Genomic DNA, 72,089 nt, shown 5'->3' on the forward strand with positions numbered 1-72,089 from the left:
TCAGCCAAAGTGGAAGACAAAAGAGGGGTGGGAGAATGTTGAAACTACAAACACCCATGAGAGGTGACCATAGGAACAAGCCTGTCACTCTCCAGTTAGTGAAAACATGCACAGGTCCCCAAAGAGCTGAGCCTTCTCACCCCAGCTGCCCTCACACTAGTGGATCAAACATGATAACCACCTGTCATTACTGCACAACCTTCTTTTAGTAAACTCAGACCCGTATCATTTAATGATGAAAGCCAATAAACCCTCTCACAATCAAACACATCCAAACTCACCTTTGAAGTTACCAAAAGAAAGGAGACAGCACTCCAGTTAAATTTAACCTTTTACACATGAACACCTTACTACCAAGTAACTTATGAGTGGCTCACTGAGCTCATCCTTCTCCACAGGGGGCCCAGCCTCCAGAGCGATCATGGCACTGCAGGAGCAGAGTCGTGCTCCCATTGAAATCAATGGTGGCTCTGCCTTTGATTTTACATGACATCATAAAGATGCTCTCACCAGAGAATCATGGTGTGTGCAGTTTAATGAAATCATCTGGATAAACTGTAACTGAAGATACCCATGTTTTCCAGATCAGTTCCTCTCTATCAATTCAGACAGCAGTTGCCTAATTTCAAGGCATCACAGGTAAAAGAACGGTTTGATGAATACTTTTTTTTTTTAATATTTTATCATCTACCCAATATCACAAAGCCCAGGAATTCAAACCCCAAAGCTCAAATAAAACAGAATTTGAATCAGCCCTCATGGTGGACATTCAGCTGCTTGCTTAACTCTATACTGAGATCGTATCTTTAGGAAATATACTCAGTTAGAATATAAATTAAGATAACTATATGAGCTGCAGCTTTCCCAATGAAAATAATGGTTGCTACTTAATTTTAGTAGCTGTCCGAAGAATCACCTGTCTGTAGAAATGTTTGGCTGTCAAAAGTAATAAAAAATCAGCTTCTGTCATAAACAAGGATTATAAAAAGACACGGGATAGTTCTAAATAAAATCAGCCTTGCATATGTGGATTTGAGGGTGTCTGAACAATCTCATTTTCCATTTGTTTGCTGTACCTAAATAGAAGTGGTAATTAACTAGGAAATATGCAGAAATAAAACTAAAACAGGAAAAGCAGCCACACATAAGGGACACCTTGTATCAGGCTTTATCAGTGTCACTCATTGTGGTTAGGTATTGAGCCGCAAAATGCCAGACTCTATAAAACATAAATGACCTTGGACAAACTCCCTTGTCTAGACTTGGCACCCTGAAAGGATGCTGCTGCAGCTAGAAAAATATCTGGCTCAAATACATACATCGATAACATGGATCAGGCACTGATCTCCAAAAAATGTATTAACTTAGATTAAAAATGTCGTTACAATATCACTGATGGTTCCTTCATCAGCTGTTAAAAAATAAAAATATTAAAATAAAAATAAACAATTAAAAATACCTACAAATAATGTGACACTTTAATGATGTATACAATCATAGCTAGTCATTTAGATGAGCAGCCATGATGATCTAGTGGGATGGCATAGATGTTTCTCCTAAGTTATATAGTTAGTGCCTACTTATTGCAGTGGCAGATAGACTGGAAATACTGATACGCAGATGACACTCTTTGGAGGTCTTCTGTGACCAATTTTGGTTGTGTCGCAGAATTGAAACTCATAACTCATTTTTAATGTGTTTGAGGGCAAGTCAAAAAAGCATGTTTAATATGATAATGCTGTATAGCTGCCACACTGAGCATATATTAGGATGTGTATACACAGACATACCTGTACACACATGCATATAATCAATGTAATAAATAAAACTGAGTTTAATAAAACGTGAAAAAAATAATTCCCTCCATACAGCTTAAACTTATTGGGACTAAGTTCAGTTTTTGTGCAGAAAGCTATCACTGTCAGAATAAGATCGCTTTTTATACAGATTTTGTTCAAGGTTTTCTAGTATGTTTGGTCTCAATTATAGGTTTTTTTGAAATACCTAGTCTTTTTCTCAATTAAGGCCAATAGCTAATGATTCACATGAGAACACAGTACTTTTTTTTTTTTTTAAAGTTAATTTCTATGGTAATAGATCAAAATTTTTCCCAGAACTTTAAAAAATCTATTCTAATAAAAACCAATTGATTGCACTTAAAAGCATTTTTATATCAGTGTGATGATTTACATTACATTTTAAGAATAATTGTCTCCCTGAATAAGAAAACAACATCAATTCAGAAACATTTCTTCTTGGTTTGCTTGACTCTTTTTGCTAGCAGATAATCAGTTAGTAATATTGCATACAGTTAATTTCAGGTCAGCTGGAGAAAAAATTGCCCTCCCTCAGTTCTGTTTTTTCTTTTCTTCATATTAAACCAAAGAATTTCCAGTGAGATTCCATAATTTTTATTTGTTATCCCTTTCTGATATATGCCATCTTTATAATATATTTGCTTTTGTGATGCTTTTTACAAAGATTACATCTACATACTGATGATTACATCTATATACTCTAAATTGGAAGGATGTGAATTTGATGGGTGGACTGTTCGGTGGGTAAGGAATTGGCTGGATGGTTGCATCCAGAGGGTAGTGGTCAATGGCTCGATGTCCAGATGGAGAACACTGATGAGTGGTGTCCCTCAGCGGTCCATACTGGGGCCAGTGCTGTTCAGTATCTTCATCAATGACATAGACAGTCGGATTGAGTGCACCCTCAGCAAGTTTGCAGGTGACACCAAGCTGAGTGGTGCAGTTGACACACCTGAGGGATGGGATGCCATCCAGAGGGACCTGGACGAGCTGGAGAAATGGGCCTGTGTGAACCTCATGAGGGTCAACAAGGCCAAAAGCAAGGTCCTGCACCTCGGTCGGGACAATCCCCGGTATCAATACAGGCTGGGGCATGAAGAGATTGAGAGTAGCCCTGAGGAGAAGGACTTGGGGGTACAGGTGGATGAAAAGCTGGACATGAGACAGCAACGTGCTCTCACAGCCCAGAAAACCAGCCGTATCCTGGGCTGCATCAAAAGAAGCGCGGCCAGCAGGTTGAGGGAGGTGATTCTGCCCCTCTACTCTGCTCTGATGAGACCCCACCTGGAGTACTGCGTCCAGCTCTGGAGCCCTCAGCACAGGAAAGGCATGGACTTGTTAGAGCAGGTCCAGAGGAGGGCCACAAAGAAGATCAGAGGGATGGAACACCTCTGGTATGAGGAAAGGCTGAAAGAGCTGGGGTTGTTCAGCCTGGAGAAGAGAAGGCTGTGGGGAGACCTCATTGCGGCCTTTCAGTACTTAAAGGGGGCTTATGAGAAAGATGGGGACAGACTTTTTAGCAGGGCCTGTAGTGATAGGACAAGGGGTAATGGTTTTAAACTAAAAGAGGGTAGATTCAGACTAGCTATAAGGAAGGAATTTTTTACAATGAGGGTAGTGAAACACTGGAATGGGATGCCCAGAGAGGTGTTAGATGCCCCATCCTTGGAAACATTCAAGGCCAGGCTGGATGGGGCTCTGAGCAATCTGATCTAGTTGTAGATGTCACCGTCAGTTGCAGCGGGGAATGGACTACATGACCTTTAAAGGTCCCTTCCATCCCAAAGTGTTCTATGATTCTATGGTCCATTTATGCAAAACTATAACAAAGTTATTATTCATGGTAGAACAGGTCCATCGTATAATACAGTTTCTTGATCTTCTTTTTCTTTTCATCTAGACATTTTATAATATTAATATTCATCTTTTTGTTCTGAAATAAAAGATAGTTAATGCATTCAGCATTTGCTTATTTTGTGGGTTGGGAGATCATGTCAGTTCTTTTGTGCTATGTGACAGTTCCCTTTCCCTCTTTTATCCTTAATTTAAAGCCCACTTAACAACACATGGCAGTTTTGCAAACCTGAGGTCAGTGACCCTTTTTAAATGCAGTGAAAGTATTCATAAGAAGTTTTCATCCAATGCTTCAGAAACTGGGTCTCAAGGTTGTCATTGAATCACTTGTACTTGGCAATAGGAATAAGGCCTGTATTTTTCCTAACTTAATTTTCATTTCAATTATTAAAATTATTTGTAGAGTTTAAAATTGCAATCATTTAAATATTTGACTACTTGAGAATCTTGGTGTGTTCCTTTGATGTTTCTTTTATGGTTTATCTTTAAAAATCCTTATCTGCAAAGATTACTAAAGCCCTTATCATTTGTTACATTGTTTGATTTCATTATGAAACTGTAAAGTTATGGTTGTGTATTTAAGAGATAAAGTACATTGCACCAGGATTTCCCAAAACAGTTAGGAAATGAGGAACAAAATATTCTGTCTAGAATTATTAAAAGCTAGTATTTGTAAACTTTTTATGTATCTCACTTCAGTATAGCTGCAATTGAAATACTGGAGGTTGTTGGTCTTTCTGCCTTAAATGGATCTCTCATTAAATAATGCATGGCAATGACCATTAGATTGAAGTAATTAGAATTTTCTTAACCCAAACCAGCTCTATTAATGTGGAACACGAGAATTGTGGCTACAGAGAAAAGCGCTTAACCGTGATTTCAGAGAAATCTGTGTTGCGTTCCTTGTGTCAAAGTCTTCCTCAAGTGAGAATGACAGCTTGATATTTCAAAAGTATCACTAAGAAAAGCTGAAAACAGAAAGTCATGTAAGAGTTCCAAAATAAAAATAGCACTCAATTGTCCTCAAAGTTGACCATATAAAGCCTAAGTAAATCAGGACTGAAACTGAAACAAACGACAAAAAAAATCCTCATGGAAAGAACACTTTCAGCAGTCTGAATTCTTCCTTTCAGTGACTGTGTGAAGGAAAAAAGAGGAATAAACTAAACTGTAAGAATTATCCTAGAGTTTCATCTAATCGGTGACCACAAAATATATACAACTTAAACATTATGTATTATAATACCTAATTACAGGTCAGAATGAAGGTCGTTTGGTTTCCTAAGTGCAAACGACAGCTGAATGATGACAGTTACATCTGTAGTCATCAATCAGAATGACCAAGTACAGTCCTGACAAGGTTCTCTGGAGGATTCCACTGCAGTGCTTATGTACCTCCAGGTATAGGGATCCCCTCAAGTGACTCAAGGCTGGATATCTAGCAATAGGAAATGAAAAATGACTTGTCAAGACGAAGTAGGAAAAAGCAAAACAGAGATGCAAGAGCTGTCATTTGTGGCAATGCTAGCAGGAAATGTTCCTGCCTGTGTCCAGACATAAAATAAACAAAAATAAAATGAAACAAAGAAGACACAAAAAGAATTGAAATCAAATGAAATGAAATTAAATTAAATTAAGTTAAATTTAAAAAAAAAAAGCCCTAGCGATGAGGTTAGGGAAGAGTTTGGGCAGCAGTTCTGCAGATAAGGCAGAAACTAACCTGTTTAGTTTAGTGTTTAGAACCATGTTTTCATTAAGAGCAGGTACAGATATGTGCATCTTGGCATCTTTGTGACTAGAATTCCTTTCCCTGTTAAGTGACTGCACTTTACTGTGCAGTAAAAAAGGCTCAGAATCACATAATTAGACAGAGACAGTTTTCTTCTTGACCATACACATTTTAAAGAAGCCTTAAATTGAATCAAATCATGAACCACAAAGAAAAAAAAATATATCCAAAGGTTCAAAATTAAAAAGCATGAATTACAGGACAGATAGAAATCCAGCTAGGGAAATAACTCTAGCAGAGTGTCAAAACCACAGTCAGTAATGGAACATCGTATAGGGCACCTACCTGTGGGGTTTCAGTTGTATAATGTTCATTTTTTAAGGATTAGTATTCTTGCTGCAAATTGCATTTAAAAGTTATTATTAGAAGCTATAAAATATATAATTAACATTAATCATGAAATGATTTATTTTGGAAGTAAGGATGGTTTTCTTTGTATGCAACTTTATAGTGGCTGACTTCTAAAGTGGATGTGCTGATAGGAAACCTTTTGTAGCTTATATATTTGAATTACTTTATTGCATTTGAATTTGGTGGAATTTTTCTCACTTTTCAGAAACCCACTTATCATTAAGCATACCTTGGATAAATGCTAGGTGGAACTATGTACTATTAATACCTGCAGATCAATAAAAAAAAAAAAAGGTTTATCTTTCTTGCCTTTATCCCCTGACAGAATAAGTGTTAAGTCTACTCTCCACATGCCAATAGCAAGCGATTAGTTAGATATTGCAGCTTGAAATAATCCCATAGTTCATTTTAAGCAAATCACAGCTGCAAAGGGTAACAACTTTTACCATGGGTGTAAGGAAGGTAGTAGGTCTAACTCCTGACTAGTTTGAACACCTCTTCAGAAGAGCAGCTAGCTCTGCGGTATAAACCTAGATGAAAACACAGATAAAACTCTTAACTTGACCTCAATTTCACATGTGGTCTTCATTCATAGAATCATAGAATCATTTAGGTTGGAAAAGACCTTTAAGATCATCAAGTCCAACTGTTAACCTACCACTGCCAAGTCCATCACTAAACCATGTCCCTAAGCACCACATCTACCTGTCTTTTAAATACCTCCAGGGATGGGGACTCAATCACTTCCCTGGGCAGCCTGTTCCAGTGCCTGACTACCCTTTCAGTAAAGAACTTTTTCCTAACATCCAATCTAAACCTCCCCTGGCGCAGCTTGAGGCCATTTCCTCTCATCCTATTGCTTGTTACTTGGGAGAAGAGACTGACCCCCACCTTGCTACAATCTCTTTTCAGGTAGTTGTAGAGAGCAATAAGGTCTCCCCTCAGCCTCCTCTTCTGCAGGCTAAAGAACCCCAGTTCCCTCAGCTGCTCCTCGTATGACTTGTTCTTTAGACCCTTCACCAGCTTCATTGCCCTTCTTTGGACACACTCTAGCACCTCAATAATTTTAACACTCCCAGTCTAAAAAAATTAAAAACATCTAACTAATTTCATGTGATACATACATAAACAGCTAGTGCTGGCACATGAACCAGCAATATCACACATGGTTGGCTAAAATATAAACTTTCATTAAGTATATAAAATATGCCTCTTATTGGTCTTCTTAAAGATCTGGGTTTTTTGTGTTAGATTACAATATCTGGTGACCTTTTTTTTATAAAAAGACCTCATGCTTAAATCTTAACATGATATAAAATGGCCTTATTCAACTAACGCTATTCTTGTTTTTCTGAGGTAATTTTCAGCCACTCAAAAGAAAGGAAAATGTATTTTACTCAAGTACAGGTTTTTGATTTCTGTGTGTGATTTAACTAGTAAATTTGTGTTCTGAAAAATTAGTACTATCAGTATCTTATGCTTTGTTAAAATTTAATTTATTCTTATTTTTTCTACAACAATTTCAGAAACTTGAAAACCAATTAAAGCAAAGCAATAACAGTAAAACTGTACAGCTTTTTCCAAAGTTCATCATCTATTCTGGGTACTTTAAGAAAAAATCCACAAGCAACCTTTACATCAATTAAATTCTGAAGAGTGTTTAAATTTGTTGATTGACTACTTAATAGTTATTTTGTCTTTTGACACAGCTCACTTTCAGAAGGGAAGGAAAACATACCAAATTTTAGTCAGCAAATAAGATAGTTGACTGAGATAAATCATTTCTGTTCCCCTGTAGCTAATGTAGCTAATGGTAGTAATGTCAAGGGATAATCTTCCCCATTATGTTCTTCCCTCAAATTATTGTTGAATTTTGAGATGTATTAAGACCAATACAAGAGTATCTAGCATGGGAGGGGTATTTTTGGACACTTATGACAACATCATAGTACTGTACAATTACAATTTAGTTGTATAATTTTATTTAAAAAAATAGATTGAAAGGGACCTCCAGAGGTCATCTAGTCTAATCCATGTCTTTAAGCAGGTCCACTTTGATGATTTTGCACAGGTTTTGACTATCTCCAAGAATTAAGATTTCATAGCCCTCTGTGCAACTCATTCCAGTGTTTGATCACCCTCATGGTGCAAAGTTTTTTTTCATATCTAATCATAATTTCTTATGTTGCTGTTTGTGCCTATTGCCTCTTGTCATATAACTCTGAGAACAGTCTAGCTTTGTCTTCACTACATCCTCCCATTCAGTAACTGAAGGCAGCAAGATCTCCCTTACCCTTCACTATTTAAAACTGAATAAGATCAGTTCTCTCAGCCTTAGCCTTACCTTTCCCAATGTACTTCCAGAAGCCCTCACTTCACACCTCTTGTGAGTGCCACCTCCTGCACAACTTTTGTTTTCTGATCTCCAACCCAACACGAGTAATGTCTCTGTGGCCCTCCCAGGTGGCCTGTCCTTGCCTCCACCCCCTCTTGCACTTCCTTCATGCATTGGAGCTCAGTCAGGGACTCTCTGTTCATCTGTGCTGGCCTTCTTCCTTGCCTGATCAACTTTCTGCATGTCAGCATGAACCATTCTGTGCTTTGAGGACATTGTCCTTGAAGATCAACCAGTTCTTCAGGGCCCTTTTGCTCTTCAGGCCAGTCTCTCATAAGATCTCAACAAACAGATCGCAACATGCAGATCCCTAAAATCTGCTCTCCAGAAGTTCGTGGCTGTAATTTTTTTTTTTTTTTTTTTTAACTCATTTTTCTCAGGATCTCAAACCGTCCTGTCTCATAGTTGCTATACTCAAGGCTGCCACCAGTAAGCACACCATCATTCAGTTCTTCCTTATTCATGAGCAACAGGTCCAGCACATCTTCTCCCGTAGATTGTATACATCAAGAAATGGTTGTCAGTACTCTCCAGAAGTCCCCTAGAGTGCTTGCACCTGTGACACTCCCCTTCCAGAAGATATTGGGGTGGTTGGTGTGTCTTATGTGAATGATGTCTGCTGAGCATGAAGTTTTTTCAGCTGTTTAGAATGGCTTCATCTAATTCCTCACCTTTAACAGGTAGTGTGCAGCAAACACTTATCACGGTGTCACCATTGTTGGTCTCTTCTCTGATCCTTGAACTCTCAATTGACTTCTGACCCCTTCCAAGGCAAAACTCTGTCCATAAGACAGGATAAAAGGAACCAACAAAAAAATCTTTTTGCTAAGAAGTACCTAGGGAATTCTTACAGAAATGGCTACTAGTTAAGCATGTCTACATAATACAAACAATATATATTTCTTGCTCAATAAGATAATTTGAATTAACCATTCAAATTAGAGTCTATATGGGACATCATTTAGACTTGAGCTTCTGTATTGGGTTTACATGGCAAGGTTTTGATAGTGGGGGGGCTTCAAGGGATGGCTTCTGTAAAAAGGCACTAGGACCTGCCCCCATATTGGACAGAACCCATTTCAACCAGCTCCAAAATGGACCCACTGCTGCCCAAAGCTGAGCCAATCAGTGAAGCTGGTGACACCTCTGCAATAACATATTTAAGAAAGCATAAAAAAAGCTGTGCAGCAGCTGTCAGAGAGACGAGTAGAAAAAATGTGAGAGAAACAACCTTGCAGACACCAAGGTCAGAGAAGAAGGAGAGACAGGAGGCGGTGCAGGTGGCAGAGCAGAGATTCCCCTGCAGCCCATGGAAAAGACCACGGTGACACAAGTTGTTCCCCTGCAGCCCATGGAGGACCCCACGTCGGAGCAGGTTGATGTGCCCTGAAGGCAGCTGCAACCCATGTAGAGCCCAAGAAGGAACAGGTTTTCTGGCAGGACCTGTGGCCCATGGAGGGACCCACACTGGAGTAGTCTGTTCCTGAAGGACTGCACTCCATAGAAAGGACCCATGCTGGAGCAGTTCTTGAAGAATTGCAGCCTGTGGGATGGACTTACACAGGATCAGTTCATGAAGGACTGTCTCCCTTGGGAGGGACCCCATGCTGGAACAGGGGAAGAGCATGAGTAGGAAAGAGCAGCAGAGACAAAGCATTACAAAATGGACTTCAAACCCCATTCCCCATCCCTCTGCACTGCTCGGGGGGAAGAGGCAGAAGATCCAGACATGAAATTGAGCCTGGGAAGAAAGGAGAGGTGGGGAGAAGTTTTTTAGTTTGAGCTTTTTTTTCCTATCCTATTCTCTTATTAACTGGCAATAAATTAAATTAATTTCCCAAGTTCAGTCTGTTTTGCCTGTGACAGTAATTGGTGAGTGATGTCCCTGTTCCCATCACGACCCATGAGCTTTTCATCTTACTTTATCCCCCTGTTCTGTTGAGGAGGAAGACTGAGAGAGAGGCTTGGTGGGCACCTGGCAGCCAGCCGAGTTCAATCCACCACAGCTGCTAACTCAGCATAGAAAAGGCTGTTTGATTTTTTGGCTTGATGTTTTAATCTAAATTAATTAAATTCAGATTCAGTTAGTGAATGTTAATGAGGACAGTTTATATATGGTAATTTATGTGATGTCTACCATACACATTCTTAAGGAGTATTGAACTGATCCTAGAAACAGTACTTTAATATAGGTTTTTGAGAACAGAATATTTTTCTTCTCTTTTATTTAGTGTGAGCTTTTGAATTACAGCTGGTCTTGTTGAATGTTATCAGTTATGTCACCCTGTTTCATGACCTGTGAACAGTTCAAAAGCTTATGTCAGGGTATGAAAACACCTTCGCTTGAAAGGTTTGGAAAGGAAGGATTTTATCCACCTATATCACCCCAAAATCAAGAGGTAAAGTGACAGTTTACAAACTAAAAAATAATAGCTTTGAAATGTCTTCTTACAGAATCTATTCCCTGTAGCAATGGGATGTTGTTTCACTCTCAGCTTCTTTGTGTTTTATTACAACATCTGTCACCTGAGAAAAGCACATTCATTCCGTACCCCTAAAGAGAGACTTCTATAGGCACTTGAAAACTGATGCACAACTACTTCCCTGAACAATAATGCTTTCAGACTGCTTTTTTTATTTTTTTCTTAATTAGGTGAAACATCTTGAAAAGAGAATGTTTTTCTTATCAGACTGAAGCATTTTTTACCTTGTTCCTTTGAATCATAGGATACAGCTGCTCAGCTAGGAAGGACTTATTTTCTAGCAGTCCTATCTGACTTGTAGGCAAGCTCCTTCGTCAGTTTGTGCTAGCAGCTCTGGAGCTACTTTTGGTCAGTCATTTGCTTAAGAAGCTAATATACTTTTGTCTTCTCTAGCCTCAAGGAAAAACTTTTTCTTTTGTGTGTCTGTCATTTGTTCTTGTTTCCTAGAAGGCACATTCATTTGATGTGGCAGTTACAGTGGTTGAATAGGTGATTTTAAAATAGCTCTAAAAAATGCAAATATTTGTCTGGTTACCAGCAAATGCTTCACTTTTCCTTATTTCAGGATACAGAAAAGTTTTTAACTGATTGAGAGCTAAATGGGTCAGTCTTCAGTTAACTGTACTGAATTACGGGATGACTTAACTGTGTATGCAGAACAATCTACCACATATAACAGACTATATAGATCTGTCTCATTGACAACAGAACAGGTCTGCATTAGAGTTTCATGTCAAGTATATGGTTTCCTGTAATGTGTAATTATGTTTATGTATTTGTTCAACATGCCTGCCATAGATTTTTCTTTCAAGTTATCTGTGGAAACCTATATACAGTATGAAGTGAGGAACGCTCCAGAGTCATAAGAGTTCAAACCAACTCAAAACCTTTTACTGCTCTAATTTGCGTCGCACAAGACTACCTGTATCAGGTGGGCTTCTACATATATATATTCTCTGACAACAAAGGATGTGAAAATACACGTTAGAGAAGCTTGTTTTTCCGAATGATGTAAATAGACGATGTGAAAAGGAATATGCATTGTTATTGAATTTTAAAAATTACATGCTTATATATATTCCTCTTTCAAAATGGAGGGAAAGAGACTAGACAAACTAATATTTCTCAAGCTAGACACCAAGCCAAGTTTCATTTTTTAAAATAATTTGTGAATTCTGACAAGGTATATAGAGCAATACATGAAACTGCCTTCTGCTCTTGCTAGTCTGGGATGATGTAAAAGGTTGGGAAAAGAGTACAGTGTAGTGATTTGAACAGGGAAAAGGGGAGACATTTTACTGATCTAGAAGAACAAGCAGCTGCTATATCAGCCATTGACTAACTATAAATAATTGGCCATAGGTATTTGGACTTTTTTAACCTCTAACGTGACCTTAGTTTATGAAAATGCTTGCTGGTCTCCTCTGTCCTCCTCCCTTCCGGCACTACTAGCATGCACACAACAGAATATGAGGCATATTGAAGAAGATAAAAAAGACATGTAGGTAGAAATTTAGCACCTCTTGATTCCTATGTGATAAGGATGTTAAACTTTTTGAATTTATCGGTCAGGACTCAGTCTTCATCATTATATCTGAGTACTTAATACAATACCTGAGAATCTCAGACACACATCTTTCAGTAACTTATTTTCAAAAAATATCCTGGAACATTTCCGTTCTGTGTTTTACTGGAATTTTCCTGCTTTAGAAGATGACCCAATTATGTAAAATTGAAATCACTTAAATACTATTATCAGCAACTGTTACAAAACATTAGTCTGTAAATATCAGCACTTATATTTAAATCATTTCATTAGAGACAGGTTGTGAATATTATTTTTCCAGATCCTCAGAAAAATTAACAGAATTTAACTAGATAATGCACATTCTTAGAAATTCCCTGCATTTCTTGTAAGGATGCTCCAAATTTGGACCAACACCATCTAGTTCCCTATTGCTCTCAGTTCATTAATATTTTCTGAAATCATGCTGTGGGCATATTATTATGCCCAAAATATTGTGATGGACAAGCATAGAAATATCCTAGATACAAGTGAAGCCAAGAAAGTATTACTAGTCTAATCAAAAGTTTTAATGGCATAACCAAAACACAAAAAAGTTTATTATGAGGTCAGGTACACTGATACTAACACTCACAGAACAAATACTTCGATTAATATGCATCTCCCTAACAAGGTTACATTTAAAAGTTGTTATACAAAAAATCCTGTCTTATTGTCCGCTCTGCTTTTCCTCTGGTGCTATGTTCACCCTTCCACTGCTCCTTCAGGTCCTAAGGTTGAGCGAGGGCTTCCACCTTGGGGTAGCAGAGTGGGATTACAATGAGTTGTCACCAGCCTGAAGCCTTCACAGGAAGAAGTATGGTGTTTAATGGTGAGTGTTCCTCCTTCACTTTGCCAGGACTAGCATGACGTTCATAAATCCTTCTCATCAACCTAAGGTCTATTTGGAGTCCTGTTTTTTCTGACATGCTTCATACTCTCTTTATGCTGGACCATAACTCATTTTACTTTTGACTTTGGTAGGTATCATATGTTGAACATGAGTTAGAAACTGGTTATTTATCTTTTGTGTTACCCCTAAAACCGTGGGGGCTTTTTATCAATTTGCATTTGTATCCATGATTCACCATTGGTGAACTGCTGACAGCCTTGGCACTTCTGGCATCATTTAATGACTGCTCTCTTCTATGTTGCACTAGCTCTCTAGGGTCAAAGTTCATTCTACATACAGTAACTGCTTGTTACTCCTGTCTTTATGGAAATTATTTGTGGTAGGCATTACAACACAAAATACTACCAATGGAAGGAAAACAAACCTAATTAGATAAAAGCCACATGATCATTAGACAGCTGTTAAAGCTAAACAAGCTAAGGTAAGCTCAGGCCAAGAAGTCCAGAGAAGTTGTGAGATTCTACACTATCAGGTCAACACATAGCCTGGGACCTTTACTGATAGTAGTAAAAATTTTACTTACCAGGCTACATTATCTCAGGTTTCTTTTCTGGAAAAGAATGCTTACTTTCTCAAAAGCACCCTGAAATGCTGTAGAAAATGTATACTTCTCTTAGTTCTAAAAATAAACAGCTCAGGAAAAAAAATAATGAAACTTATACATTTTGTTTTTAACAAGTTATTTTAAGAGAGAGTCTAAGATTTGATGTATAACTATGTTTTCCCATTCCCAATACCCTGAGAAATGATTCAAACAGCCCAAGTTCCTGGACAAAAGTACGTTATACTTATGTAAAGTATGTTGTGAATAAGAACAGGTGAAATTACATTTTTATTGTAAAAAGTCACAAGCAATTCCATCTCCTAGAAATTCAGTAGTTAGATTGTGAAAAACTGGATGTTACTTTTGCCTCCACTGTTTGAATGGATGGTCTATGAAAGCAGAATAATGATTTCAAACACATTTCTCTGATATCTAAGAAATGACAAAATTATATCATTTCCTGTACAAAATAAATATTTAATGGATATCATAACAGTAAACTGTCTCTATGAATGCAGAGGTGGTTATATTTCACTATAACTAGCATCATTACAAATACTACTATTGGTCATAAAATTATTATACTTTTTAAAAGTTCCAGCTATAATATTTGACACTGTCATCATCTGATGTATTTAAGTCTAAACGTTAGTTTTCAACCTACTCAAAAACTGGGTTTTTTTTACAATATATTAAAGCAAAGGACAGCCTATTCCGTTTTTATATATACAAATATCTTTAGTAGTTTAGTTTACTGTTGTTTGTATTTGTCCTTTACTTCTAAAGTTAAAAAAATTGAATTTAGTAATTTCTCCTACTGCAGTATGTTTTACAGTATGTCTTAGACCATGCATATACTCTCTTCGCAAAATCACAAGCATCTGTGCTGGTTATCATGTTTACTTCAGTGTGTAATTAGAAAAGATAAGCATCCAATTCCAAAATGTATAGCCTATCTATCTTCAAATTATCAACTGTGTGAAACTACCAAAACTTGATTTTCCCTAAGAGACATGAATGACATTTCAAAATACATATATTACTAGGTCTCTGCATATCCCTTATTTAGAAACACAGTCTTAATGTATGAAAACCAAAAGCCAAACATAAACAGTAGCAGAGAAGTAAATATATTCAGGACTTAAAATATGACCTGATTCATGACTCGCATCTTAGGAGCTAGGACAAAAATATTAAAGTATGGATGGAGAGAAATACTAAATAAATATTTCTAAAACAAATCTTCAGAAAAAATTACACAAAGGTATTTTTGCTTTAAGTTAATAAAGAAATCTAATTACTCCAAGCACCAAGCTATAGATTTGAATCTGAGCTATATTCAGGAATCTGTGACAAGAACACTAATATTGAATTTCATCCTTCATACACTTCTGATTCAAATTTTTTATGACAGTATTAAAATTTAAAGATGAATTTCACACTTGTCAGTGTTAATCTGTCTGATACCTATATTGACAAGAAAGGTAGGAGAAGAACATAAAGTTAGACCATCTGCTTTCAGAGGAAAAGCAAACGTAAATCTCTTCAAAGTAATGTCATTTATGCCAGAGCTTAGTCAGCAGAATTTTCTAAAAATATAGTTTATCAAAATTCGTGGTTAAATTCATGCCATAGAAGAAAGACAACATTAGGCTTTCTTCTAATGGCAGTAAAATTTAATCTGGAAAATCTTATTTCAATTAGTGGCAAAGGCAAAAATATAATACCCAATTTCTATTAATTTACAATACTGTTAATTAAAATATATTTTATCATTCCAAAAATTTTCAGGCATTTTTCACATACTCACCTATCTTCCAATGTGCTGGTTTCATCTGGGATAGAGTTAATTTTCTTCCCAGTAGCTGGGCATCGGTTGGTGAGTGGTGAGCAATTACATTGTGCATCACTTGTTTTGTATATTCTTTTATCATTATTATTATAATTATTATTACTTTTTTTTTTTTTTCAATTCTCCCCCCATCCCACTTGGGGCAGGGGGAGGGTGAGCAAGTGGCTGCGTAGTGCTTAGTTGCTGACTGGGGTTAAGTCACAACAGTCCTTTTTGGAGCCCAATGTGGAGCTCAAAGAATTGAAGAGTGACAGATCTGACTAGAGCATGCTAAAACAAATTTGTTATAAGCATTCATTATATTAGTTTAGTACCCGCTGGTCACAATGTTGATTCACTTGTTCTCAGAGTTGTTGTATTTGCTCTCAGAGTTGTGTTATGTAACACCTCATTGGCCATATATACTGTTTATCAGTATTTATGTGCTGTTTATCACCTCTGGGAGATGGATTAAGGTTGTCACTTTGTTGTACCGTATAACACTGGCTTATGCTATGATAAAATTATTGGTCATGAGATCAGTCTTGGATTTGTACTCAGCATTGCCATCACCTCTGTACTTCGGGAGCCATCTATCAGAAATTACTAATAAATACTCTTTTTACTTTTTCTCCTTGGAGAGGCAGCCTATGGGGGAGACACCTTCCTCCATCTTCCCCTTCTTCTCCAGCCTAATTACAATAGCTCCTGAGAATTTTGAATATCCTTGGCATGTTCAAACCAGAATTGTCCTATTGCTATGTCTCCTGAATGTGTGACAGGTCTTGCTTAGGGTTAAACAACTATTTAAGAATACTGCAGCTAGGGTCTTTTCCAACCTTAATGATTCTATGATTCTATGATTCTATTCTAACCCTGGTGACAGGTACTGCAGCTACTCCAACCCTAGTGACAGGCGCTGTGGCTACTCAAACCCCAGCGACAGGCATTGTAGTTACTGCAACTGCTGCAACAGGCACTGTAGCTACTCAAACCCTGGTGACAAGTACTGAAGCTGAATCAGAGAACCAACATGTGCTGGTATCCATCACCCATATATACAAGAAGAAATCTTGGAAGCAAAAGTCAGCTCGTTTAGAAAGAGATGATGAAAAAGCAGGGCCATCAAGAGGAGGAGGAAGAGGAAGAACTCATAAATGAGATGGAAACCACCCAATCCCTATCCTTGAGTGAGCTGTGAGATATGCAAAAAGATTTCAGCCGTTGTCCAGGCGAACGCATTGTCACCTGGCTGCTCTGATGCTGGGATAATGGGGCCAGTAGCCTGGAACTAGAGCGTAAGGAACCCAAACAGCTGGGATCCCTTTCTAGGGAAGGGATCATTGACAAAGCGACTGGAAAAGGGGCACAAGGCTTCAGCCTCTGGAGGCAACTACTCTCAGGTATGAAGGAAAGATATCCCTTCAAGTAAGATGTTATATATCGCCCAGGCAAATGGACCACCGTGGAGAGAAGTAGCCAGTATCTGAGGAAATTAGCCATGCTGGAGGTGATTTATGGTCACCCGAACAATAAGCAGTTATCCAAAGATCCAAATGAAGTGCAGTGCACATGACCTATGTGGTGGAAGATAGTACAGAGCGCACCAGCATCATATGCCCACTCATTGGCAATACTGACCTGGAAAGATGAAGCGGCTAGGCAGCTCTGGGAATATGAAGAAAGTCTTTCTTCCTCCCTTGTATCTTCTGTGGAGAAACTGTCCCAGAAGGTCCAGCAACTCGAAGAGGATAAGTCCTACTCCCCACCTATACAGACCAGTATCTCAGCTATTAAGAGTCAGCGTTCTTCTGCTCAAGAGAGAGGATATAGAGGGTACGGACTATGGTTTTACCTCCGTGACCATAGAGAGGATATGAGGAAGTGGGATGGAAAACCTACCTCGACCCTAGAGGCACAGGTACACAAGTTGCAAGAAAGGGGTTCTTCCAGGAGAATTGCTGCTCCAGTTTCCAGTGGGCAGTTCTCCAGACAGAGTAGAAGGGCTGATCTTATTCTGATTTTAATGAAGGAACTCCTGACTTCTATTTACAAGAAGTGAGTAATGGATACTATGACCAGAACAAGAGGGGCCCTGCCTCCAGCCAGGTGGAGGGTGTATTGGGTCTGGCTGAGATGAAGTTCATTTTCCCCATAGCAGCCATCAGAGTGCTATGCTTTGTATTGATAGCTGGAATGGTGTTGATAACACACCAGTGTTTCGGCTGCTGCTGAGCAGTTCTTGCGCAGCATCAAGCCTGTCTCTTGGGAGGGGACACAGCCAGGACAGCAGACCCGGACTGACCAAAGGGATATTGCATACCGTATGATGTCCATTCAGTAATAAAATCTAGTAGGAAGGGGCGGGGGGGGGGGGGGGGGGGGGGGGCAGGCCTTCGTTGTTTTTACGGCATTCATTCTCCTGAGCAACCACTACTCATGCTGGGGCCCTGCTTCCTGGGGAGTGGCTGGACATCGCTGATGACGGGAAGTAGAGAATAAAATCTTTTTTCCTTTTGCTTTTCCATGCATGGCCTTTGCTTCTGCTTTCATTAAACTGTCCTTATCTCGACCCACAAGCCTTTTGTTATATTTCCTCTCCGCTGTCCAGCTGAGGAGGGGGAGTGATAGAGTGGCTTTGGTGGGCAGCTGGCATCCAGCCAGGGTCAACCCATCACACAGGTTTACTGGACTGGACTGCTGTGCCAGACATGCCAGAACTTCGATACGAACTGGAGTCAAAGGCAGCCAAGTGGTATGCCACAATTGATACTGCTAACGTGTTTTCCTCAATCTCTTCGGCAGCGGAGTGCAGGCCACAGTTTGCTTTCACTTGGAGTGAAAGCAGGGGTGGAAACAGCCCCACCATTTGCCATGGACTGATCCAGACTGCACTGGAACAGGATGAGGCTCCGGAACACCTGCAATACATTGATGACATCATCGCATGGGGCAATACAGCAGAAGAGGTTTTTGAAAAACGGAAGAAAATAGTCCAAATCCTTCTGAAAGACCGTTTTGCCATAAAACAAAGTAAGGTCAAGGGACCTGCACAGGAGATCCAGTTTTTAGGAATAAAATGGCAAGATGGATGTCGTCAGATCCTAATGGATGTGATCAACAAAATAACAGCCATGTCTCTACCAACCAGCAAAAAAGGAACACAAGCTTTCTTAGGCGTTGTGGGTTTTTGGAGAATGAATATTCCAAATTGCAATCTGATCATGGGCCTTCTCTATCAAGTGACCTGGAAGAAGAATGATTTCAAACGATGTCCTGTCACATCCCACCTGGGGAGGAGGGGGAAGGAGTGACAAAGATTCTCAAATCCTCTCAGTGTGGATTAAGGTGGGCCAACACTCAAGGTCCATACACAAACACCAGCTTTAATAGAAAGCTTCTATAGAGACAAATATTGAGTACAAATATTCGATACCCGCCAACCCTCTCACGGTTATATTCACCCCAGCTATGCGGTTTTAGAGAAAATCAAGGTAGGCCATGCAGTACTTGACTTCAGTTTAACAACTTTAACAACTTAATCACCTTAGGAAAAGTGAAAGAGAGAGAAGGAAAAGAGAATCACCAGTCCTGGATCCAGCGTTGGTCCTGCCAACAAGGGTATTTGGTGAGGGAAGAAGGAGAAGAGTGAGGAGAAGTGAAGGTTCTTATACAGATGTTGATTCTGCGCAGTGTGCTCAGTGATAATGATTGCACAAATCACGCACGCGTGAGCATGAGCACGAACATAAACACGAGTACCGGCACACACACGAGCACACACACAACAAACTACAGCACATTTATCAGGCTACATGATTAGTATAAACCCGCCTAAATTTACACTTATTGGTTAGTGATTAATATTTTGTACACTATTGGTTTACTGTATTTAAATTAGCCTCGCTTGCTATGTAAATTAGCATGCATGCTCCTTTCAGGTGAGGGGGGGCAAGTCTTTCCGGTCCTGAATTGAGTCGGTGGTCGTGATGTCCCCTCTCCACATTTACCTTTCACCCAGTTTCTGCAGTTTTATCTTCTCTGGCCACTGTCCAGTCTTTGGTGCCAAGATGTTCACTTTTGTCGGCTGTTAGCTCTTCTTCAAGGTTAGAGCCCTTAGTTTTCCACAGTTTCTTATCTTTTAACTCCCTCCCAAATTCCTTTCCCAAGGCACAAGTGGTTAGTAGTTTTGCTAATTGGAAAATTACAACAGCGACCAGTCAAACCAAGAGGAGTGATACCAGGGCCGTTCCCCAGGCAGTAGGTGTGTGGGGGGAATAAGACGCTTCATAGACCATGGGGAATGGGGCTGAGGCAAGGCCGCCCTGTCTCCACAGGGCTCCCTCCCTCACCCTCACTCCAGGGTACTGTCCAGTCTTGGGTCCTAGCGACCATCGCTCTGCATTGTGGTTTTAACACCAGGCTGTTTGAGACATCTTGTTGGTTTACACTAGCAGTTCTTTACAGGCCCTGAGCGACGACAAGCCTTTGAACAAATTAAACAGGAGACAGTTCATGCAGTTGCCCTTGGGCCAGTCCGGGCAAGTCAAGATATAAAAAACATGCTCTACACTGCAGCCAGGGGAGAATGGCCCTACCTGGAGCCTCTGGCAGAAAGCACCAGGGAAGGCTTGAGGTTGACCCCTAGGGTAGTGGGTCACACTAATCACACAACGGGCTTGAACAGGAAACCCCAGTCACCCAGGAATCTTGCAAGTGACCATGGACTGGCCAGAAAGCAAAGATTTTGGAATATCACCAGAGGAGGAGGTGATGTGTGCTGAGGAGGCCGCACTGTATAATAAACTGCCAGAAAATGAAAAGCAGTTTTAGTGATGGGTCCTGTCGTCCACCTTCCTGAGGTGGAAGGCTGCTGTATGGAGCCCTATGTGACAAGCCGGAGAAATTGCTGAAGGGGAAGGTGAATTGAGTCAGTTTGCAGAGGTGAAAGCCATCCAGCTGGCTTTAGATATTGCTGAAGGAGAAAAGTGGTTAGTGCTCTATCTCTATACTGACTCATGGATGGTGGCAAATGCCCCATGGGGGTGGTTGCAGCAATGGAAGCAGAGCAACCAGCAGCACAGAGGCAAACCCATCTGGGCTGCCGCATTGTGGCAAGATATTGCTGCCCGGATAGAGAACCTGGTTGTAAAAATACGTCATGTAGATGCTCACGTACCCAAGTGTCGGGCCACTAGAGAACATCAAAACAATCAGCAGGTGGATCAGGCTGCTAAGATTGAAATGGCTCAAGTGGATCTGGACAGGCAACATAGGGGTGAATTATTTCTAGCTCAGTGGGCCCATGACACCTCAGGCCATCAAGAAAGAGATGCAACATAGATGGGCTCGTGATCGAGGCGACCATGGACACTATTGCACAGGTTATCCATGAATGCGAAACATGCACTGCAATCAAGCAAGCCAAGCGGTTAAAGCCTCTCTGGTATGGAGGACGATGGCTGAAATATAAATATGGGGAGGCCTGGCAGACTGATTATATCACAATCCCACAAACCTGCCAAGGCAAGCACCATGTGCTTACCATGGTGGAATCAACCACAGGATGGCTGGAAACATATCCCGTGCCCCATGCCACTGCCCAGAAAACTATGGCACCCCAGAAAGAATCGAGTCAGACAACGGGACTCATTTCCAAAACCACTTCATAGACACCTGGGCCAAAGAGCATGGCATTGAGTGGGTATATCACATCCCCTATCACGCACCAGCCTCTGGGAAAATCAAATGATACAATGGATTGTTAAAGACTACACTGAGTGCAATGGGTGCTGGGATGTTGAAACATTGGGATACACATTTAGCAAAAGCCACCTGGTTAGTCAATACTAGGGGAGCTGCCAACTGAGTGGGCCCTGCCTGGTTAAAACTTTTACGTACTGCAGAAGGGGATAAAGTCCCTGTAGTGCACATAAAAAACATGATGGGGAAGACAGTCTGGGTTATTCCTGCTTTGGGCAATGGCAAAATCATTTGTGGGATTGCTCTTGCTCAAGGACCTGGGTGCACTTGGTGGGTGATGCGGGAGGATGGGAAAGTCCGATGTGTACCTCAGGGAGACTTGATTTTGGGTGAAAATAGCCAATGAACTGAACTGTATGATGTTAATTGCTATATAATACTGTATATCATCACTTCTATGGTGGCTATATGCCACATATCAACAGTATTACAGTAAGAATCACCCAGATTAATGAAGAATGAACTAAGATGAAACTGAACAAAGTGCAGCGGTGATGGAGCCAGAACTGGTTTCAGCATGCAACAATCCAACAGCACAGACCATCTCTTCTGCCATGAAAGACTGTTATGACACATGGAGCCCAAAGTCATGGACTGAATGAACTCAGCAGAGATTTTAGAGGGATGGCCCATAGACTAAGGGAATTATATCTGTGCGTATATATCAAAAGACGGGAAAAGTGGTGGTGATTAATTGGCATGTATTGGAAAGGGTAGAACCTGAACATGACATAGATGGTATGGAACAAGGGGTGGATACTGTCCTGGTTTAGGCTGGGTTAGAGTTGATTTTCTTCATAGTAGCTGGTATAGTGCGGTGTTTTGGATTTAGTAGGAGAATAATGTTGATAACACTCTGATGTTTTAGTTGTTGCTTAGTGCTTACACTAAATCAAGGACTTTTCAGCTTCCTGTGCTCTACCAACTGAGAAGGCTGGAGATGCACAAGAAGCTGGGAGGGAGCACAGCCAGGACAGCTGAGCCAAACTGGCCAAAGGGATATTCCATACCAATATGACATCATGCCCAGTATATAAACTGAGGGGAGTTGGCCAGGGGCAGTGATCACTGCTAGGGTATGGGCTGGGCATCGGTTAGTGGGTGGTGAGCAATTGCATTGTGCATCACTTGCTTTGTATATTTTTTATCATTATTATTTTCTCTTCCTCTGCTGTCCTATTAAACTGTCTTTATCTCAACACACGGGTTTTACTTTTTCTTTCCGATTCTCTTCCGCGTCCCACCAGGTGGGGGGAGGAGGGTGAGCGAGCAGCTGTGTGGTGCTTAGTTGCTGACTAGGGTTAAACCACGACATCCAACTACCCATTCAGCTTTTTCTGGAGCTATCAGACTATCTTAAGCCTCTGAGACAACATGCAACACATGCAGTACTTAACAACTACCTGGGTAAGGTTTATTTTCTACGTTTTATTGACATGTGCATGGGAAGACCTATAAGGCCGACTAAAGTTGTTTTTCACTTGTGACTGATGTAGCCATCCTGTGCTTACACTGATAAAACCTTTATTCAGCTTTGCACTGTCATACATTTTCTCTTACCATGTATAAAACAAATGTATCTGTTTGACCAGCTGTCACCTCGTTTAAGGTAAGACAATCTTTTTCTACTTCAGCTTTCCATGAAAAGATAGTAAAAGCAGTCTAGGTAAAGGGAATTATTTGTTCCTTAATAATTCCAGTTATCAAGAATGAATGGCACACAGTGTGGTGGTGCATCCCCCTCCCCCCGCCTTTCCTCTCGACTACCTTACGACCACAGGGACCCCTGCCAAGGCTTGGCGTCTGAGCAATGAGTCTGGCGACCAGGCGCCCCTTGGTCATACCAGGCACTCTTGCATGGTTGAGCTGGGGAACAAGAATGCCTTGATCCCACCTGGCATAATCAGTCACTCCCTGACAGCTTGGGAACACCTCACTGTGGATTGTAACTCAGGCCGATCTGTACAGGAGGATCGTACCTGCCTTGCTGAGATTAATGAGAACTCAGCAATAACTGACTGCAACTGTGGCCAGAATGGAAATTTACTGATGCCTAAAGTCAATCATCTCACAACCCTATAAACAGTGGTACCACAGGAGACCCTTTGAGCTCTTCTGGACCGCAGGAGGCTGCGCCAGTATCTCCCTCTGAGTGGGATGCATCTCAGAGCTGTGACCTCTGAAGTTTGCATACGGAGGCCTGGCAACAGGACCTGGGCTGATCTCCAGTGCCCTTCACTCCTTGAGGTTCAACCCTTCGCCCGTTGAGACAGTCATTGAAGTGAGTATTTCACTGAACTTGAGAGGAATTTTTGATGTTATCTGTGCATATCAAACTCGCAAGGGATTTTAAGAGGTATTCTTTTATTAGGTCTATTGTGAGATTGTATGTGTGTGTATTATACATATACTGTAGTAAGCTTTATTTAATCACTTTGTAGATGCTAGAGTAACCAATGATTAGTTACTACTAAATTCTTATGATTCTCTCCTTATTGTGAATAAACCTAAGTTGCTGCTAAATACATATAATCCTTAGACATAAACTGTTGACCAAGTCTGAGACTAGGATTGGATCCAGCCACACCTAGGTTCCTCTCTGAGAAGGAGTTTAGAAAGCAAGGGGGTCCATTCCGAACCTTGTGACTCAACGGGAGCGCCTCCCTTACTACCCCCTTGTATTCTCTTCTCTCTTTCTCGCTCTCTCTCTCTCCATATATTCCATTCATTTAATAAGTAGTAGAGTGAACCTTGCCATTAAACTCTGTTAAATCACCCTGTTATAAATTTCTATTAAAATCACTATTTACAAATATCTGTGGCGCTGATTATTTAAGCAACTAACCGCTCATTCGCGACACACAGTTACAAGATTTACTTAATGCTGAAACTTGTCGAAATGTTCAACATATGCTATTCCTAAGCAGTTTCATGTTAAGTGTTCCATTAAGAAAAATTAGGTTTATAGCTTAAAAGTTATGCTGAATACCTAAATGCATGATATGCATAGTAATATATTATTCACATACATGTCTTAGAAACTGTCAAATATTCTTGTAACAATAATATTACCAGCAAACTAAAGCTGCTTGTCTGGGACTAAGACTGTCAGATATAAATAAATTCGACAGGCCAATGGAGACTGTCAGCTCTGCAAATTTGTAATGTGAACAATCCAGAAATCTATTTTGCCTCATTTTCTGGCACCCATCAAAGCTACATAATCATGTAAAAGGATTTCTTTTGAAAATCCATAATATATTCTCTGAGAGAATAAAGGATTGAAGAACCTATGTATTCCAATCTTTGCACATCTCTAACCCCTATGTAACTTATATTTCTTTCTGAAAATTACTTTAGTAAGAATAGACATACTTCAACTAGTATGAATACAATTAATTTAATTTCAGTAAATTCAATAGCTGTTTCAGATTTTATAATGCTAATGGATCCATTTAAAAACAGCTATTTAACTGCAAGAATTAAAAAATCTCCATGGACAAAAAACAATTCTGATGTATGAACCATGCTTTAAATATAGTGGAAGTTACAAATAAATTAGAATGCTATCTCTATAAAGTCATTTTCAGGCAGAAAACCTTTACTTTAGAGGAATTAAAAACTCCACTAAGAAAATTATTGCTTATTCTTCTAAATATCAATATCTGCTATAAATCTGTTTCACAAATTATAATCTCATTCTCCAGAGGTGGATCCTCTTATTGGGCATGACCTCTACAGAAGCAAATAAAGCATTTTCTACCATTTTTTTCTTTCATCTTTGACATAAGAAGGAAATAACTACCTTCCCAGCAACAAAACCTCTTCCAAGTTGTATATAAATTGTTATGTCACTATGAAGGAAAGCAGAGACTGACAAGAAAACACAGAAAAACAGAACGCAAATTACTCCGGTGCTACACATTTTCTTCACATCAAATAGGAACAATTTATAGTCCTTTTAGTGCTCACTGAAAATTAGCACCTGAGTAAGAAGCATTTCATTAAAGCTATATTAAAATAAGTCTGGACTAATGCTAGTGTGATGTCAAAGGAATCTGGAATGTTTTATAGAGTGACAGAGTTCAAAATGAATTGAAAATTTTGAATGTTATCTGACAATTAAACACAAAGATTTCCCTAAACAGAGATCACTTCTGTGTTTATTTTTAGATATAGACTGATATTACAATTAAAAAAAAAAAAATAGTACTGTCATATACATTCAAAGAGAATGGACTGAAGATAAGTGATTTTAACTTTTCAGGCAATCACTGATTATTATTTTTTTTTTAATGTGGCTTTGCCTTTAAATGTCTTTTATACCAAAAGGGAAAATTATATATTACCATTACTTTCACCAGCCTCATGGTCTCCTAGCTTTCCAAAAAGATTGTCATATGCATATCAATTCCAAGTATCCTGAGGTGTTCTGCTACACTGTATAAAATGACTTATTCCATGTATATTTTTAAGGATCTGAGAAATGAGATGTCAGCATCTGAACTTAATATTAGGATACAATTTTCATTCTCCCTTAAAAGTAATATTTTCCATAACTTGTTAGAGTCTTATAATTACTCTTCAGAAAACTGTTTGAGAGTTGCTGAGTTCCCTCGTATCTTAGCAACTATATATTAGAATCATGGACTTCTTCACTATATTATGAACTATGAGGAGGTATTAGCCATATATATTATATGTGATGTTTTAATAGAGCACGAAATCCCCCCAAGTACCTTAGGGCCATGGTATATACTGACTACTCCAATGAACAGACTTTTGAATGGATCACAGCAAAGGTAGATGAAAACCCATATTTCATAGCTTAGTTCTCTTTCACATTTTCAAATCCAACAGAAACTGCATCATTACTGCAGCAGAATACAAGAACTACTGATACAAAAAGTAGCATGCTGGGATGACCAGTTTCCAGTCAAATTGTTCTGCATGCACTCCCTCACTTTCTTTTTTTACTATTAATTATCCTGCCCAAAATTCCTTTCACACATCTGCAAGTTTCATTTTTCCTAGCAGTAGTCTGACATTGGAAAGTTAGAGCTTTTTGCTATTGTAACAACATACATTCTCAACTGTCTGAACAAACTGCTTTTTTCAAACCATCTGAAGGTATGATTGGAAGCATTTGATTTTTTCAAGTGCATGTTAAATCATCAAACCATCCATTTTACCAGTCTACAATGTTCTTGCTCATGGGAGCACTGAATTATGAAGCCGTTAAAGACATTGGGCTACCTGGCCAAACAGTGAGAAAATATCACAGCAGTATTCCCCTGGAAAGAATTGGCTGGATGTTCAACATAACTAGGGGAAGAAAAATTCCAGGTAAACATGCAAAAGTCTGTGTTACAACTAATTAAAATGTATTTTGACATTTGCAACACTAGTGAATTGGGTGGGAGAAGGTGGAAACAAACCAACCTTTTTTACTTCAGTGCATGATTGTGATCTGTCTTATTTCCCCAGAAAAGTATATTAAGGTGAAATATCCATAGCTCAGCAAACTGAAATGAGGTAAGCCTTGTGTTTTGTGTGTCCAGGGGCTAAGACTCAGAATAACTAAGTCAGTATGAAGAAAAAAAAAAAAAAAAGAAAAAATATCCCTTCCTTCCCTCCCATAATTATTTGTGAGAGCAAAGCCTGAGAGATACATTTGTTGTCTTTAGAAAACTAACAGAATGGCATGACCAAAGTATCTATGGGACTATTTGGAGCTTTAAGACAAGAACACTAGATTACATCAACACAACAAGAATTTCTAGAGCTGTCTCAAAGTAATTCTCTGTATCTACCTAGTAGTGTCTTTTGCATAGATATTACTTCCTACAGCTGCATTGCTTCAATACTGTTGTACAGCTCCCTTTCAGGTCAAGTACAATATCCTGTTTGTTTGGCTAGATAGATTTGAGACTTAAAATGAAATGCAAAATTTTATCGTACAGTTTAAGCATAGCCATAAGCATAGCTTCCCTGTGAGACGGAGGAACCCAGACAGACAGCTGAAAAGAAACCAAAACACAACAGGATATACTGATCTGGTGTGAGTCACTGCATTGCCTGAGTCTGAGTTAAAGGAATATAAACTGATTCTGTTATGGCAAGTCAAGAAAAAAGCTTGCTTAACAGAGCTTGCAGTAGAGTAAAACTAGGACATTAAATATACATGGAGGATTATGGCTATTTAGAAATGCGTATTATTATGTGGTTTTTAAATTTTTAATATAAAAAAATAGATTTCAAGAGTGGTCTTGGCTACTTTTGCTAGTTATTAGCTCTGAGGTGAAAAAATATGAGTCCCAAACCCTAGAAGCATTACATGGTGATACAATTTGTAGATTACATGGCATAACTTCCCTGGGGCTTAATTTGTGCTGAAATAAAACCTCATGAGTATTCCAAGGACAGATGAGGATAAAGAGTGAAGTCTGCAAACTGCAGTAGGTTCATTCTGGGAGATAAGGAAACTACCAAAGAACACAGATGACTCACTTTTGGATGATGACCATAGGACTTCAATGCAAAATTTTTCTAAATTATACAGATAACTTGAAGGAAGAGCATCTTTGACTTGTCAATCTTCTGATAAATCATTTAGCATGTAACTGAAAAGCTGCTTTATCCCATAAACTTATAAACATCCTCCATACTCACTTGGTTTCAGTATTGCAGGCAGAATGCCCTGTAGACATATATAAAATTTTTAACACTTCCTTTTAATTTTTTTTAAATACTGGTTTAAATTAGCTTTCCAACCAGGAGGCATTCTAAAACTAAAACCAAAGACAGTGGGAGTTTTAAACTTCAAACATGGCTTGAGGGATCCTTTTGTCAGAGGAGGAGACAGTACAGAATGAAACTTTTGAAGCAGGGCGACTACATGTTATTAAATGATGGCATTTTACATCTTACATCTCATGCTGAATGATTTGTACAGGCAGAAGATAAGCAACTCAGATCAAACAATGCTCAAACTTAGAAAACAATCAGGACTCTCCTTTGACTAGCTTAGTTAAAATTTTCTTAAGAAAAAAATGAATAGAATTGTCTGAATTGGTCACCTAGTTAATACCTGAAGGACTCTAGATACTGCAGTTCTAGAAAGAGTTTGCATTATCACAACCAACATAAAATATATATCTTATACATAGAGACAGGATCTTATACCAGATGGTGTTTAATTTATGAATCTATCATAAAACTTGAGAAGTAAGAACATAGGAGAAAAGAAGCTTTATGGCATTAAATAACTTTCAGGAGAGAAAGAAAGTAGCAGGTGCTCTACGTATGCATATGTTCATTTTATTTCTAAGAGAAGTAAAGATACAGTCTGCACTGGTTTTGATCCCATGTAATCCAGCCTCAGAGATCAAGCCTCAAGCCATTTCTTACCCAAAAAGTCTTACCAGCTGTGCATGACAGACAGAGAAAGAACTGAAGAATTTTTCTTTAGTAATATTCATTTGTCTCTGGATAATAATAGGGTAGCAAAATTGATGTTTCCATAAGTGAAAGCAAAATACTGGAAAAGAAACACTTGGAATATGAGATAATTTCTTCCTTAATTTATTTTAAACCAACTATTAAACAGCAGCAAGAATAGGGCTGCTTCATGAGGGTGATAAGCTAGGAGCTGAGTGTGACCAGAGGGAAGGCCATATTCAGCTGAGGACTGAAATTTCTGTAGCATTCACCTTACCACACAAATGAGAAAACTAAGCCCCACAGTCCTTAGTTCAGTAGTTACTTGGAGACTGCATTGCTCTCCTGAAACTATGTTCTCTGTTAATGAATACTAGCTGTTACTTGTGGTAATGCCTATGTGGTAGGAGTTATATTAAAAGTGAGTACAGGACATAGAAGGGAATAGAGAGTTCTATATTTTGAGGAGAGGCAAACCTTACTGGATCAAAATGAGGTCTGCACACATCAACAAAAAGATATGATAGTTAATAATTTGCATAATACTGGTAGTAACATGTGTGTGGGGGGAAAATCATCAGAGTTCTACTTGTAAAAGTTCGCCCAAACAAAAATTTCATCCACTTCATGCAAGTGAATGAAAGGGAAGTGCCAGAGGGAAGCTCTGCCATTGACTTCTGCAAGACCAGACTGGTCCTCTGCAAATGGAACATGAGCCAGTGCCCTGTGAAAGTAAATTAGAAGATTCCTATGGAAAAAAATCATCTGAATAGGCATCTAAATCTGAGCAAGACACCTTGGCCTACTTTACCACTTATCTCAAGAAAGTCAGTAGAGGTTATGATGCAATTCATTGCACTATTCATGGCATATGCTCTATAATACCTACATTTAGTGAGATGAATTACACTCTTTACTATATCTGTATTGACTATGACAGCACAGACAAACAGATTCAGTTGTAGACGCCTACAGCGTAAGAAAGACAAGCATTTCAGGCAGGTATGATTAATTCCATCATAAGGTACGACATGCTTAATAAGTGAATTCCACTTTTCTCAAACCAAAACAATCCATGGTCACAACATCGATGCCAACTTCAGAAACAAAAGGAAAAAGTAAAGTACGGTACAATTTCTTTCTCTTTATTGTTCTTTTTCTTAAACAATACATTTCAGGATTTTGCTCTCTGGTTTCTGTGTCTTAATAAAACATGGACTTCTAATTTTTTAGGTTTACTGCGCAGTACTGAGGACTAGAAAAGAACAACTCTGAAATGAAAGCTGAGGGTTATTTTGCAGGAGCTGACAGTCCTACACGATGAACAAGATGTGTCAGCCACCCACTTCCAGATTCATTAATAGCTAAGAAAACTGCAGTTACTTTCTACCACTGTAATCCATTCTTCAGCAAACAATATTACGACTTCTGCTATTCTTTAACTTACTACTTAAAAGTTCCCTTCTAATAACTCAGAGAGCAACTATTTAATAAAAGCTTAAAAGGTGTGCCTACACTGACAGGTATAGATCGGTCTCAGTTCACTTTGTGCAAGTGAAAGCACAAAGTGATGGAAGAAAAAGCACAAAGCAATTCAATGCCAATGTTGAACCTCTCAGACCTCAGTCCTGATGCAATATTAATGTGCATCCAAGATAATTCTTGCCAAGATATTCAGCTAATGAGTTAGGTTCATATCCGATAAGATAGCAAAGGATTGGTTTGGTCCATGTAGGGCTCCAGGTTCAAAGCTTCCAGCAAATTGGCATCTCTGCATTGTGCTCATCCAGGCACACATACTGATAGCTTGAAGGACTAATGATTACCTGCTTGTTCCATGTGTACTATTTTGTGACCAATTTATTTTTTCTTCCCTCAGAATTATTTACCTTTTTCATGTACTGTATTTTTCAGTGTAAACGGTAAGCTCTTTTATTTATAGGTTGTTATTTTTCATAAATTCATGGACTACATAGTATAATGGGGTCCTATCTGGTGGAGTCATCCACCCCAGAACATATCCGTGATACAAATTTTAGAGCCACTTTGAATAGGAATGATGAATCACAGCAAGTACTGAAAAGAAATAAGGTCGGTTCTGTTATAATTGCCTGAAAATCATCATTTTCCAAACATCTCAGTGAATGTACCCACGGTCATTTACACATGACATATGCCATGTTACCATACTTGGCAGCCTTAAAGCCTAGATTGTGTTTGAAGGCCTCCAATAAAGCCTGTGATGGTATTTTTCTGTGCCCATCTGCCAGCTTTTCAGACCACATCAGTTAAATGCTTATTGAAGACTATACTAGTCACAGATATCCTGCCAAAGAAATGAATAGCAAAATTTAGATAAATCAATAATAGTTTCTTAAAGAGGCAGCTAAATTCAGGCCTTTTTATAATGTTAAATTATCATCATCCATTAGTTTCTGCGGATAAAATAAAAAAGTTGGCAGTATCTTTTCTACAAGATTTCAGTTGGTGTGGTTTTGTTCAGTATGAAAGAGCACACAGGTTTCTGTTCAAATACTTTCCAAGAGACAGCATGCAAGCACTGGAAATTGCAACCTGGTAAGATTTTAGGTGAGATTGGGAAAAAAGTTTTTTTCAGTGTTATATGTACACACTATTTAAATACATTCATAATATGTCATACAGTTGAAGATGAAAAATTAACTACAAGTTAAAAGAAAAAAAGAAACAAAGAAAAAAAAGAAAAAGCAATCCTACAAGATAGTATGGACCTGAACTTATGTCAGCCTTAAAGAACAAAAAGTTAGGGTTTTTTTCAGGAACTACAGTTGCCCAAGAGTGTGGGGAAGCTGACAATTCAGACAAAACTATGAAAAATGCAATCTTTTTAAAATTATATGAATATTATCTCATAAAAGAAGAAATGCATATAGTTTGGCTTTAAATTTTAATTGCAATAACTCTTGAAGAGAAGAATTAAGACACAGCCAACAGTGATGCCAAATTAGCTCATCAGTTTGATTACAAGTCCTTTTAATAAGAAAACAATCTTAAAACAATCCATAAAACAGCACAAGAAACATCACTTTTAAGTATAGATTTTTAAAATGCTTTCTTATGTATAGCTTTGTTAAGACTGAAAAAGGATAAAGGATGTAGCCAAGGCTCTAAACACACCAAAGTGCTTAAAGTGCAATTATCACTGAAATAACTTGAGCAGGAATGTAGCTAGAAAATTATGACTAAATCCAGATAGCAATTGTCTCTTTCAGTATGTCTGAAGCACTGACTCTTCCTTCTTAATAGACTCTATAGCAAGCTTTTGGATTTTTTAATAGGATAAAATGCTCATCAAATTTGAACCATCGTGGTTCCATTACATATCTGTTGTCTCAGTTTAATTTTCACCAGCACAGGAATACAAAGAAAGATAGTCATTCTGTACATCAATTTTAAGGATAATTTAATTTTACAGAAAAATTGTTTGGAAGTTGAAATAACAAACACAATATAAAATTGCTTACATTCATTTTATTTTTTTTTTAAATCAAATGTAGTCAAGGTTTATCTTGAAAGCAGTTGGATGTTTTTCCTTTCTCACTTATCCTCTAACAATTAGAAACCTTTCTTTTAAATTTACGGCCTGTCCAGTTCATGGCCAATTTATAGCCATCGCACCTGTGCCAACATTGTCCTTCATCTTAAATATCTGTTCTCCCTACCTCCTGTTTGCTTCTGTGATGTATTTATGAAGAACAATCTGATCTCCTCTCATTCTTCATTTTGCTGGTTACACAAGCCCAATTGTTTTAATCCTTTCTCATAAAACTGACTCTCCACTCCCTGGTAAGAATTCTTATCCTTGCCTATTCCAATTTTAACTTGCGTTCCGTGATCAAGGTAACCAGAATGGCATACAGTGTTCTAGATGCAGTCTTAGCGGTACCCATACGGATGCCGTATGTTTAAAAAAAAATGAAAATATATTTCTCCGAAAGTCATGTTTGTGTTTCTTCAGAAATGAACAACTTTGGTTAACTGATCTGATTAATTAATATTGTCAAATTGCTTTGATCCTCCTTCCTTTACTCTTTTTTAGCTGGTCTTTTTTTAAGTTTTTAGAATTCATCCCTAAGAGAACCATAAAACTTTTGTTGTTTCATTTTGTCTCTATTTTGCATTTCTAGCCTTTTCGTTATTTCAGCCCCTTCTACAGTTATCAGTCTTTCCCTCTTTTCGATTTAAGCATCATCAGTGCAACCTTACATTTTGTGTTTAGCTCATTAATCGATGGTTAGTAAAAAAAAAAAAAAAAAAACACAAAAAAACAAAAAAACACAACAACAACAAACACAGCACCTCATTCTGAAAACCTATCATTGAGGTACTCCACCACTAGAAAATTCATTCTTAACTCAAAAGTCTCAGTAAAATCTATAATTATCTCACTTTAACTAGTTCTTCAATCACCTTTCTTGTGGTACGAACTGCACATTTTCTTTGTCATATTATAGCAAATGTTTAACTGAATTCTTACAGATTTAATCTATTTCCCTAATTTATACTCAAAAATACTTAAGAAGTCAGCAGTGCTGAATATTGGCATGACACGCATTAAAAAAACTGTGCAGTACTCTATCCAGTTTGGTTTTTATGTGCATTAATCACATGATCAGGGGTTTCTTGATGACTAAAAAATATTTCAGAACTGGAAAAAGTTTAGTGATTTATAGATAACTAAAAACATAATTCTGAAAAAAAAAAAAAATCTCCAATGCATTGTTAATTGGAAATGTTTTACCCAAACATTGTATTTTATATCTGGCTGGGAAAGTTTGGCACATGATCTGGATTTATGATGAGCTGAGGGAGTTAAGGAATCATGACTTTGTTAGCCCTGATGTTTCATAAATGAGAATTTATTTTGAGATAATTCATTTCAGATCCTGAAAACTTATATCAGATAACTATTCATACAATTTTATTTCATATTAAGATATATAAATATTAAAATTAAACTGTCCATCATTCTGTGTAGGTAAAACGTAAAATCAGAAATTTAGATCCAGTATAGTCAGCTAGCAGCAGCTTTGCCATAGATGAAACATAATAGTAAAAATATGAAAGAAAAAGAAGAGTTGTAGAAGTTCAAATGTTAAAACTGTTATAGTTCTGTAAAAATTACTGAACATCATCAATATATCACAGGTAAGAATTTATGTTGATTATTTACATAGCAATACAGGTGTACAATTATAATTTTGGTATCTGTAATAAAATCATAACTTTCCAGTTATTCTATTAAAACAAAATTCTTCTACACACATTGTATGAATGAGATATAACAAATATTCATAAATTACTCTATTCCTCTGAGGCTTTTTCTTTCTTAAAAATTAAAAAAGAAATATTTCATAATTGAAAAATCATAACCCATTAGTGGAACAGACCTTCCAAATTAGCTGATCAGAAATGCAGCATGTTCTTAATCATTTTCTATTAATAACAGTGGAGTCTAAATCTTTTATGTACCACTTCATCTCAGAAGATACATTTGAATAACCTAACTTTATAAAAAGATGCACCTTTAAAAAACAAAATAATTCAAACAAAATCAACTAAAGCCATCTTTGAGCAATCTGAAGTCAAAGAATAAATTTTTGTTTTAACATGGTCAGGGATGACACTCATTTCCCCTAAATATCTTCATCCCAGTCACAGAGTAGGAAAAACAGGCAATTGACATTTGGAGAACTCCAAGCTCAGTTAACTCTGTCAAACATCATTGCCACATAAGAGTAAAAAATCAGTTTCTTGCATCTTAAAGCTTACAAGACTACAAAGTGTTCAGCAGCTGTCATCTGAATAGCTACTGAAAATGCTGAGAAAGCTAACATAGTTGTTGGTAGATAAGCATGATACAGTTGGAATTAACTAGAGAAAATGTAAGTAAGTGTTGAGTTGCTTCTAATCTTTATGTAAAATAGAATAGTCTGATTTGTAAGTAAGGAAGATATAGGTCAAAAGAAGAAAGCTTAAATTTAATGTAAGAATTTCTGAACATCACATCTTTTAGAGAAAGAAATGCCATTTTCACTACCACTACAGTCTACACATAGAACAATGATTTACTTGAAATTATTTCTTAATGCCAGCATTGTTAAAAAAGAAACAATTTCTCCAAAGTTGGTGTCAAATATTCTTGTAATATATATTCAAATTCTCTCTGGATCAATCTTCAGGCAATTCACCTTCATCCATCAGATCCAGGCACTGAAAGAAATAAAATACTTTTCCATTTGTCTCTAATGCAAACACATGAACTTTGTAATATCAACATTCAGGTGACTACATAGCCCAACCACTTGAGAGAGTTTCCTCAGGCCTGATGAACAGCACTCCAAAATTAGCCTTCATCAGACCAATTAAGAAGTCTCTGTTCTTCTTGACGTTTTCATTAGATACGGTGTATTAATATAGCATAAACAATAACAAAAAAATACATAGCCAGACACAAGATAAGAGGTTTTGCATAAGTATGTGAGCAATGTGACCATGGAAGGTGCAAAGATGCATGTAGTGGTGCATAACAGACATCCAAGTAATAGAAAGTTGCAAGACAAGCACAAAGGACAGCAAACTGGTAGGTCATCCTGCCAAATATAGGAGACGAATAGAAAAACCAAAAACAAGACAAAGAGTATTGGCAGCAAACTTCCCACTTATGGGAGGAAGGCAAGTAGCACAAAAACATCAGGCAAAGGCAAGTAAAATCAAAGTAAAGAGAAGATATCTTTGTTCCCACTTCTTTCCTCAAAGAGCTCATGACTGATCCCCTTGATCTTGGTGACTAGGAACCGCCAACAACAGCAGTCATCAGTGCTCACTGTACAGCATAAGCTCTGTTGTATTGTATACACATAGTTAATTTTAAAATACAAGTATTAAAGGCTAAAGGTTTGTAGGTATAGTAGTGATAGTTAATAACAAGAAAGAACTAACCATTAGCACAATATGTGATGTTATTGACTTAAAATAGTAAAGTTTAGTTTTAAAGTTCAAAACTGTCTTGATTTGTCAGTCTTCTAAACACTTCTGTCAACATGATCTCTATTTCCCTAGTCGATATATATAAATACACATAAATGAATGTTCAGCTTTAACAGTTTTCAATCACCAAATCACAGCCATAAGATGCAATATTTAAAATAACAATCTTCAAATATACATTATATATTCTTTACTTGAAAGGATAATTTTTGCTTTATAACTTTGTTTCTCTATTTTGTCTAACAACTGTTCACAGGGAACTTACTACCCCATCTAGAAATTATGCTTAAATAACACTTATCTTTACCCATAGTGTCACTTACGTTTGTTCTACACAGGACTAGCAATCCATAGGGAACTTATCAGCCCACATGGAAGCAGAAAAATCTTTGTATCTCAATTCAGTTCAATTATCTGTATTATCTTGCACTCATAAGAAATCTTTAATAGGAGAAAAAAAAAGTCCCACGCTCCATTTTGAATCAATAAATTTTACTAAAAAACAGGTCTATTACAATTTTTTTTTTCCTGGTTAATCTCAGTTTCTAAAACTCGAAGCAATTCTTTTTTGTATTGTACTGAGTTAAAAGCATGAACACAGACATGCTTCATTTACCTGTTTTGTGACTGTGGTCTATAAAATAAATGCAAAGCTGCACACTAGCAATTCTGTCTGCAGAAACTAGTTGCCTGTGTTATTTCTCTACAGAATCTCCCTTCCTCATCATGCTTATGATGGATTAAGTTTATGCAGTGGCAACAACACTGTAAGTCTTGAGAACTGTGAAAGTTCAGAAGTTAACCTATCATGCTGTTATTAACTGTAATTACACAGTTATTTCTTTTTAATTAAAAGGGTGGTTAACTATTGAAAGAAAGCAGAGACATAGGAACCTGCTGTGAATGCTGTAAAACTTGCAGGTATTCAAAACTCCCTAACTGAGGATGCACAGAACAGACTAGGGTTAACGGGAACTCTCTAACCTCTAAGTAAATTTATGTCTGAGACAAGCTATCAAGGAAAGAAATGGATTTTTTTTGTCGTTTCTCTTTATAACTCATTGTTTTTTCCGGGAGATATCTTTAATCATATTTGGAAGCTTTGGAAGCTTTGGAAGCTTTAGAAGCAAGGATAACTACGTAAAATTCCATCATCTCTCTTCAACACAAGACCGCAACAGTGCAATCTAATAACATTCATACCTATACAATACTAGCAACATAAGCATATGGTTAGGCATTGAACACCATTTAAACTTACAATCATGTCATATTCACTTGCTCTATGCCGGGCTAGGCAACAGAGAAAAAAGACTAGTTAGTACAGCATTACTAATCTGATTGAGGAAATGAACTGCAGTATCAAATGTCTGTGTCAGAGAATGCAAAGTGCCTGGAGTGTCTGAGTATATATCCTGGATGTAATCAGGATTTATAAGCCTATTAATATAGACAATAGGCTTAAATGAGTTCATTTAAATTTGCTCACAAATGGCCACAGATATGGCCTTAAGATCTACAGAATGCTCAGATGTTCTAAGTATGTGTTACAACTGCATTAACTAATAAGATTAAATGAAAAAGTTTAGTTTAAAGCTAGCATAACATTTCACCCAATAAACATGAGTATATGCAGAATAGATTCCCTAGGTACCTTTCTTTACCACTGACCCATAAATGATATTCAGAATAGTAATGAAAGCTTTTTTTCTTTTTCAGCATGCAGTCCCATTGGGTTGTCTCTCTAGATCTGACCCGTGAAGGGTACATAAAAGAATAATTAAAATATTTATTACACCATGAAGTTTTTACTTTGTAGATCTAACTTGAAAAGGTTTATCTATGCAAACAGAGAAAGGATTTGTATTAAACTTATCTTTGGTGAGGAAAACATACTACCTATTAGAAAGAACAAAAAAAAAATGATATGTTAGAAAATAATCATGCTTGAAAAAAGATAATTAAAAGCGTTAATGTTGATCATCCTACCTCCAGCCAGTGGGTGAAGAGGTTGTCCAAAAAATACACATAGTTTATGTATACTTATACTTACTTACACTTATACTTATACTTTTATACTTATACTTTATTATTATTATTTTTATTGTTATTGTTACCATTATCCTTATTTTTGGAACCAAGAAGACTCTCAAAATCATTCTTGCAGAACATGTCTCCAATATTTCAATGGGTACTCCATTCTGTTAAGGAAAATGTTCCCAGATAAAAGTAGCATGGTAGAGTTCCTTGTTCTACATATTGTATTAGCTCAAGAGTACATGTGTGCATGAGAGAAAAATACATGTGAGTAACCCTTCAGTCATTTCACACTCTTCTGTTTGAGTAGCAAAGTGGCTAAAGAGCAGCACTGTGGCTAAGCAAGTCCCTATTTCTGGGACAGAAACAAAAAGCTAAAGTAGAACAGACAACAGACAGACAAGCAGCAGGTGAAGTGTGAACCAGAATTCTAATAGCAAGGATAGATTCATTGCTAGAAGGTCAAAGTCTTATCTTTCTTGCATGAGGCAGTGTAATGACCAGTATGTACCAAAACCCAGAAGATTTTACCTGTGACTCCAGAATAGACTGGTGAAACAAAGATGAGACATCCAGAGTTCCTATTAGCTTGTTATCACCTCCTGTTATATGACAGGTGCAAGAGAACTGTACCATAGTGAAGGAGGTGTGACCACTGCATTTGTTATCACTTCTTTTGATACAAATTCTAACAGTCCTACTGGACTTCATTATATAATATGCCCTGATGACATCACAAAATGTACAGTTCACATATATTTGCCCTCCAACCAGTTGTGAAGTTAGAGATGTATAATTATTTTATTGTGTTACATTAACTTGTCATCCATAAGAGGGTTTTTTCTTGAGATCTGTGAGCTTTATAATATAGCTTAGTAAAGAAGATGACATGCAAGGATTTCCTGGAATTCTTTGCAGCTTCCAAGCTTATGCAAAATCTAATTGTTATGCCAAAGACAGACAAAACTTGGCAGCACCTATTTAACAACTCTTCTACACAGTGTTTGACCTAAAACCTCAAGTTAATAGATCTCAGTGAACTGTGGCAAAGGCTCTTAATGGTCAGGCTGACTTACAGCATTCTAGTCTGTCTCTGAACAACCATTAGCAAATTGGTCTTCTTCAGTACAGACAAATTGGTAAAGGAATGGGTATGTTTCATACCGTACTGGATTTGATCCTGGGGACAAAGCTGTATTCACAATAATGTGTCACGGATTTAGAGCAAGACATTTAATTTTTATTTGCTTCAGTTTTAATCTGTATAATGGAGATATTAACACTACCCTACTCAACATTGGACCCCTTCAAAATACTGGAAAGGCATTGAATGAGCTTTATGTAAAAGGAGCTTCTGGAATGTTAACTTAGTCTCATTACGCCCACGAGACGTCACTTTTATGAAGAAGAGCAGAAATAATTCCTCTTTCAGGCATCATAAAAATACATGTATTCAGTAACTTAATGAATGTTACATTGGTTTCCCTGTTTTCATTCCCGAAACTTTTATTTTGCCTGTAAAATACTGTTGTTCTTTTTACCTGTTTCTGGCCAGTCACTAACACGCAGCGAACATCCATTAGTTAAGATTCTGTTAATTTGTTTATTTCAATAGAATCACAGGATTGATGAAAGGATTTTGAAAAGCTCTCTCATTCATTCTTCTACCCTAAGATTGACATTGTTCCATAATTTTGATGGGTTTTGCTTTGATTCTCTATAAGTATTTTGATTTGCTTCATTAAATAGTTTCCTCTGGTCTTGATTATACTTAAAAATACACTTTTCAGTATACAGTTCAACCATGTAAAACATGAAATGATATCATGATTGCTTTTGCACATATCTTCCCTTATTATGAAATATTTGTTTTCTTATAACAGGTTAACTGCTGTAGTGAATTATTCATCAGTTACAGTGCTCTCATGTCTTTATCTGCACCACACAGAAACTTAACACATATATTAATTTGGATTTTGTTAAGAGAGGCATATCAAGATTTTACATATTTAATGTATTTGGGAAGCTATCTGTCAACTAAGTAATCGACTAAGAGTAAAAAAAAGGTTTAATAATTCTTTGAGAAACTCACTGTTTTGAGGGGGCATGAGTTGGAAATCAAAATCCTTAATAAGATTTGTGTAAAACAGAAATTACCTCAAAAGTCCTTCTTTCCCTTATTCCTACTATTTGCAGATGATAAGAGAACATTGCTCACAAGTGCCATTATACTCTGTATATGTTCTGTGACAAATTATGGTTGGTAGGTCTTGATTGTTTTAATTAAAACTTCAATCTTCCTCACATAATTGTTCCTGAATAGTTGATTACATACACAAAATGTTCAATCACAGTTATTTTAGAATACCTTTCTATTCCAGTGTAGCTGTGGTATTTTTCTCCCGTCTGGTATAGTCATTCAATGACCAAAAGAGAGAAGTAATTGCAGTAGCAGGTCACTCTTGTTAGTGTATACTACCAATAGAGAAGAAAGCAGTTATTAAGGGGAAATTATTGAGGAAAATGTAGTAGAATAAAATTATTTCAGAATGGCTATACCAGTTAATCTCTCTCAGTTGATAAAGTCCACAGAATTGCACCTGCCCACAAAGATCTGCATCTACTTGGGATTCAGAAGTACAAGCTGCATTACTGAAGCAGTTCCTGACTATGTAAATACTCTTGTTCAGTGCAAGATGCTGTGATGCATCATTAAGTGACTTGTCTCATGCTTTATGCTAGATTAAAAGATTCTGCATTTTCCCCAGACCAAATAATTCCAGAAACTAAATGCGACCAGAATTGGCTGCAGAAACAGGATTTGTTAATAGCTTACTCCAGCAAATCTGTCTGCAGTAATCTCCTTACACTAGGCCCTTTTCTCAACCAATATCAAACATTTCTCCTAACTTTCATCAGATCTAGTGTAGGATATTCATGAACATGACAACTGACAGCACAAGGAATCAAATAGGTAACATTTAGAAAAATCTATGACAAACTATGACACAAATGATAATCATGGAATCATAGAATGTCCTGAGTTGGAAGGGACCCAAAGGCTCATCGAGTCCAACTCCTGTCCCTGCAGAGGACAACCCCAAAATTCACACCATATGTCTGAGGGCATTGTCCAAAAGCTTCTTAAATGTTGTCAGGCTTGGCGCCGTGATCACCTTCCAGGGAAGCTTGTTCCAGTGCTCCACCACCCTCTGGGTGAAGAACCTTTTCCTAATGTCCAACCTAAACCTCCCCTGGCATATCTTCCTGCCGTTCCCTCGGGTCCTATCATTGGTCGTCAGGGAGAAGAGATCAACGCCTGCCCCTCCTCTTCCCCTTATGAGGAAGCTATAGACCACGATGAGGTCTTGCCGCAGTCTCCTCTTCTCCAGGCTGAACAGACCAAGTGACTTCAGCCACTCCCCATATAGCTTCCCCTCTAAGCCCTTCACCATCTTTGTGGCTCACCTCTGGACACTCTCTAGTAGCTTTGTATCATTTTTGTACTGTGGTGCCCAAAACTGCACACAGCACTCAAGATGAGGTTGCACCAGTGCAGAGTAGAGTGGGACAATCACGTCTCTCGACCGGCTAGCAATACAGTGCTTGATGCACCCCAGGACACGGTTTGCCCTCTTGGCTGCCAGGGCACACTGTTGGCTCATGTTCAACTTGCCGTCGACCAGAACCCCCAGATCCCTCTCCGCGGGTCGGGACTCCAGCCTCTTGTTCCCCAGTCTGTATGTACCTCCAGGGTTGCCATGTCCTGGGTGCAAAATCCGGCACTTGCCCTTGTTCAACTTCATACGGTTGGTGATTGCCCAGCTCTCCAATTTGTCTAGATCTCTCTGCAGGGCCTCTCTGTCCTCGAGAGTGTCAACAGCTCCTCCCAATTATGTGTCATCGGCAAACTTAGATAGTAATCCCTCAAGTTCTATGACCAGGTCATTTATGAAGACATTAAAGAGCACTGGCTCTAAGATAGATCCCTGCAGAACCCTGCTAGGGACTGGTTGCCAGCCCAATGTAACCCCATTTTCTATAACCCTTTGAGCCTGACCCATCAGCCAATTGCTCACCCATTGCATTATGTGTTTATCCAGCTGTTTGCTGGACATTTTGTCCAGGAGGATACTGGGAGACAGTATTAAAAGCTTTACTGAAATCCAAAAAGATTACATCGACTGGCTTCCCTTGGTCAACTAGCTGGGTAACCTTGTCATAGAAAGAAATAAAGTTTGTTAAGCAGGTCTTTCCCCTCGTGAACCTGTGCTAGCTGGGACCAATGACTGCATTGTCTTTCAGGTGTTTTTCAATAACTCCCAGAATAATCTTCTCCATAATTTTGCCAGGCACAGAGATGAGAGCTCTATGAGTCAGTGTGATATTATTCGAACTGTAGCAAATTTCACACTGGCTTTTCTTTACTTCACATTTTCCTAACCTAAAACAGAAAATAAATGTTCTTCTTTTTCTTATCTGAGTCTTGGGGCTTGTTAGTTACAATAAGGCAGCACTGAAAGCCAAGAGAAAACACTCAAGTATCAAGCATGTCACTATAAGGCAGCTAGCTGATTTGGAGTCAGGATCACCACTCTTTTCCCTCTGGCTGCAGACCTCCATCATCTTTCTTGCTCCTGAGCTGGCTCACCAACTCTCCAGGAAAGGGAGAGACCACAGACTGGGTGATGGAGGGGAGAGGAATAGGGATGCAGCAATCTCAACTTACATCATTTTAATTGCTGCAGAAGGATACCTGTAGAACAGCTTAGTAGCCGTTCAAACTGGTCTAAATCACCTCCCTTTCCACAAAAACTCAGCACAGGATGTTCTCATCCTTTCCCACAAGGTGTTGGTCTGACACCTGGGTAAATGGGGTCACTTCTGCTGGGTTAGTGTTCTGTTTTTCTAGAAAATCTATACGGGCAGACAAATAGCTCTTTAAAATTCTAGTGTACTTCACCCAACTACATGAGATAAAACCTTGCAACTGAACCATGAACAATGATGTATACGAGGGAAATGTGATGAATGAAGAAAAAAAAAAAAAAAGCAATGCAGTATTTCCCTACTAAAAATGAAAGAGGACCCACTGTAGCTAAGTAACAGCATTGACCAGATGCAGTGCCCTTAACTAGTGAGATAATGCTGGAACATTTTAATTTCCTTTGTGTTTTCACCATATATGAGATGTTTAGGATACATTGGATAAAAGTTTTTTGTTCTCTTAACTACACTCTAGTACTGGTTCCACCCACCTCTCAAGTTTGCATTCCTTTGAGAGCCAGTAACTAACCATTTATGATTTGTGTTTATACTCCACAGGTCTCCGGTGTGGTCCTGTGCCTGTACTCTCAAGACCTCTGCTATCATTCTGTAATTGTACTCTCAGGCATCGTTGCTACAGAAACTAGGCTCTGTGGGTAGGACAGTTTGTGAAACTCTTCCTTTCACACATGCAGTCTGGAATGGTTTAGGAGCTTAGCAATTATCTGATGCTAAGCCTAATGAAGAACTACAGATGGGTGGGTTCTCTGCTACATGCCAGACATTCCTGAGTTGTCTAGAGCATACCTACAATACATGCAAACAATGGTTCATATAAAAAGGTAGAAAGTCAACCTTAAAATGCAGGCAGAGGAAGGTTATCTCTTCATAAAATACATTATTGCCTGCATGGGAACGCAGTGGCAGTTGAGGTAATGGTTCAGGTTCCATCACATTTTGAGCAGATTCAAAGACATTCAACGCACCTCTACTGCCACATCCTTCACCACCACATTTTACAGTATCTGCTGAGTAAGGAAAAAAATAATTCTCCCAAACTCCTGCTGAACTTTTTGCTGCAGTATGGCACAATACAGGGTGAGACAAAAAGTAAGATTATGACTCACCAGGTCAGTGCTTACAATGCTCCTCGTGGACTGCATAGTCTAGAGTTTTATCATCAACCTAAAGGCTGCTTGGGTATTTCAAATAAAGCAACAACATACTTAAACGTCAAAACAGGTCTGAGAAACAGAAACCGTCTGTCCACCCTGCAGTAACAATTACAGTACTGAATCACATTATTTTTCTAATTAGAACAGTTCATAAATTTATGCTTAGACCTCTCTCCTGCAGGAGTCTAGAGCCCTTCAGACTGAGAAGATAATTTATGATGAAGCTAATATAACATGACCAGCAACATAACTACCTGACAGATTTTAAAACAAAGTAGCTGCTGGAGGCAAATTCTGAGAGGAACCCAATCCCACCATTGTGAGAAACACCAGGAGCACTCAATAGACCAATCCTCTCAGTGGATCTTCAGTTTTCTGTCTTTCTTCTACTCTGTTCCAAGATCTCAGTTCCTGAGCCTTAAAGACTTATCTTTTCATACTTCAATTCATTTATTAAATTTACCTTATTTAGTAGCAATCTGCCCCAGAAATCAAACAGGCTCCTAGGATAAAATCTACAGAAAATATGGGAATTTTCACTGTGATCTAGAATGGGTAATTTCTACTATCTTCTACCAATGTAAAATATATTGTATGCTTATAGATTTTGAAACTGTACAGGACAGTGACTAATCAATGTTTAAATCTCCTACAAAAGCCATGTACCATAGGTTATTTTCTCTGTTTATACAGAAGCAAGCAAGGCACAGAGCAATTAGATCAGGCACTCAGAAAGACAATACAAGAACCTATTGAAATCATAACTCCAATTTAAAAGGGTTTTTTTGTATGATATCCACTTCCCTCCCCCAGCTTCTGTTATGAGCAGGAAATTCAAAAACATGAAGATTAAGAATATTGTCCTAAATTTCATTGAGTTAGTACTAATAATCAGACTGAACCAATGAATAAGACAGAGCTGTGTAATCTCATGAGGTTCTTCAGTGGCCAGAGTAAAACAAATGGAAAATCAGTGGACAATGGAAAACCCTACAAAAACTTCCTTTGCAATATGTTTGAAATACCTATGAGCAGTAATACAATAACTCCTCACACTTAGTCAGTTCTGCAGGGAAAAGAAAGGCCACAGAACACATCCATAGAAGTAAAGCCTCAGAGGTCTTTAAAGCATGATCAAATATGTAAATATTTTTCAGGTATATTTGGTTTTCTGGAAGGAAATAACAACAGATGCTGGAATATGGGGGGCCCAGTCATAGGATCATGACATGAGGGCTCTTTTGCAACCTTGATTCGTATTAGACAAAGTATGCTGAGAGATGAAAGAGAATCTCACGTTTCACGTTATCACAGAAGAAAGTATTTCTCCATGCAGCATTACCTTTTTTAAAAAATTAATATTGACTTATGATTATGCAAATTATATTTGAAAACTCCTCTATTCATAAGAAATATATATTTATATATTGTAGTAACTATTTCAGAGTAACTGAACTCTTTCTTTCCTTCTTTTGCAATAATACACTTTTCATTGCATCTTTTCAGCTTCCCACTACTGCTTTTGTAATATCTTTTGAGAAACATGTCATGATTAATTCTTTTTTACCAGCAATAATTTGCTGTTAGGGATTACAACAAGAAAATACAACTGCAAGCTTTGAAAGCCTGAGAGGTGCTTTATCAACTTCATAGACTGGAACCCCTGTCTTAGCGAAAGCATTCAAAGGGTATTATTTTCCATGGATATCATATTCACCCTTGAACTTTCTTATATCCCACTGAGCAAAATATGAAAATGGACGTATTTCATTATAGCTAAGTGCTATGAACAATCAGTGAAACTGGTGTATCCAAGATTAAACAAATACAGATTGGATGGGTTTGTGTGGCAAGGCTGGGGGTGGGGGGTGGGGGGTGGCTATAGGGGTGGCTTCTGTAAGATACTGCTAGAAGCTTCCCCTATGTCCAATAGAGCGAATGCCAGCCAGCTCCAAGACGGACCTGCTGCTGGCCAAGGCCGATGTGGTAGTATTATTAACATATTTAAGAAAGGGAAAAAAGTTTTGCGCAACAGCAATTGCAGCCAGAGAGAGAGGTGACAATATGTGAGAGGAACAACTCTGCAGACATCAAGGTCAGTGAAGAAGGAGGGGGAGGAGGTGCTGCGGGTGCCAGAGCAGACATGACATGGTGAAGCAGGTTGTCCCCCTGCAGCCCATAGAGGACCCCACGCTGGAGCAGGTGGATGTGTCTGAAGGAGGCTGTGACCCCGTGGGAAGCCCGCACTGGAGCAGGCTCCTGGCAGGACCTGCGGACCCATGGGGAGAGGAGCCCATGCTGGAGCAGGTTTGCTGGCAGGACTTGTGACCCCACAGGGGACCCACACTGGAGCAGTCTGTTCTTGAAGGACTGCACCCCATGGAAGGGACCCACGCTGGAGCAGTTCATGAGGAACTGCAGCCCGTGGGAAGGACTCACGTTGCAGAAGTTCATGGACGACTGTCTCCCATGGGAGGGACCCCATGCTGGAGCAGGGGAAGAGTGTGAGGAGTCCTCCCCCTGAGGAGGAAGGAGCGACAGAGACAACGTGTGATGAACTGACCACAACCCCCATTCCCCGTCCCCCTGTGCCGCTGGTGGGGGAGGAGATAGAGAACTCGGGAGCAAAGCTAAGCCTGGGAAGAAGGGAAGGGTGGGGGGAAGGTGTTTTAAGATTTGGGTTTTATTTTTCTCGTTACCTTACTCTGATTTAATTGGTAATAAATTAAACTAATTTCCCCAAGTTGAGTCTGTTTTGCCCATGATGGTAATTGGTAAATGATCTCTCCCTGTCCTTATCTCGACCCACGAGCTTTTCATTATATTTTCCCTCCCCTGTCCAGCTGAGAAGGGAGAGTGATAGAGCGGCTTTGGTGGGCACCTGGCATTCAGCCAGAGCCAACCCGCCGCAAGTATTCAGTTGCATACTGAACAGAATGCTGTTTAGACGCAGCAAAATGGCACCATATGCACTATTCATTTGCAAAATAAATGACACAATTGAATGAGCAATGTACAGTTCTTTATGAAATCTCAGGACCATTTATGCCTTTGGTTTCTCTTCAAAAAAAAAGAAAAGAAAAAAAAGTCATCTGTGAGGTACAGCTATTTTTAATGTCAGAACTTCAAAGTCAGCCAGGAGTAGAGTTCACATCAATGTCCTTAAGAAAAAAATAAAAGGAAATACAGACATAAAAGTACACTTTACTGTTCAGATGGAATATTCTGAATCACAATCTCTTGCCACTTTATAAAATGACAAAGCTCAAAGTTCAGCAGATCAATCTTAAACATAATTATTGTGTGTTCAGATTCAAAGATAAGTGACATACTGTATATTTGTTTGCTTTGCTGAAGAATAGGTGATGATAGGCCTTGTAATATTTTGGGATAAGATGTATAAGCATGATTTCTTTTCAAACCAAGACTTAGTTCAGATGCATTCCGAAATATGCTGAATGCTTTTCAGGAACTCAGTATTAGCCTCAGCTTTGGGCCAGCTTCTTAGTCTGTTTTGCATTTGAAAGGAAGATAAGTAGAAGGAAATAAACTGCAGTTTGAGGTTTTAATAAGTCCTTTCCTTTTTGTGAACTCAGGATTTCCTTGGAACATACAGAGTACAAGCCCTGCATAACCATACACAATGGTAAGACAATGAGAGCGTCCAGTGACTCATGACATGCGTCATAAAAACCCAAAATGTTTTAATTTACTATTCCTCAAACATACATATTGGTTTATTGTTAGAATATTAGTCTTTATTAAGACTGGAACAAATATAATTTAGAATACCATTTGATCATTTTTCCCCAAATTCACCAAGATATGCTACCTTACAAACATATAGATTCCATCTGAGTGTCTGGAAAAATTTTAGTTATGTTATTTTTTGGATCTTCTTTAGGAACTTACTAGAATAACACTAATGCACTTCTTCCTAAACACTTCTGATGTGTTCATTTAAGTCATCAAGAAATTTTGGTGGTCACACTTTTCTTTCCTTATAGATATGAAACTTTCCACAGTACCAATAACTGTTTTCTTTAACGTCTACATTCCTTTCTCATGGCACGCATTACATGTTCTCAACAAAAAAAAAGCAGAAAAGAAAAAAAAAAAAGCACTCCACTGTTTTGAAATTATTTTCTCTTTTATATAAACAGTTTTTATTTCAGTGTGAACACATTTGTTCCCCACTTGTTTCCTGAATAAAAAAGGAATAAAAAGAAAGATAATAACCCCACAGTTGAAGCATCATCTTTTAAAAAAATATCTCTCAATAGTATTACTAATTCAGCACAGTTTGTATCTAGCCAGAATGGTTATTACTGGTAGCCAAAGAAATCATTAAAACCAAAATCTTCCTAATGTTTTAAATACTTTGCAAACAGATCTGCAAGCAGAATATGCAAAGAGATTTGCAAGTAGAATATGAAGTACATGTGAAAATCAAACAGAATGGAGGCAGAAGACCATACAACAGAACTGATCTGACTGGAAAAGACAGCCACAGGAGAACTTCAATAAAGTTTAGGGGCATACAGATAAGAGATGGTGACATCTAATTATTCCTCAGATAAATGAGGCTACTAATCAGCTATTAGTTTCTCCAAAAAAAGATGGCTTTACTCTGAGTCAAGTTGTGTATAGATCTCAAAACCTACAGGAAAAAAAGAAGGCAAAATAGGAGCACTAAGGAGTGAAACATGCAGAAAGAATAAAGGGAAAAAAAGGCACTTAATAAAGAACAAGACTCTTCACTCCAAGTCACATTGCTTCTTTGAAAACCTCCACAGTTCCACACTCCTTTCCAAGTTTGTCATGAATGACTTAAGGGTTCAGTCAATTGCCTTCTGGTGCACCCAGCCCAGGGAGAGGAATTAGCCCCACTTGTTCCCCCCCTCCCAGTCCAGAAATAGGTAACCAGGCTCTTTTTGTCAGTGAACTGATAGGTATAAATCCCATAAAGTCTGTCTTCTCACCTTTCACACTTTTCCCTCTTGCACCCACCTTAGTCTTAAACTAATTTCCATTCCAGCAGAAAGTATTATGAAGACAACCCTCATCTCTGCAAATGGGTTGTCTCTCTCTAGTCAGGATTTTTAACATCTGATGCTTTTTTCTAGAAGGTTATTCCGAAAGGTGCAATACATGTTGGCACTGAGACACTGCCCTCTAGCCGCATTCTGATGTACGTGTTTCCATTTGTACTAATTCTTTCTGAGTCATGACAAGCAGTCTCAAAAAGATAGAGATTCATAGAGATTATAGCAAAGCTCAGATGACCCTGCTATTACAGGTGTGAGCATCCTACAGAGAAATTTGCTGTGGAATTTTGGGTTTGTGTAGAAGTAGAGGAAATACTTCCTCACATAGGCTTTCATAAGTTCCACAGAGCTGTACTGCTTTTGCTCATGCTGTTTTACTAGTGTACTAAATCTGTTATTCTGTCTCCTGTGTAGGCTGCTTGAAATGGGTAATCCATCTATATCATTCATCCTCCAAGACCATTGTCAAATGCTTTTCTAAGTTTACAAGATATTATGAAGTGATCAGACCCCTTTAGAAACAAAAGCTGGCTTACAAGAACCTTTGAATATGTTTAGCAGTTATTGAAGAAGAAACCAAAACACGCTTTGAAAGCTGTAATATCTTTTACTAGCATTTCTCCCCACCTAATCTTGTGTAATCTTGGATAAACCACTAAACTTCAGTGCAACTCAATTCCCTCATCTGTTTAACAGAAATAATACTATAACCAAAGCAATAAACAGCAACTTCAAAGTTTTCACCTTCTCTTACTGTCCACAAGATTTAGAAGTCAAATAGAAGCATTAAGAATTGCATTCCTTCTCCTGGTCAGCTGAAAATGTATATCTGAGGACAGTAATTTGGTCCTTGTGGTTAAAAGATTTAAAAGGATTTTTCAGAAGGAGCCCAGAATAATGCAGGGTACACTGAAGCAATACAAAACTCTCATTTTACAACAGACCAGTGAGCCTACTAACAGGGTATTCTGTCTCTCATAGTTGCCATTTTTCAGAGGAATGTCTCCAGATCTTGCATTGCTTGTAGCTGTGCAATATTAGTTTCTCACAAGCTATGGCTTTCCAACTGTGGTTCTAAGTGTGAGGTTAGACAGTGAATTTTAATTTTAGATAGCATAATCAACCTGGCCTTTGTATGATGAGTATCTTATAATTTTATAAAGACAGTTTTGTTAAAATTTTACTCAGAATTCATTGTTTGGGTTATTGAGTGAAATTATTTTTAAATTTCAGCTTTTTTATTTGGGTTTCTTTTTTTTTTTTTTTAAACCCAGTTTTTAATACATGAGGGGAAGGAACACTGTCTTCATAAGGAAAGAAATACCTCCATCTTAGCAGGCTATTCATTCACCTTGGTGTGTTAGACATGCTCTTGCAAAGAGGTGGAAAACAACAGGAGAATCCAGAGCTACTCTCCTGTTTCTGAAGTGAGCATCTCAATCAGCATCTTCCTAAATAAAGATAAGCCACAGCAAGGAAAACCTCAGTGCATTATGTGAAAGGAATGATTTTGCTAGCATCTCTTTTCTTTATTTAGGCAGGTATCCAAAATCAAGCTCTTATAAGACTTGATGGTATATTCTCCTTTTAGGCCTTAGATAGAATTCAGGCCCAGTTAAGCGCCAGTCACTCAGTCTTGAATGATAGTTTTAAGTGATAGCTTTAAGTGTATGCAAAATCACACCTCTGAAGACTCTGAATTACCTTTAACTTCAAAAAAAGACACATAAGTTACATAGCAGATAAGCAGGGATTTTCAACATTATAAAGTTGGATTTGGGCATCATTTGGCATCTAAGTCTTTGGCATTTAGGTATTAAAATATTTTACTGGAAAAATAAATGTGGTGAAAAAAATAGGGCAAGACACTGGCCCTTGTATCCTAGAAGATTCAGTGTTAAGGAAGCAGGAAATTAAACAGAAAAAAGGAGAAACATTTTTTTTTTTCATTAACAATAACCCCATCGTTGGGAACCTCTAGGGCATTTTTAGTACCATAAGCAAGAATTTGTACTCTAACTCAGGAATGCAGAATAGATGGCAGGACGTCTCACCCTGCCTCTCACCTGTTGCCTTGCTGGAGCATACTACTAGAACCTAGTCCAAGAAGCTGAGCAAATAACTTTGTTCATCTTACCAGAAAACAAGAGTCCTTTCAATGATAAGAAGTATTTTCATGCCAGGAAGCAGAATTACTACCACAGACTTATTAGTCAGTAGCCAGATATTAAAGAGCTGCATAAAGACTATTTTAATTAATAAAAATAAATGTGTCTTCATATTAAAAATCCACAAATATTTTCTAAATCTTTCCTCCTAAGCTGCTTTCTGATCAAAACCATCATAATTTTTGTTCAGTTGCTACAGTGTAATAGACCACACCTCAGCTGCTGTCTGTTTCCTCCCATGTGATTTACATAATCCTTAATTCACATACTGAATACGGTTACAAAGGACATTGTCACTTATGTAATAACACAGTAGGTCTTATCTTCTGTAACACTTATCAAAATCAAAATGTTCTAAAAATTAGACCATAATATGTTTTACCATTCCCATTATGAAGTATTCCAGAATGGGGGTAATTATTAGCTCTGAGTAGTGTTTTATTAAATTCCTCCATTCTCTTAATTCACCTTTTAACCTGATTGAAAAATTCAGAGTGCACTTGCATGAAAAAAAATCTATATAACCTATATATCACTTCTTTTTAACAAATTCAATTCTTGGGCTGGTACATCTGGCCACCTATTTAAATCATGTTAGTTTCTGATTAAGTGTTGTCACAAGAATGACAAACACTTTTTCTTACAAATAGCAATAACTTTTAAAATCTGTTCATTGGTATTCTATTGTAAACTCAAACCCAAGATATAATCTATCTTGATTGCAGCTGCGTATTTCCCTGACATTTATATTAACCTCTCTTAACGTATTCAAGGTGGCAATTTTAAAAGGAATATCAAGGTTTGCAACTCAAAAGGGTCACAGTGTGTCTATTCTAGTGTCACACTCACAGATAAGCTCTTTAGAATGACCCAGCACCTGTACTAAAATGCAGATTGCTTTTGTAAACACATAATTGACTGGCATCTATGTTATTCAGCAAGTCCTTAATTAATTTGTGAGAAGGCAACATGCCAGTCTAGATGAGTAGGACCGTTGGTAGGAAAAACACTGTGCAAGAGTAGATGTAAAGGCATGATTCCCAGTTTGAAATGCTTCTTCACCTGTGATTAAGAGGATGTGTAATCACTAGCCTAGCTCTAAGCCCAATTATCTTTGAAAAAAAATATCCACTGTGCAGCCAGGAATGGTGAGCTTATGACCTTAGTGAATTAAATGGATTTCTGTGTGTTTTCCTTCTATGAGCTAAACCTCTGCTTTATCATATTGCACTCAGCTGAAAGCAAGGATGCAGTTCCAGGATAAATCAATAAAAGGTCCTTTGCTAGTGTAGAGCCTATTCTTAGCAGAAAGCCATATGAAAGAGACTTAAGCAACACAAAATTTATACATATATCCCTTCAAATAAGCATAGGACACTTACAGTGTTTAATCTTCTGGCCACATATGCAACATTACCAAATAAAAATACTGGTTTAAAACAACTGAACTGTGACGAACATAGATTTTCCATTCCAAAAACCTGTTCTAGGACAGAAGCCTAAATCTTCTCAGAACCTTGTTTAAGCTGATGGGGCTTTGTAGGAACTTGCTGATATACTCAAGAACACTGTGTTTTTGGGAGACTGATTATCTCCTTTTTTTCCCCCTTTTTGTACTATTCTGTTTGAGGACTCTGGCACAAAGTTGAATAATCTTAGGTCAGCTGAGCTGCTGCATGCTTCCAAGCGTTGGCTCTGAGCAAAAATGAGGTGAAATGTACTGACTTGTATATGAATGTATTATATATAAATAATTAGATTTTACTTACAAATTTGTGTGCCAACTAACATGCACACAGTTAGGTGTAGCTCAGCTAATGCTCATTAGTGTCTATCCCAGATACCTAAGCCCTTATGGACTGCATCTTTCTCCTAAGGATTCATGTTTTCATTTAAGATGACAGTGAATGGAGAATGGGTCCATTCTTGGAGAACGGGTCAATTTGTTACTGCACTTCCTTCATGTAAGGAGTCTTCAGCCAGCAGTCGCAGGCTGTGTGTGACCTGTTGTACCTGCTCTTGAAGTTCTCCTTCTCAGGAGTGGTTCAGGGGTCCGTGGGAAGTGACAGCAGATCTGGTGACAGCAGCAGCCTATCCATGCTGACATCTTTCATGGGCCCTACCCATATGTGGGTATCACTGAACCGAGGCAAACAGTACCCATCTGCCTCAGGGTCCCATCACAGAGCAGGAAAGGGGCTGTGGTGGTTTGCAGCCACCCTGTGATGGTACATGAAATTAAAAGGCCCAGCCCATCTCACACAGAAAGATGTCATCACAGAAGTACTAAATGTGGAAATGAAATTGTTCCTCAAAAATATGTCTGTTTTAATAGCGTTCCAGTGAAAATAAGCAAGGCACAGACAGAAAAGCTGTGTAATTAGTGCTGACGATATAGAACAAATGACAAAATGATGACTAATATTCTGTATCATTACTACTTGTGAGTTCAAGCAGCAAAATTAGCAATAATTTCCCTTCTTACAGGTTAACCTGTACTAGAAGTAATAATCATGAGATTTCATCAGCTACCCTGTTCTGTGAGTGATTTAAATTAGAAGGTAATTTTGAGCAGGATGGATGAAAGTCAGTATAACTATTTTGGTGGCAGATGATAGCCAGAATGTCACTATTAGTATTCTTGTTGCAAACAGTGGATAAAACTGTGATAAGAGAGGACAGCAGATAAATATGGGAGGATGAAGTTCTAGAGAGCATTGGAATGAAATACTAGAAACAGTTTCACCAAAGGGTCTCAGGAGAACAAATCTGCTGAATGACACTTCACTGAGCAAAGATAAAGCTCTTAACTGGACCAAAATCCAGTGAAGTCAGTGGACTTCTGATGACCTCATAAGGCATTGCACCAGGCCCTTCTCTGAAAAAGAGGTTGTTTGGGGGCCAGAGAAAAGATTAAAATAGTCAGAAGGAGTTGTACACACTAACTACATGAGACAGTGAAAATGCCATAGTGCTTAAATTTGGTATCAGCAAAAACCATCTCTCCTGAAGTCACGTTAGCTGTGAATTCAAGTGAGACCTATTGTTTTCTGATGCCATGCTCTCCTAGAAGTCATTTAAAATGTCCTGACAGGGCTGAAATTCATTTTTTATTCAGGCAGAACTGAGCAAACCTTTATTCAGGTCCTTAGAGGTTTATGACATACCTGTAACTGTTGGCATATTTTTCAAACTGTATTAAATTATTTTGATGAATTACTTTTTCTGAGTTTTCTTATGAAGAAAGTGTCATTTCATCATGTTTTTTAGCTGTTTTGAATTTAGTGGTGTTCTATTTCTGTCATTTTAATAGTTATAGACAGTTTTATATTTATTAACATCTGATGCCAATTCTTTCTTCAGAAATTAAATATGACAATTGAAAATTCTTAGGCGTCCCACACAAGCTCAAGTGTTAGAGATTGATTTTGGAGTACGCAAAAGAACAGTTATTAAAACTGTCAGAAGATAGATAAGAGTGTATTACTTAGATGCAGAAAAGACTTTAACTTCTTCCACACTGTACATATCCCCAGCTCACAGGGTATTAACAGCTTATTCAGTTGACGCCTCAGCTCACCATGACAGGTAGAGCTGATTTAGACTGTAGACTCTAGGGAGTGTGACTGCAGCCCCATCACATGAACATTTTTGTCACATAATGTTGCAGACGGCCCCCCAAGTCACATCAGTTTTGGCCTGTGTACGTGTCCAGCTGATTTCAGAGCTGTGACCATCACAATATACACATCTTATTTCTGAAAGGATTTTAGAATTTCAGAAACTGGCTTAATTCTGAACAAAAACATAAAAATCTTTCTCTCTCTTTCTTTCTCTCTGTATGTATATATTTATATACATGCTTGTGTGTATGAACATTTTGTTAAAAAAATTAGCAGTTTTATTTTTAAGATATTTTAATATATAAAAAAGAAAATCCAAGTATTTCAAACCATTTTTAAAAAATATCTTATTTTCTTCAAAGCACCTTTTTTTTTTTTTTTTTAATCAGAACAATTCCTTGACACATATGAAAGCAATGTTCTACACTTCCCACACAGCTTTGCTAAAATTTTTACAGCTTTCAAATTTAACTAATTGCAGTTCATTGGTCATCCACTTATGTAGCATCCATGAAGAACACCATAAATAATGAAAAAATTACTTCTCAGACAAAACAAGACTGTTTGGGAAAGTACCTGTTACAACTCTCTTTTTCAATGGCTGTAATTGCTTGACAAAAAACATTTGTCTTAAAATTAAATGGACTTCTAATCATCAAATACAGTCTATTCTAATACATTCTGCCTACAAGGAGTTATGCAGAAGCTTAACTTTCAGGATGCATGTCATACATTGTATTAGTGGGCAGTTCGCTTCAAGTACAAACACGATTCTTTGCAGATTTTGAAATTTGAGTTTCTTCCTGTATTTAGCATTAAGCTCCATTTTTAGAGGTTTACACATCTATTCAGGGATTGTTCAGGGAGATGAGAGAGAAAATAAGTAGGTTTCAGAGTTGCTGGAAGCTTTTATATCATAACATATTTATTCTAACTTACATTTGAAACCCAGAAATTATTGCACATTAGCCTCTAAGCTCAACCTGACACATGAATGCTTTGATTAAGTATGTGTCCTACAGCAATCAACACACAATCGTTCTCTTCGTTTTCCTTAATTTCATAGAATCATAGAATGCTTTGGGATGGAAGGGACCTTTAAAGGTCATCTAGTCCATCCCCCTCGGGATGCCTAAGCCTAGGTAAGTTTTATGCCGTTTTTAGGTTTTATGAAGTTCCCCATGGTGAGGAAAGTGAATCCTTCTTCTTATGACATCAACAGAAAATTTTTAGTAGATGGACTCCTCTCACCATTAATCATTAATGGTTTTCATAACCAGAACCAACTGCTACTCTGTTTTCACACTGCCTATCACAACAGATCTTATTTTATTTATCTCTTAGTATATGAATAATTATTATTTGTAAATAGATACATTTAAGGCATATAAAATTATGTAAATTGTTGCAACGTTAGTAACCAGTAGCTACAAAAAGTAAACTACACATCGAGATTATGAGGCCAATTCTCAGAAACTCTTGAAAGAATGAGAAAGGAAGGCAGGTAGTAAGGAGCCAGTGCTTGCAGCATTGTGAAATCTGTGCACAGGTTATATATGGATGTACCCACCACCCATGCAGTGGTAATAGTCATTCACACACAGAGCATAATGCAGTAAAGATCGTCTGAAACATTTGAACTGGAAGTCAAGGAACACCTCCCTTTATCAGGAGGGTTTAGTTCACACTCCACAAAAATTATTATAGACTTGTGTGAGAAAGGCTCAGCAGGATAGAAAACATACCTAACTGTCATTCATAGAGACGAGCCTTACAGTTCCGGTATTTCAAGTCAACCAGCACATCCAGAGCTTATTGGTGCTCAGATTGACAGGTTCTTGATTTTGGATATTACAGTCTCAGCAAAACCACAAGAACCAAAAAGTGCTGTCTTCTCAGCACACCTCACTATTGTTTGGGGTTTGGGTCCTTCAGGACCCCATTCGCCCCTACTAGGCTGCGTCAGGCTACATATAGCTCATGTTTTTCCACATGGTTCTCCTAGGTTTCAGATCCCCTCCTTCTCCCTGTTTTTCTTAAGGCTTTCCATGTATAATGCCTCTTTGGGTTAGTGATTCTTGACTGCTCTGAATCTGGGAAAGGTCCAATGCCAGTCAGGACAACAGATAGCTTATGTCACAGAGACTAAACAAAACGGTTATCAAGCAATTCCCTATGATGTCTGCAACTGTATTAAAAGCAAAGGTGCCAAAACCACTACAATAATTTACAACCAACAGTATGACTGAGAAATCTACAGCTGTATTTTTACTTGCAGATTTTACTATTTTTTAAGACAACTAACTCCTTTTTCTTTTATTTCTTTTTAGTTTTCAAAAATCATTTTAAAGTTTCTTTCCTTATATTATTTAATGTATTCAAGTTTATTCCCACATATTTAGGAATAATGTTTTTGGAAAAAAAAAAAAAAAAAGGAAGAATTATTAAATTGTCCTTATTTGTATATTTGTAGTGATATATACTAGTCAGATAGCCCAATTACTGGAGGGGGCTTAAATGCATGAAGATGATAAAACATAATTAAGAAAGTAGTCTTCAGGGACTGGAAATTATAACCTTTATTTGATATTAAAGTAATAGTCCATAATTCCTTCAACGCTGTCACTTGTGACTGAATTCTTCTAAGGGTAGATTACAATATTCAAACAAAATTCTGGTTTTGTTGTGATTGTTAAGGTACTTTTTTTTGGGAAAAAAACAAACAAACAAACAAACAAAAAACAACCTCACACCATTTTGAAGGTTTCTGTTTTCTACTGTTTTAAAATAACAGAGAAATTATTTCATCATAAACCATGTCTCTATTATTTATTAATAAAATAGAAACTTAAGAAGAGACACAAAAATATTTTTCAAATTCCAGCTGCAAAAGAAACAAATAGCTATATGTCCTCAACTATCACTATGGCAGACATGGTTTTGGTTTGTTGTTTGTTTGTTTGTTTGTTTGTTTTTAATTTTAGAAAGAAAAATGCACCCATGTAGTTAAGAGAAATATTTTTCATGTATATTGTTTCCTACTTTGGCAACATCTACAGAATTTAAGTAATAATTGTGCTAAAAGGATGAAAATCAATCTGCTTCTACAGTTATAACTGTGGTGTAGCTGGGGTATCAGGGTTTCACCTGTGTACATAACGAGTGCAATTAGTCATTAATTCCCTGGGTGGGCCAGGAACTCCCCAGATGTGTGGCTGAAACAACAGACTCATTTGAGAGAAGAGGTCATCAGAGATGAGGTGATTGCCTGAACTTCTAGTACCTTCACACCAAAGCATTTGACTGCTTGGTGCAGATCCTTGATGGGTGGGAATTTGGGATGGTCCTGGAGACTATTCCAAGCAACCCCTGCTGTGTTTGCTAATTGAGAAGTATTATTTGTATGTTTCAGTGTGATGATTAATATCCTAGATGGAGAGTTTGGCTGCTCCAGAGAGTTCTTCAGATAGTTCCTGCTGTGGAATAGACTAGGCTGCACACAGATAATTTTAAATAGTCAGTAGAAACTTCTTGTAGGCTTAGGAATGCTCATATAGGACAGTCTTTTGTGCATAGATGAGAGAGGAGATGTTTTTACATAGCTTAAGATAATCAACAGTGGTGGATCATGCATGTGCTGGAGTAGTGTTCTAGGACCATGGCTCAGCTGGATACAAGAATTTATCAAAATAGCAGTTTGGTGAGTCACATCTGAGGCAGCTGAAGATGCCGTTGCAAGGACTTTTGCAATGGAGATTCCTGTTACCATCCAGACAGTGACTAACCATCCCATTCGAGAGAATCAGTTCCCCACATGGCTGTTATCCCAGGCAAAAGATCACAATAAATTATACAATAAATTATATTTTTAACAAGCACTTTTTCTGAGACCACCTGTGCAATGCTGCTTTCCATTCTCTCTACTATGCTTGGGTGATCCAGGCAAGATTTTTGCCCTTCTGTTGTAAATGTGGATTTATCCATAATACATTGAGTTATTGGCAATTCAGGTACCTGAGCTTGGATTTGTAAAAACACGGAGTGAACTCTTGTTTAGAGGATAGGAAGAATGAAAAATCTAATAATGCTCAGTACTACAACTGCAAAAACAATTTTTTGGGGAAGGGCAAAAGATTGCTTTGTTAAATAATGCACACTACTTTTCTCTTTTTACATTTCAATTACCTTAACTTGCGACTTGCAATGTTTGTACCACTTGAATTTGTACTAAACTAGGAATATGCATATAGTTACTTCCTCCCAGTTGACAGCCATTAAGTTCCAACAGACACCTATATCTTTCTGAGGCATTTTGGAAGAAGCATTTGTAATAGTCTGACCAGTTGTTATGAGCAAATTAGGCTTAATTTTTTACACTGACATTTCACTTTTAGAGCACTCTGGGTCACTGATGGATTGCACCAAAACAGAAAAAGAAATGACATACCTTGCAAAATATATATCTTTCAGGGGAGCCAAAAACATGTCTTCCAAAAATTAGAAATATTTCAATATAAAAATCTATATAAAAATTTCAATGTAAATATAAATGAAGACAAGTAGAAAATCAGAAGAAATGGAATATCAACTTTTAAGAGAGGAAAAAAAAAACAACCAACTTTTCTTTCTGTAAACCAAGCAGTTGCACATTGGCAGGTTTAACTTTTAAGATGGTAGTTTCTGTCTTTCAAATCTGTTTTACTAGATGATCAAGCTAACCCTGCTAAACCTCCTATGCCAGGATACTTCTCACTCCTTTTATGCTTTTTTTGCTGTCTGTTGCAGAATTTAGCTTTCCTCATTGTGTCTTTCTCCTTGTATATGAAGGATAAATGGGGATTTGCATCTTTTTTTTCCTTTTCTTTTTTTTTTTTTTTTTAATCAGTGCCATTTTAGCAAGGAAAAAAAGGAAAATCATAATTAAGCAAAACATCTGGTTAAATCCTCTCATTCTTTTGCTTTGTTCATGCTCAATTTAAGTGTTCTGGTAATAATACAATTATGTAAAGTATTTAGAGAATAACTACTCTTGAGCTGGGAGAAATATTTTTATAGAATTGTATCCAAAGCAAAGATTAATTCATTTTTATTTGGGGTTTTGTGTTGGATTCTTCTGGTTTTGTGTAACAATAAAAATCAGTAAGCCATATACCCCACACTTTAGCATTCTTACTGTGTAAATCATGACTCGTTGATAACATTGTAAATTCAGCTTTGTCCTTGTCTACACTACTTAAAAAGTTTGATCAACATCATGTTAGTTAACTTTACTCCCAAGGTCATGTTTTAGCAGCATAAATTCTTGCAGGGAAGACAAAGGTTTTACAAACATTGTGAAGATACTAAGAATACAGAAGAACTCCTCTTAATAGTTGGGGGAATGCTGTTGTGATAAATGACTGTCAAAACTTAAAGACTCTTACAAAAGGGATCTGCAACTATGTGCCGGATTCCAAACAAAAAATTTATTCTGACATTATTTATAACCATTGTTATTAGTTTCCACAAACACTTCTATCTGAGTTATTTTCTGTCTGTGAGAACACTGTCTGAGAGAAAGTTTCACAAATACTTTTGAAAATATATTTGTTCAAAGATCCTTGACAGAAGGCATAGTGTAAACATCCTAAAGCTACTTTGATTTCTTTCCTGTTTATAAATTATTTTGTGATCAGAGCAGGGAGCAGAAACAATTCTCTATAATGCAAGTAAGTACTTTCACTGATGGTAAATAAATAGCCTGATAATCCCAAGATAATTTGTGCAACCCAAAGCTACAAGAATAATGCATACACCTAAAAAAGGTTATAGTTCACCATATTATTTTGTGGCATGAGGAAATTAGCCCTTTTGAAACACAGTGTAACAATCAATAGACTGAAATGAGTTAGCATAGTTTGTTCTCGGTTATGAATAATGAATATGCTTATGAATTAATCCTTTCGATAAATAATTTCTAAAAAGAGAAGAAAATAGTTCTTCACTAAATTGCTTGCTCTGAACAGTTCATAGTGCTAACTATTCTTTGGACAGGTGTTTCCTGCTTACTAGTACTCCTTATTATGAAAGCATATGTTAGTATAAAGCAGTATGCAGAATTAGAAAATATATATCTAATTTGTTCTGCACTACATTTTATTTGAACTGTTTGATATTGTATTAAAATAGATATTGTATTAAAATAGGTATTGTATTAAAATAACATGTCAGGTATTATATTGACATTGAGTCATGATATTTGTTCCAATCCACCCAATATTTGGGGATTTTCTTGTTGGAAACCAAAAGAATTAATCCTTTATCATCTCCATCATCTAGGCATTTATTCATGACCTTGAATAAATTACATTTTCATTTGGAAAGTTATATTCCATATAATGATTAGCTGCTAAATTGTATCATTCCAGGAAAACAACAATTTGTCTGTTTGGACTGACCAGTAAAAATCCATAAATTAATGACAGGGCAAAAACCATGAAAAAGAGGATAGAGTTTTGTTTTTTAAATATAGCTATAACATTGATTAACTAAGTTGACAGCAGTACATGTGACTTAAAGAACAAATGCTTAGATAAGTAATGACAAAAGTCTAGTACGGCATCAAAAAATAATGGTTGGACAAGTCATTAAGTATGTAAAGCTTTTAAAGACAAATGTTTTAGAAATTAGGTTTGAAAAATAATGGCACAGCTACAGTATAGCTTTGGGGGTTCTAATGCTATTATTGGACTGGAAAAGTGCAGGTACAAGCAAATAATTTTTTTCTATCTCCACAGTGAAAGTAAGTGTAAGGACAAAGAAAATAGTATTGTGAATGAGATATCTGGGATTCGATATCTGGGATCTTGACCATAAAAACATTAATCCTTGAAAGTACGCTTGACACTTATTCCTATGTGGCTGAAGAAGAATTATGCATTTCACTTCTGGTGCAGCATCTCTTAACTTGAAATCCAGTCAATTTTATTTTAATTATAACTTCTGTGAAGAAAGTGAGAGAAACTTTACATGTTGAAAAGTGTTCTATTTTTTAAACACTGTAACCATATAAACAATAAAACGGAGAAGGCATTAGTGATCAATCAGTGAACAGCAACAACAATATCTTGGTGGAAAGGTGAATGTTTCATTTCAGAAAAAAAACATGAAAATTGCTAAAGTATTTCTGACCATTATGAAATGAAAGTAATGCCCTCTCAAAGGCACGGTAAATCTCAGGGAAAGTTTCTTTCCAGTTCTGTGTCTGGTGTCCAGCCTGTAGGTAAGCACACAAAACACACTGACATTTATGAAAAAAAGATTCTCCACCAACATACAGTCACAAGGCCACTTTTTCTAAATCCTCACCATCACCTTCTTCTGGTACCTAATACTTGAGGAAAACACAAAAGCAAGCAACAACATCAAAATAATGTGTCTAACCATTTGTATAACCCTTCCCAATGCCTGAAAATGAAGTGCTACAGAATAATGTTTGATTACTAAATCAGCAGGTAGAAAGAACTGAAACTATTATGATGATATTGCAGATATTGCGAAAAATCCATTCTGTTACTGGTCTGCTGTGAAAGGGGATATTCACAGCTACATAAGTTTCCCAACCAGGGGAGATTACCTGGAGCACCCAGTCTCATTCTGTGAACACACTTTTCTTAGAGTGACTCCAGAAAGAATAAACAGCATGTAACAGAATCGTATTTTAGAGCTTATTATAAATACCACTACATGTAAATAGTTAATTGTGCTAATCCCACTGCCAAGAATGCATTTGAGACATATTTTACTATATCATCACAAAATCATTACTCATTTTTGTACGTCCTTTATTCAAATGCTACATTCTGAAAGGACAGCGTATAAAGAAACTATCTATTTTTTGAGAGAAGCAGTGGGACCAATTTAACAAGTGATGGTAGAAATACGGTCAGGAAAAAAAAGATGATTCAGCTTGGAAAAGTACAAGGTTACACATCTGGGGAGAAATAATCCAAAACTAGATTCTGTAGAGGAGAACTATGGAGAGTAGGAATGCTTAGAAAGATGTAAGGACAGTAGTATACAGCAAATCTTCCAAAATATTTGTATTGCATTAACATAATCAATAAAGAAAATCTATATCACAAATCTGCAAAGATCAGGAAATGTTTATTGAATCTTAATATAGTCTAATGAGAGCATACTTTCCCAAAACCATCCTCAGTGCAGCATTTCTGTGATGCAGAGAGCACTGACGTAGACATTGACATTTCATTCTTAACTTTACAGGTTTCTCACATAAAAGAAAAAGAAAACAAACTATGAATGGCATCACAATTTCACTGAAGAAGCAACAGTTCAGAAGATATTTTTAAAATATCCATCACTGGATGCCTAGATAAGAAGAAAAAGACCACAATTTGTAGATGCCTTTCAAGTAGAGCTGAAAGTGGAATAAACCAACAATTTAAGTGAACATCAAAACAGCTGCCTGGGATGTGATAAACTGCTAGAATAGGAACGGTTTTGCACCTGTATTTTCCGTATGATGGGTCAGTATTTTCCCACACATTTTTCATCTCTCTGCAGTAAGCTAGCATAAAACAACATTCTCGTCTGTTCCTCAAAATCTTGGTTTCAATAAATCAATATTTTCTCCAAAAAATATTTTGATGTAAATTCCTGAACAGCTCCACTTTTAAGCTGTTTTTATACACAGTGGAAATATGTAAGGAATACACATTCCCTGAGGAAACTCTGAGATAGGAAAAAAGCTTTTCCTCCTATATTATAGTATCTTACTAGCTAGTGCTGACCAGAAGACCACCTTAGCCATCTTCTCCACTTCCTTTGGTAAATCACCTATGACATGTTCTTCACCTCCCTCAGTCAATTTGAACATGGAAGCCATTTAACTTATGCAATATTTTAGGACTGGATTAGATGCTTGGTCTGATATTAGGCCCAGAAAATGCACAGTAATTATTTTGTTTGTGTGTTTTTTTGTTTGTTTTTTTTTTAATTAAATTAGTGCTCTGATGTCTTATGCAATGTCAGTATCCCTTTGCACTGGATGCTGCGCAAAGGTATTTGGCTAAAAGTTAGCAAATGTAGATGTGAAAAAATATTAACAGCTTTCATTTAGTTGTCTCATCAGCATTGTGAGCATTCAAAACACTTTGATCTGAATACAGATTGAACTTTAGCCAAAACCAAAATCATATATATACAATTATGTTTTTATGTGAAAGATAAGCACTATTTTATTTTATTTCATTTTATGTAATTAAATAAATTTTGAAAGTTGAAAAGGCCCAATTACTTAAAAATTAGGGAATGTTTGGACATGTTAAGCCTGCATAAAGAATTTCTGTGTCTGTTGAAGTATATCACGTTCACCATTTTCATGCAACATTCTTAGATTTACCATTTACCATTACTGCAATGGGTTATATATGAATTCTTTGGAAATGCCCTTAAAGAAGTCAGTAGTGACACATGGGCAAATAGAGAAAACCTCAAAATGAATGACACAGCATCATGATAACATGATCGCATGACACAAGTAAAATACAGCTGACTCCAAATCTGGTTGAATAAACTCATATCTTTCTGTGACACATTTAAATATATAACAATTTGGATAAAATTAGACCTTACTAAATATGGTAATTAAATACCTATCTTCTTTATGTGATAACATCTTTTTTATTTGATTCTTATACATGCATATAGAGTTTCTGAACAGACATAAACAATTATAATAATTTTAATCGCTTACAGAAAATAGACCTGAAAACATGGAAAGAAAAATAGCCCTCTTACGAAACCAAAAGAACTGTACTGTAAATATAGATTATATGAAAAAGAAGATGAAGATACAAATCTCCTAAAGGAGAAATCAATACTATTGGTGCCAGAATAAATGGAATGACACCACAATCCCATTAATAGACAAATTTCCAACAACTTACTGCCTAGGAAGTTTAGTAATATTAACATTCTCCAAATGCAATTTTCCAAACAATATCTTGTGATGAATGAATTAGCTTTCACTGAGTATAAGAAAGTTTTTGATTTAATAAAAGAGGAAGAAATACAAAAAGAGTAGTAATAAAATAAAACAGAAGTTAAATTATCTGGAGATACTGAGATATATGCTTCATAACTTTGCCTTCAGTACACAGCAATACAGGAAAAGTCAACAGGAAACAGAACAAGACTATGTAAGGAGTAATTGCTTAAAAGTTATTAACACTGCAACCATACTTTCAGTGGATGAAAATGAGCTTGAAACAGACCAAATCAAGACTATTTTAATTATCAACAAAATACTAATCTCAAAAATGAGGGAGAGAAATAAGCATGGAAGGAAGAAAGAGAACAAAGAAAAAATTGTTTCAGTGTAGTGGACCCAAATTTTTGTTGCCATTCTTCTTCAGGCAATATTTTCGCTGATTTTAGTAGCAATTTTGATATTATGAGAATAGCAAGCATTCCTGCTACCCAAGCCAGTGACATAAGAAATATGAAAAGCTGCATCCCCAAGCTGATAAAACACAAGGAGTGAGATCTGAAGTATATGTAAGCCTTTCCGCTTTCAAATTATTATTATCACTGCTTTGCTGGGACAGCTTGTTTGCTTTTTCCCAGTCTGCTGTCTTCGATGTAATTAGGATTTACTTTTGTTTAATTAAAAGCATATTAAAGAGACATACAGAAATGTTATTAAATGTATTCAGGCTATAGCTGCTTGAAGTCATTCACAATAAAAACAGTTTGATCTGATGTCCAATTTTAGACATTACTTCTTCGGTAGATATTGTGATTCACTCTTATTGTCATTCTTTGCTGTATTCTTCTGAAATTTAAACATAAAATCTAGTTTACCAGGGTAACTGAACATTTTATCACCAGACGTTTCTGTTAGAGCAAAAGTTTTTCAAGGTTTAATGATCCCAAGTTTATAAATGTTCACCAGTCATTGAAACCTCAATTGAAACTTTCATTGAAAAAAATGCAATCATAGCTGTTAACTCTACATTTAAAAGATGTTTCGGTATGTTGCACAAAGAAACAAAGAAATAAGGCTATCAGTTCCAAACAGACAGGCTACATGCATCCCCTGTATCAGTGATCCTGCTTAATTTTATGCATTATCTCAGCCTTCCTCTCTTGAATATGTATTTTTATAGAAGCCTGTGAGTCTGACCATTTTAGCAAAGGTCCATTTCCCAACAATGTTTCAAAAGGCATCTTTACTACAAATGTCATCCAGAAGGGAGATTAAGGGTCCACCAAGTTGACAATATCATTACCCAGTTCACTGTAGCTCAAAAGTATAATTGGGAGAGGTCTATTAAGCCTAGCCAAATCAAGGTATGTCCCTGCTTTTCCACCAATTACAAAAGGTCTTCCAAGTGTAGGTGCCTTTCTTTAGCTAGCTTTTCATGATTGTTCTTCTCTACAAGTTAACCCTAAACAAAACTAACAGAGAAATGGCACTCTGGTAGAGTAGTTGAGTAATATATCTCCAAAGTAATGTGCTCTGATAATGACAGCTAGCTCAGAGCCACGCTAGAGCACTGTTGTCGTTTATGTCTTCTTTTTTCAAGATCATAGTTACTGATTTTCAACACTTAATTACTTTTAATTATTGGAGAAAGAAAAAAAACCTGTTCCAATTCAGTCATACCTAGTTAGATAGACATCTTGAGCATATCAGAATAACTTTTCCTTGCATGTTCTCTTTTTCTTCCACATATACATGGATGTGTGTATGCACGTAAACGTCTAGCAAAACACACATACCTTGGAGTGCAGTGGAAAACTGGATAATATTCTGTTGAGCTGGCCTGGTTGTGTTTCAAAGTTCAAAAACATCTAGTTGTCTAGCAAAACGGAGGGTAGTTTAACAGAGAAAAAACAAAAGGAAATAGGGACCAAAAAACTAATTCTGAAGCATTTGCTGGGCAAGCCAACTGAAACAAAAAATTGGTTTTCCATGGACAGGAAAAAAAAAAAAAATTGAAGTGCAATGTGTCCTGTCAGTAAAACTGATATGTAAGGGAAGTCAGGAAGTTTCCTCTCCCTCTTCAGAAGCAATGCAACAGATAACAATACAGTGAAAAGAATGGTGGGTGAAAGCAGCAGTATTAATGATCTTGGAGGTTAAAACTAGAATGTAGACAGCCAGGTCTTCAGTCTTCTTTCACCTATAAAGATGTATTAAATGAAATACTTCAGGTGGATTAGAACAACTGGGGTTAAATCCAGTCTGAAGCACTGTACAACTTTCTTATACCCTGTTACCTGGACAAACGATTACATCATTACCTCAAATTTCATTTAAAATACTTCATATACATATTCAATGGTTTTGGAAAAGTTAAGATGAAATGCTAGACAAATTTTATTCTAAAAAAAGATCTTCTGAAATAGCACTTTTAGGTGGAGAATATGAAAATAATCATTACCTTAAACAGCAGCAGAGAATACCTCGTTCTCAAAAGGATGTAAATAGTATTGACAAAAGTCCATTCACTTATTTTGTTATGACTGTGTACAGTGTGTCAGTATTTGGGGCTTGCTACTATAATCAAAGTAGTACACATAGCCTGTATTGTTGGTCCTATTGGAAGTGCTAGTGGAAGATTTCAGTACTGTGAAATATAGTCCTGCTAGAGAGAAACTGTACCGTTAACTTCAGCAAGATGCTAGGTGCAAAGACTCATTTTTCTCTACTGATTATCATTGTCCTCAATGGCAAAAGTAGAAGTTATGTATCAGGCCTGTCTTATTTACTCACACAGGCAAAATCTGCTGGAAGATGACCTAGATACTACTTCCTGTTAGTCAGGTGCCCTGACTTAGTTATTTTAATAGCTTGATTAGTAGTTGTCTATCAATTAGTTTACTATCAATTTAAAAACTCTTAAAATTTGTACTGCCTCAGGTCAACAGAAGACAGGGAAAGAAAGTTTATGTATGAGAACATTTAAGCTTTCAAAGATCATAATTTTGGCAGCTTACACGGAGGAGAGTACTGACATTATTTCAAACATGACTTATTGAAACATTAATGCCAAAATGCACATCAGGAGGTGCAGTTTCCAATTAGTACTGCCAATCAGCCACTTAATTCTTTGAGAGTTTCACTATTGACTCAGTAAGTTCAGTATTATGTCCAAGGATTTAGGGCTCAAATGTGGAATTCCATGCTGCATCCTTGAACTGGAATCTCTAGCTTCTTTATCTATTCCTTTTGTGTTAATTTAGTTGATATCAACACTAAATAGGCACAGATAATGTATGTATATGATGTAAACTTTTCAAATAATGCTTTTGTAGCCAAAATATCTTCAACCATCTCTTCAGGCTGGATGAAGCTTTTTCAATCTTTTAGTAATATTACTGTCATCAAATGAGAATCACAGAAAACATTTTTCAAGGATACGATGGGATAAGACTATCTTCAAGAAGCCAATGGTGGCAAAGAGGCTTAACAGACAGTGGACAAATTAACATACCTGAAATATGGACTCAAATGCATGTGTATAAACAAACTGGTCCTAGAATAACACCAGTGGATGTGCAGCAATAGAACAGAAGTAACATACTAAATCTGTGCATTTCACAGCTGTTAACTCCCTGTGTCTGGTCAAATCTACCTGATGTTTTGTCTTGGATCTACAGACATTAAGGGCAAAGTGATGTCACAATGTCACGTTTTCAAGTATTAATCTATCAATGATAAATATTCTTTCTTCATGTTTATTGTAGAAAAGATAAGTGATTTAATCAGCAATACCACTTGTCATAAAATCCCAGATGCATTTCAAGATAATGTGAAATGGTATCTTGGGAACCAGAGATTTCTTTTCGAGTTAGAACCAAGCAAGTTTTACATCTGCCAGCCCCATGTGGATGTCTTAGATGCCTTAGGAAGCCTCATATGTTAGTTGATGTCTGTATATGGGAAACTGATCTGAGTCTTTGCTGTCTGGGTGGATGGCTCTCTAAGAAAATTTATCCACTAATATTACAATTTAGCTTTTTTCAGTATTTAATTCCCTGTTCTAAAGGATGTGCTTCTTGTTCAAATACAATTGCTGTTCAAAGTCCTTAAATCAAATTCACAGGATTGTCACATAGGCCTCAAAGACCTGTCTCTGAGCAGGTGTCCTGTTGTCAAGACATCTGAAACAGCAAGGTTTAGCTGGTGTGAGAAGGAAGATCTTTTCAGAGACTCCTGTTAGTCCCTTCCTGAAACTCTCTTTCCAAATTAAACTGTTTTTTGACATCTCAGCCTTGGAGGCAGCTAACAAAGCTCAGGTGGAGGTTAAGCCCAACATTTTCATTTGTCATTCCTCAACTTTACAGCTGTTGAATTCTGCTAACTGGGCCTCCTCTTGCCTACTCCCACTTTAACAAAAGGATATAAAACCTGACAAGTCAATCTTTACTTGAACAAAGTCAGAGGGGACTATTGTATTATTTCTTAATCCCTTGATTCCCCCAAAAATCTTAAAAACATATTCAGATATGGGTGTAATAACTCAGGCAAAAAGTGACAGGGCTGGATGGTAGAAGTGTTTTCTACCCATCTTCCCCTGTATTAAACAACTAATCCTCTTTCCTATCAGCACAGTGTCTTTAAATCCTTTTATTAGAGAAGCACTGAAACAGTGATTGCACTGTTGAAAGGTTCATTTTAACATAATGCTTTTCTTCAGTTAACAAACTTTTGCACTGTTATATAGCGCTTAAATACTTAAAGCATACATCATACTTTACGTGAAGTTCAGTTACAGATTGAAAATGTCAAGCATTAATACACAGTTTTGTATTTTTATTTTATTTTCATCTCTTGCATAAACTTAAAACAAGTGTTTTAAATTTTAAATTTTACCTTCTTATATGAGAGACTGAAGACTAAATTGGAGGTAAAACATGGGTACATATAATTGCACAATGTGACCATTGATGCATGACAGATCTGGTAATACAAATGTGTAACCTCTGCTAACATAGTTGAAAAAAAAACAACCCTCAGTTATTAACAAGCCTTTAAAAATTACTGAAACTTGATAAAAATAACTTTTACTATGGTAGTAAACATGATAGCATTGTGTACTTAATCCTAGTAAAGTCTTCCTGTCTCACAAGCAAATTGATGAAACACATTCTGGTTTAGTACTAAGGTCAGACACAATAGATAACTCTGATTTGCTGCCGACATTAAAAACATAGACAATAAACTGCTGAACTCTCGGGAATATAATATTTGATTCTTTACGTTTCATGTAAGCAAATTCAACAACTTCATATTCCTGGCATATGATTGCCTGTAGTGATAATAGGTACATGGTAGTACCTCAAATTCTAATAATGTTAATGTCAGAAAATCAGTTTGTAGAATGTTACAATAAAGAAAGAACTCAAAACAGACTGTAAAATCTTCATGTCAAAAGGTACCTGGTTTCCTGCTCGATTGCTACTCTCAGGGTATTACTGTGCCGAGCCCCTTCAGCACTGCTCCAGCCTGACCAAGCTGCCACGCATCGGACTGCTGTGGAATTGCAGGCTGTGGCCACTGAATGTCATTTTTCACATCACTAGAAAATGGCAGCAGGCTTCACACTGGGCTTGAAGCAAGTGGTGTGTGGTAAGGTACTAAAATAAGCATAAGCAGATCCCAAGACAGCAAAGGAAGAAAGCAGAGATGTCATGCTTCTCCCAGTAAAGTGGAGTCAGGAACTCCCCAATGAGAGCACTGTCCCTCCTGCCAGACCCCTCTGAGGAGAACCAAGATAACTAGAGAGAGAGGGGTAGAACAGTAGGGAGGGATTATTTTTCATAAAAGTTGGAACTCTGTTAGTATATAATTCATTATATAAATTCTGTGTTTATAATGTGTTCCCTCTGCCCATGAGAAGGTATTGAGTGTAATAGTATCTACCTATGATTTGATGTAGTCATCCATCTTCTCAAAACTGAAAGCCTACCTAGTTGTGAGGAAAGTAAAATCCAGCATATCATAGAAACCCTTGGTATTTTTTATATTCTTTCTGTTTATAACATAACGTCAAAGTAGACTTCTGAAATAAAGATCTTTAAGGAAAAGAGAATCTAAGTTTTCTTATCAATTATAATTAATTTGTTGTGTCAGAAAATAATTAGAATTTCTAGTACTACATGCAGAAAGGAATTTATATAACTAGCATCCCCTTGATCCTTTATAGAGACATTACACCAAATAATTTATGGCTACTGTTTTCTCTCTTCATTTCTGGCCAGAAAAATAGTAGTTTGGGTGTTTAACTCCAGAGGATCCACTTAGGGAGAGACGAAATAGCACATCCTGAAAGTACCCTCTACCCTTCACTGTTTTATGATGCCACCTCCTGTTGTTCACTTTTGAAAATGATACTATGTTTACTTCACATTACAACAGCATAATTCCCAGTGATGTTTTCACTGTGTAATGTCCTAAACAAACTCTTAATCCTGTGTGTGCCAGTGTGCCTCTGCTAGTGAATTTGGCCTCAGGAGTAAATTAATTGAATTCTTTTCATGTTAAATCTATAAGCAAGGGACAAATCTTCAACTAGACTGCAGCACTCAGCACAAATGTGACAGGGATTTATTTCTTCTAGTGAATCTTCATGGTGCCATTTGAATCTAATCAGATTTACGAGAATATCTAACTTGACCTCAGTACAATTTTTCTTTATGACACAAATGCTCCTTTAAGAACCACCTGCCCCCCGGCAAGCCTTGTAAAAAAAATACAATAGTAAAAAAATTGTCTTCAGACTTTGAGACAGCATGCGGCAATTTATATGAAAATGAATTAATTGTTAACAAAATTAAATGATTGTAGGAAAAAAAATCATTATAAATTTATTCCAGAGCTCTCATAAAATAGCTTATCATTAACAAAGAAAACAAAAGCTGACAGATTCAGAAATAATCTTTGGTATTAAATGTACCTTTGCATTTTTATTTCTTTTTAGAGCTACTGAAAAGTTGTAGAAAAATGCTTAATACTGTTAGTGTGTCTTTTAGGCAAATCTAAAACTGTGATATTTTTAGACGGCTGATCTAGGCTAACTATAAAAGAATTAAACAGCAGTCATATAAGCTATATGGATTTGTTTAAATTATTAAGATCAATTTGGTTTTAAAATAAATTTCATCATACTGATTTTACAGAAAATAATACTGAAATTCAGTGAGACCATATTTAATGTGAATAAAGGTGGAAGTCTCTAGTCCTAATGAACAGAACAGAAATACTGGGCTCTATTCAAAGAATAAATGTTTGAGATTAACAAATGGATTTTGCTTATAGAATGGCGAAAAATCCTGTCGTCAAAGTAATTTTTTCAGTCCTTTCATGTCAATGCAAATATATCCATTTTCCTCAGCAAGTCTGGGATGTGATCTGCATTGTTCCAGAAATTCACATAGACCAAAAAGACAAGTATATTCATCTTTCCTATAGACTGATGAGACTG

Source organism: Platalea leucorodia, assembly GCF_965183815.1.
Source record: "Platalea leucorodia genome assembly, chromosome: 1".
Classification (NCBI taxonomy): domain Eukaryota; kingdom Metazoa; phylum Chordata; class Aves; order Pelecaniformes; family Threskiornithidae; genus Platalea; species Platalea leucorodia.